At 41.0% G+C, this 60,948-nt stretch overlaps 4 protein-coding genes across 12 annotated transcripts; 1 reads left to right on the top strand and 3 right to left on the bottom strand.

The window, feature by feature from the left end:
• The first annotated feature begins 15,572 nt into the window (after positions 1-15,572).
• LOC139406725 (ubiquitin carboxyl-terminal hydrolase isozyme L5-like) lies at positions 15,573-29,992 on the top strand. 8 transcript variants are annotated; one of them, XM_071149687.1, is made up of 13 exons: positions 15,573-15,866; positions 16,337-16,453; positions 16,550-16,608; positions 16,925-16,988; positions 17,090-17,195; positions 17,805-17,930; positions 18,382-18,443; positions 18,666-18,796; positions 19,592-19,655; positions 19,809-19,911; positions 20,901-21,014; positions 21,141-21,239; positions 29,090-29,992. In XM_071149687.1, the coding sequence occupies exons 4-13, from the start codon at positions 16,960-16,962 to the stop codon at positions 29,132-29,134; spliced, it is 879 nt and encodes a 292-aa protein (XP_071005788.1). In that variant the 5' UTR covers positions 15,573-15,866; positions 16,337-16,453; positions 16,550-16,608; positions 16,925-16,959; the 3' UTR covers positions 29,135-29,992. The 8 variants fall into 8 exon arrangements, with proteins under 8 accessions (XP_071005788.1, XP_071005785.1, XP_071005789.1 ...); XM_071149686.1 differs by having other exon boundaries at positions 15,594-15,866; positions 16,337-16,429; XM_071149685.1 differs by having other exon boundaries at positions 15,578-15,866; positions 16,337-16,608.
• A 4,882-nt stretch (positions 29,993-34,874) lies between these two features.
• LOC139406724 (regulator of G protein signaling 2) lies at positions 34,875-37,163 on the bottom strand. Its single transcript, XM_071149682.1, has 5 exons — positions 36,979-37,163; positions 36,788-36,871; positions 36,513-36,574; positions 36,106-36,272; positions 34,875-35,909 (listed from the first exon to the last, which is right to left on the bottom strand). Exons 1-5 carry the CDS (start codon positions 37,035-37,037, stop codon positions 35,715-35,717), a joined length of 567 nt encoding a protein of 188 aa, XP_071005783.1. The 5' UTR covers positions 37,038-37,163; the 3' UTR covers positions 34,875-35,714.
• A 12,302-nt stretch (positions 37,164-49,465) lies between these two features.
• Positions 49,466-52,398, bottom strand: LOC139406723 (regulator of G-protein signaling 21-like). Of its 2 annotated transcripts, none has more exons than XM_071149681.1 (5): positions 52,146-52,297; positions 51,744-51,803; positions 51,321-51,385; positions 50,978-51,144; positions 49,466-50,732 (listed from the first exon to the last, which is right to left on the bottom strand). In XM_071149681.1, exons 1-5 carry the CDS (start codon positions 52,229-52,231, stop codon positions 50,544-50,546), a joined length of 567 nt encoding a protein of 188 aa, XP_071005782.1. In that variant the 5' UTR covers positions 52,232-52,297; the 3' UTR covers positions 49,466-50,543. The 2 variants fall into 2 exon arrangements, with proteins under 2 accessions (XP_071005782.1, XP_071005781.1); XM_071149680.1 differs by having other exon boundaries at positions 50,324-50,732; positions 51,321-51,382; positions 52,146-52,398.
• A 2,183-nt stretch (positions 52,399-54,581) lies between these two features.
• On the bottom strand, positions 54,582-57,355 carry LOC139407669 (regulator of G-protein signaling 21). Its single transcript, XM_071151514.1, has 5 exons — positions 57,122-57,355; positions 56,924-57,019; positions 56,754-56,809; positions 56,482-56,648; positions 54,582-56,048 (listed from the first exon to the last, which is right to left on the bottom strand). Exons 1-5 carry the CDS (start codon positions 57,196-57,198, stop codon positions 55,869-55,871), a joined length of 576 nt encoding a protein of 191 aa, XP_071007615.1. The 5' UTR covers positions 57,199-57,355; the 3' UTR covers positions 54,582-55,868.
• Between the last annotated feature and the right edge of the window lie 3,593 nt (positions 57,356-60,948).

The raw sequence follows: 60,948 nt of genomic DNA, 5'->3' as shown, positions 1-60,948 counted from the left end.
TGTAATGAAGTACAGTGACAGTATTTTTATGTTCCAGCAGATGGCAGTAATCCACCTTCAATAACTGAGTAGGCCAACTGAGCAGCCCAAATGAGTGGGGGCAGGTTGCATGAGGTTTAGGCTTGAGATCCAAAGGCCTTGAATCCAGACAAAATGTGCCTGTAATCCAAGTCAAGCAGCTTGAGTGCCATTACTCAGTGTTGAAGCCACCCTAGTCATAGACTGTTCTCTCTGCTACCGCACGGCAAGCGGTAACGGAGCGCCAAGTCTAGGTCCAAGAGGCTTTTAAACAGCTTCTACCCCCAAGCCATAAGACTCCTGATCATCTAGTCAAATGGCTACCCAGACTATTCACATTGCCCTCCCCTCTCCACACCACTGCCACTCTCTGTTGTCATCTATGCATAGCCACTTTAATTAACTCTACCTACATGTACATATTACCTCAACTAACCAGTTCCCCCATACATTGACTCTGTACCAGCACCCCCCTGTATATATTGTTATTTTTACTGCTCCTCTTTAATTACTTGTTACTTTTATCTCTTATTCTTATCTGTATTTTTTTGAAACTGCACTGTCGGTTAGGGGCTCGTAAGTAAGTATTTCACTGTAAGGTCTACATCTGTTGTATTCAGCGCAAGTGACTAATAAGATTTGATTTGATTTGACCTGGAATGCTTTTCCAACAGTCTTGGAGGAGTTCCCACATATGCTGAGCACTTGTTGGCTGCTTTTACTTCACTCTGCAGTCCAACTCATCCCAAACCATCTCAATTGGGTTGAGGTCGGGGGATTGTGGAGGTCAGGTCATCACTCTCCTTTTGGTCAAATAGACCTTACACAGCCTGGAGGTGTGTTAGTTAATTGTCCTGTTGAAAAACAAATGATAGTCCCACTAAGTGCAAACCAGATGGGGTGGTGTATCGCTGCAGAATGCTGTGGTAGCCATACTGGTTAAGTGTGCCTTGAATTCTAAATAAATCACTGACAGTGTCACCAGCAAAGCACCCCCACACCATCACATCTCAAATTTCTGCCCTGCTAGAGCTGCCCCGATCAACTATAAGTGCTGTTATTGTGAAGTGGAAATGTCTAGGAGCAACAACAACTCAGCCCCGAAGTGGTAGGCCACACAAGCTCACATAACACTCTCTACCAAGTTCCAAAATGCCTCTGGAAGTAACGTCAGCACAAGAACTGTTCGTCAGGAGCTTCATGAAATAGGTTTTCATGGCCGAGCAGCTGCACACAATCCTAAGATCTCCACCATGGAGCAGTGGAAACACGTTTTCTGTAGTGAAGAATCACTCTTCACCAGGAGAATGCACAGTGCCAACCGTTAAGTTTGGTGGTGGGGGAATAATGGTCTGGGGCTGTTTTTCATGGTTCGGACTATGCCACTTAGTTCCAGTGAAGGGAAATATTAACCTTACAGCATACAATGACATTCTAGATGATTCTGTGCTTCCAACTTTGTGGCAACAGCTTGGGGAAGGCCCTTTCCTGTTTCAGAATGACAATACCCCGGGCACAAAGTGAGGTCCATACAGAAATGGTTTGTCGAGATCTGTGTGGAAGAACTTGACTGGTCTGCACAGAGCCCTAACCTTAACATCATCAAACACCTTTGTGATGAATTGGAACGCAAACTGCAAGCCAGCCCTAATCGCACAACATCAGTTCCCAACCTCACTAATGCTCATGTGGCTGAATGGAAGTAAGTCCCCGCAGCAATGTCCCAACATCTAGTGGAAAGCCTTCCCAGAAGAGTGGAGGCCGTTATAACAGCAACGGGGGGGACCAACTACATATTACTGCCCATGATTTTGGAATTAATTGTTTGATGAGCAGGTGTATCTATCTAATAGAACTCAGAGGGTTTTCTTTAATGGAAGCTTCTCTAATGTCAAATATGTAGGGTGTGGGGTACCGCAGGGCAGTTCTCTAGGCCCTCTACTTTTTCTATTTTACCAATGACATGCCACTGGTATTAAACAAAGCCTGTGTGCCCATGTATGCTGATGATTCAACCATATACGTGTCAGCAACCATAGCTAATGAAGTCACTGAAACCCTTAACAAAGAGTTGAAGTCAATCTTTTGGAAAGGGTGGCCACTCATAAACTGGTCCTGAACATCTCTAAAATTAAAAGCATTTTATTTGGTACAAGTTGAGGAGACTAAATTACTTGGTGTTACCTGAGATTGTAAACTGTCATGGTCAAAATATATAGTTTCAATGGTTGTAAAGATGGGGAGAGGTCTGTCCGTAATTGTAACGTTCATCGTTAAGGGTAGACCAAGGCGCAGCGTGATTTGGGTTCATCATATTTTATTAAAATGTGAACCAGGGAAAAAAACAATACAACGAACGAAAAGCTTTGTCGTGCAAAATACATGCAACCAAACAAAGACAAGATCCCACAACTGAAGGTGGGAAGAAGGACTGCCTAAGTATGACCCCAATCAGAGACAACGATAGAGAGCTGCCTCTGATTGGGAACCATACTTGGCCAACAAAGAAAAAGAAAACATAGATATACAAAAACTAGAGTACCAACCCTAGTCACACCCTGACCTAACCAAAATATAGAGAATAAACAGGGATCTCTAAGGTCAGGGTGTGACAGTAATAAAGAGATGTTCTGCTTTTTTGACACCACACTCCACAAAGCAAGTCCTGCAGGCTCTAGTTTTGTCTTATCTTGATTACTGTCCAGCCATGTGGTCAGGTGCTGCTAAGAAAGACCTAGTTAAGCTGCAGCTGGCCCAGAACAGAGTGGCACGTCTTGCTCTTCATTGTAATCAGAGGGCTGATATAAATACCATGCCAGGTCTCTCTTGGAAAAGAGTTGAGTTGAGGAGAGACTGACTGCATCACTTCTTTTTATGAGAAGCATTAATGTGTTAAACATTTTTCATGCCTCTGACATGTGGTAATGATAAAAAGTGGTGTAATAGCGTACATTTTACTTGACATTTTGTTCTAATAATTTTGATAGGCTTTTGTATTACCAGTACGGCGTACCCCCACTATTTATTTTGCCTGGTCGCCGTGCCGGTTACTTTTACACCTGGGTACAAGACTGTGTACATATCCAAGTATGGGTAGCTGCAGCCCAATATGGCGAACGGTGGTGTATGGGAAGAGAATCAGCTAATTGGGCAGATTTGTTGTCACTCAAGAATGTTTTGCTGATACCTCATCAGAATATCAGGTACTTAAGGTCGTAAGGCTGTGGCTATAACGTTATCTCATTAGTATAGCTAGTATTTATAGGGTAGTTTTTATGTTACCGTATCAGCATAGCAGGTATTTATATGGTAGTGTTTATAACGGTAGCTCATTAGCATAACAGGTATCCATAGTAGTGTTTATAATGGTACCTCATAAGCATAGCATGTATTGATGCAGGAGTGTCCATGTTACCCCATCAGCAAATAAGGTATTTATATGGCAGTGTTAATAATGTTACCTTTTCAGGATAGTGTCTCATCTCTTCTTTACCATTAGCAAGTGGGCAGAATGTAATTGACCAATTCACTTCAGCCAATGAGCATGGCATACTAAGGCATTTCCACCACGCTTGCTGAGTAACCTATGGGCTCCCTCGTGCAATTATCACTTCAATTTCTGTCAACCAATGAGCATAAATCTAGAGGAGTATTTGTACTGTATGTCAGCTCACCCCTTGTTTCACTTTGTTTTGCAGCAACAGTCTTCCAACAACATTCTACCTCTCCACCACCACTAGCATATATAACTGCCCCGCATAGGGCAACCTGTCATCAGCATCTGGCTCTGAGGAGCAATCCTCTGAGACGAGGTCTACCCCAAACTATTCAATACAATTTAATTTGGTATTCTACTTCTGTTGTCATTCAGTTAATCCTGTACTCGATTGAACAAATAGTGATAACCATCTAGATGTCACCGTGACACACAGCCTACATACAGTCTACTACTCAATGGGGAGGGCATGAACGCCAACTACGAGAAACAGTGCCCTTTTCTCACTCTTAACAAGCACTACTGTCCGGCAACAGTGTGGAAAGTAGATACCTTGTGGCCAATATCAGTGTGAGTTACAGTAAGTACTATTGAGAATTTTCCAGAACATGTGTGGCCATTATACATTTCAGGACAGTCAGCAAAACTAGAGCTCTCTATATGCTCTGGTTCATTAGACACCATTAGACATGCACCTGTCTGGGAAGTGGACACGACTAGTTATTCCTGTAATTTTGTTATGGCCTAATATGTAATGTTGCTATAGTTACACCTCTTGGGTCTTTTCCAGAACATAGGTGTCCCTTTCAGAGGAGTTAGCAGGATGACATGTTTGGTTATTTCTATAAAGTGCCACGGACTGTTGCTATGGTCCTACATGCATGCACCTGTCTTAAGGAGAGTACATGTTTGTATTTTTTAACTATTGGTGTGGCTCTACAGTTTCCATGCCCTACTATGAAACCAAACTAAACGTAGTGCAAGGCAATAAGATAACGGTGGCTAAATGCCAGAGGGGATGGGTCATTAAGAGGAGTTACTATGGGTGTGACGTAAGGAGGAAAAATGTTTTAGAAGTCTGTGCCAAGACTGGAAAGTTAGTTGTTTCATGAACCAGCTCGGCTTTTATTATGCTGTAATAAAAGTATATTTGAACTCACAGGTATTTGAGAAATATGATTAACTGTATAGTTCCACGACAGTACATGCATACGACGCATGAAGTAACAGTAGGCCTACACCCATCAAAAATACTTTTAAACAAAAATAAACAATTGTCAGTTTTATAACTGAACATTTTAAACTATTTGTGTAAAACTAACAGTGAAATATGACTTAGACTCATCCTCTGGCTTAAAAACTGAAGTCCAAACTCTCCGAGTAGGGTAGCTCAATGTACGGTAGTTGCGTGGTAAGAAACGAAAAAGAAATAAAACAGCTCAATCAAAACCTTCTAACCTATAGCAGAGCACTTGACACACCCATTCCTTTCCACACGCCCACTACTTTCCTTTCGACACACCCACTTGCCCATACTGTAGCTACCCCCTTCTCTACATATATGGCTGTGTTGGCAAAAACACTACATATCACAGAGGCTGGGATAGAGAGGCTACCCATTGCCACAGTTCCAAGACCAGTCAGTTATGTCCAGCTAACTCTACGCTAATGACACCTTTGGATCTCAAAACTGAACTTGGATCCGTATTAAGTAGCAATGATATCCTTGCCCACCTTCGTCTTATGACAGATACACTACATGGCCAAAGGGATGTGAACACCCCTTCAAATGAGTGGATTCGGCTATTTCAACCACTTACAGGTGTCTAAAATTGAGCACACGTATGCAATCTCCATAGACAAACATTGACAGTAGAATGGCCGGTACTGAAATGACTTTCAACGTGGCAACGTCATTAGATGCCACCTTTCCAACAAGTCAGTTTGTCAAATTTCTACCTCGCTAGAGCTGCCCCGGCTCAGCTACGAAGTGGTAGGCCATACAAGTTCACAGTGTCACACCTGCTCCCGCTCTCCCTCCCTGGCGCTCGAGGGCACCAGGCTGCCCTGCACTACGCACTCCTGCCACCATCATCATTCCCTGTACCTGCTTCTCATCATCTGCATCGGTTCTTACACACAGACAGGACCGCTGTGTGCTGAAGTGCATACCTTGTATAAATAGTCTTTCACTACCGCGTTCCAAACTACCTCTGGAAGCAACGTCAGCATAAGAACTGTTCGTCAGGAGCTTCATGAAATGGGTTTCCATGGTTTCCAATTCTAAGATCACTGTGCGCAATGCCAAGCAACGGCTGGAGTGGTGTAAAGCTCACCGCCATTGGACTCTTGAGCAGTGGAAACGCTTCACCATCTAGCAGTCCGATGGACAAATCTGGATTTGGCGACTGCTAGGAGAACGCTACTGCCCCAATGCATAGTGCCAACTGTCAAGTTTGGTGAATGAGGAATAATGGTTGGGGCTGTTCTTCATGGTTTGGGCTAGGCCCCTTAGCCTCTTGTGGCTGAATGGAAGCAACTCCCCACAGCAATGTTCCAACACCTAGTGGATAGCTTTCCCAGAAGAGTGGGCACTGTTATACCAGCAAAGGGGGAGACCAACTCCATATTTATACCCATGATTTTGGAATGAGATGTTCGAAGAGCAGGTGTCCACATACTTTTGGTCATGTAGTGTATCTTGACCCAGTAATGACTATTTAATAAAACAATACATAATTTAAGTTTCTTTCTAGCTAATTTCTTAGTTACATGATTGTATAACTAGCAACAGAGTTTTAAAGTTGAGGGTGAAGTATTTATCAAGTTTGGCAATGAGGACAAAAACTAGCATAGTCAGCTCGCCAGCTGGGCGCATATGTGCACTAGGCTAATTCAGGCGACAGATTGTAGTTTTTATGCCCTGAAATGTACATAATGGGGAAAAATGGGGGAGGGTCATGCTTGTTTAAATTTAAGACGGGAAGGGTTCAGATTTTATTTTGTCTAGTCCAGGGGAGGGCCATGTAATTTGTAATTGATCAAATGTTGATATTTCTCAGTGTTTTATAATTAGTTGCTTATTAGGCTATATATCGATGTGTTCCAGATGATGTTCCTCATCTCTGATTTTATGCTGGGCACACAATACTAGTTGTGCTATAGGCTATTTAGTGTGGTTTCAAACAAATTACCCATAGCCTATATGAAGAGCATGCTTGTAGAAGCACAGAGCAATGTTATATTTTTAAGAAAATGTACTTCCTTCCCGAGTCTTTTGTGCTGCTGGGATGCTGTAAATAAATCATATTTAATTAAGCCTTGTCCATGAAATGCAATGTTGTGCTCGCAGTCAAGCTTATATGTTCTGTTCAGTTTGAGAATAAGAGCATGAATATGGGGAGGACCGGAGGTCAACATTGATAGCTTGCTACCATTATAGTTTTTATTAAAATCAATTATGTTTCTTGGACATTATGTATTTATCAGAGGTATTGACCTCAAAATGAGCCAGATTCAAGTAACTTGGTGCTGAAATTTGAAGCGAAAGCTGCGCAACAATCAATCGAAACAATCATGGTGCTGAAAGTAGGGGCATTCGAGTAGGCATAATCATTTAAACTGTCTTCATCTTAATTCGACTTTACTAACAACAAGAGGGCTTTATGTTGGAGCGTATTTCCTCCAATTTAAGAAATAAGAGGTATGCCTACCCAGGGGTAGGATGGGGGGACATGTCCACCCCACATTCTGAAATAGCATTTTTGTCCCCCCCAGGTTTATAATTTGGAATGTGATACAAAACACGGCAACAATGTGTTTTAGGACCATGATGACACCTCCAAGTAATCGTAGTGTATATCCGACTGGATATAACATAAAAGTTATGTCCTCCCCACTTCTAAAACCAAAGTTGCGCCCCTGGGCTTACCTGTTTGACAGACAAAATTAGGCTATCGGCTGCTATCCATGGATCTTTTGGCCAATTCCTCCCAACGCCACGCACTCTTTAAATAGCCTATCTCTGTGTCAGTGAAGGGCTGTTAAGTTAAACCCAGGACTCGAATTGAGGGGGTATGCCATAAACCTAACTTTTATTAAAGAAAATGGCAAAAAACCTAAGCCTACCCAGTGGTGTGTATTCATGGATGCCAAGAGAAGCCACGCTTCCAGCCCAAAATATACCATTAAAAATATAAAAAACATAAATTATTTTATCTTTTGTCTCTCTGTGTTTTATAATTTTCCTTTAATTCGCAAGAATGTATCTCACAGGAGAAAGAAACGGAGCGAGCGAAACAGCGCCCCTCTGTCTCTCTACAACCAGACAGCTGGTTGACCAGGAGGCGTTGCATAACCTATCGGATGTAGAGCACGTGCTCTTGGGTGTACTTCTCCACAAAGAACCCTGCGCCAGCAGGGGAGGCAGAAGGACAGATGAACCCTGCAGCTAGGGAGTTCTCAATGTAGGTCTCCATAGCCTTGGTTGCTGGACCCGACAGAGAGTACAGTCGTCCCTGGGGCGAAGTGGTGCCTGGGAGAAGGTCAATCCTGCAGTCATATGGTTGCTGTGGCGGAAGAGAAGTGGCACGGGCCTTACTGAACACCTCCCAGAGGTCCTGGTACACTGCAGGTATGGCAGAGAGGTCCGGGGCAACTGCCAAGCCCCAAGGAAGACGTCCCAGGGCAGGCTGCGCTGACTTCAGGCAATGGGCGAGGCAGAACAGGCTCCAGCCCATGACGGCACCAGCAGACCAGTCAATGAGGGGATTGTGTCACTGGAGCCAGGAGAATCCCAATACCACGGGAACCTGTGTAGACTTAATGAGCAGGAATTGGATCAACTAGCTGTGGTTCCCTGACACTCGTAGGTTGATGGGGGTGGTATTGTGGGTGACCCGGCCTATAGAGCGCCCATCCAGTGCTCTAACGTCCATGGGAATGGAGAGGGGCTGAGTGAGGATGTCCAGCTCGGAAACCAGGATAGTGTCCTTAAAGAGATTTTGACTGGTTCCCCCACAGCTAAATGGCATGAAAAGGGGTGCGAGTAAGGGGAGAGGAAAAGTTATCCGTATGGTCCACCAGAGAACTCGCTCCTAACGGTGAGCCTGTTTTTTTTGTGGACAGGTCGAGAGGAACTGACCAATAAGCCCACAATACAGGCAACTCTTTGTGTGAAGCCTGTATAAACCAGGAACTAGACCAGACAGGAACATAGGGAAAACCACAGGTAGGTTTCAGGAAACAAAACGAACTGGCAACAGACAAACAGAGATGACAGGCATAAATACACTGTGGATAATGGGGTAGATTGGCAACACCTGGAGGGTGGTGGAGACAAGCACAAAGACAGGTGAAACAGATCAGGGTGTGACAGGTATAAAATACCAAAAATGTGGACTGCAAGGCTATAATCTTCCATGTTATCCTGGTTAACAGGTAAATATAAAAAAGTATATAAAGGCCTACCGTTGGCCAACGTTTAAGGTTCTGTTTACATAGGCAGCCCAATTCCAATTATGGGCAGAAGAGCTGATTGGTCAAAAGCTAAATTAGTGAAAAAAATATCAGAATTGGTCTGTGTAAACACAGCCTAACGCTTTACATAATAACAGTACACATGTAACAAATACCCCATTATTTCATGTCTAGACTGAGAAAAGTACAATGTGCTCTAAAAAGGAGACCTCCCAAACTATGATGTCAGCACTAAGTGAAAAATTCCAGCTCAGTGAAGGCAGAGGTTGTCTACTGCGTCAGGTTCCCCTCTCTCTGATTATAGCTCACATGCAGTTGTTGGCCAGGTAAATAAATATATGTTTTTCAGATGAGAAAGTATATATAAGAAGTACACTTCCGGTCAAAAGTTTTCGAACACCAACTAATTCAAGGGTTTTTCTTTATTTGTACTATTTTCTACATTGTAGAATAATAGTGAAGACATCAAAACTATGAAATAACACATATGGAATCATGTAGTAACCAAAAACGTGTTAAACAAATAAAAACAGATTTTAGATGTTAGATTGGTTACTTCGAGGATTTCTTTTAAATTCAGAAATGCTTGTGAAAAATTCTTTGACCTCTTGCATTCTCATTGACATTCATATTAGCATTGAAAAAAGGTGCAAGTTTAAGTTTGTTCCACCTGAGCGAGTCTGACCACAAGTCAGAGACCACTATGACACACCAAATGTGTTTGATCAATTTCTGGACAAGATCAGGTAATTTGTTGGCTACAGTCAAAGCTATGTCTTTCAACGGTGCGACTACTGTTGGCATCCAAATATTATCCAACTTGAATAAACGCTTGGAGGTGGTGTTGTCTACGGTCACACGGATATGACTTATTATTGATATCTACAGTGGGGCAAAAAAGTATTTAGTCAGCCACCAATTATGCAAGTTCTCCCACTTAAAAAGATGAGAGAGGCCTGTAATTTTCATCAGAGGTACACTTCAACTATGACAGACAAAATGAGAAAAGAAAATCACATTGTAGGATTTTTTATGAATTTATTTGCAAATTATGGTGGAAAATAAGTATTTGGTCACCTACAAACAAGCAAGATTTCTGGCTCTCACAGACCTGTAACTTCTTCTTTAAGAGGCTCCTCTGTCTTCCACTCGTTACCTGTATTAATGGCACCTGTTTGAACTTGTTATCAGTATAAAAGACACCTGTCCACAACCTCAAACAGTCACACTCCAAACTCCACTATGGCCAAGACCATAGGGTTTTTCTGCAAAGGGACCAGGACGACTGATCCGTGTAAAGGAAAGAATGAATGGGGCCATGTATCGTGAGATTTTGAGTGAAAACCTCCTTCCATCAGCAAGGGCATTGAAGATGAAATGTGGCTGGGTCTTTCAGCATGACAATGATCCCAAACACACCGCCCAGGCAACGAAGGAGTGGCTTCGTAAGAAGCATTTCAAGGTCCTGGAATGGCCTAGCCAGTCTCCAGATCTCAACCCCATAGAAAATCTTTGGAGGGAGTTGGAAGTCCGTGTTGCCCAGCAACAGCCCCAAAACATCACTGCTCTAGAGGAGATCTGCATGGAGGAATGGGCCAAAATACCAGCAACAGTGTGTGAAAACCTTGTGAAGACTTACAGAAAACGTTTGACCTCTGTCATTGCCAATAAAGGGTATATAACAAAGTATTGAGATAAACTTTTGTTATTGACCAAATACTTATTTTCCACCATAATTTGCAAATAAATTCATAAAAAATCCTACAACGTGATTTTCTGGATTTTATTTTCTAATTTTGTATGTCATAGTTAAGTGTACCTATCATGAAAATTACAGGCCTCTCTCATCTTTTTAAGTGGGAGAACTTGCACAATTGGTGGCTGACTAAATACTTTTTTGCCCCACTGTACATATCGCATTGATGTGAATCACACTGCTGCTCTCTCATTTAGCTATTTGCGCCTCACGGATTGTGGTTGTTGTTGGTGGCTGTTCACAAATCAAAATTGTATTTGAACCCAATTATGGTTCAATTCAAGAGGTTTAAGCTGCCTATATCAATCATTGTTTTTGAAACCAGTGGACAGTCAGGGAAAAACACGCTCTTGCAACAGCAGCATTGTGCGGATCCCAGCCTAGGGAATAAAAGTGGGTCTTTTATTGCTCAATCTAATTCATGCTGATAAAATAAATAAATCCATAGGCCTAATGGACACATGCTCAAACTCGCATAGTTTTGATAGACTTAAAGTTTCAATCTGTAATTCCTACATCCATTTTTGGATTTATGAATTTATGATTATATATATATATATATATATATCCATTGGTTCTTGAAGAATATGAATTATAAATGCCTCATTAGCCTAGTTTATCTGCCTTGCTTAGAACAACAGATTTTTACCTTGTCAGCTCTTGGATTCGATCCAGCAACCTTTTGGTTGCTGGCCCAATGCTGTAACCACTAGGATACCTGAATTTATTTCAATTGCCTGATTTCCTTATATGAACTGTAACTCATTAAAATCATTGAACTTGTTGCAAGTTGCGTTTATATTTTTGTTCAGTATACATCCAACAGACAGCTGATGTTAGGGAAGCTGTTGATGCAAGGCTGAGAGAAGCTACTGCAGATGACTGTCTGGTGTGAGAAAGATGACTGAAATGAAGCATCATCTAAACACCTTTGTAGTTCTTCCTTTTCCATGGAGAGCAGCCACCTACTCACAGGTGGTTTTACCCGACTGACAATCATATAGGAAATGTCATGTTTAAGACCAAGGAGGGCACAAGAGACTCCAACATTGACAAAGAATATTTGAAAGAGCAGCAATTGAAATGTAAGTGACAGTACAGAGGATGTTAGTCAGTTCCGTTAATAATTCAGAATGAATAGTCTTATTGTTGTGTATGTCTATGGCTCTGGTTGATAAATGGTCTTCCAAGCTGGGCTACACTGCCCACTACAGGCCTAATTTTAACATTCTGTCATAAAGAGTTCAACTTAATAAACTCAATATGTTAAATAAATAAATGACTATAGTAAGTGCTAAATAAAGTAACAGGGTCGAAGTTTTCATCTAAAAAGCTGCCAGAAATGTGCCAATTTCCAAACTTAAAATTTCTGTGAACATTTCTGTGAAACTATGTACATTTTACTTTTGGATTTTGAAAATAAAAATCTGAAATCAAGATGTGTCAATTTCTTTGTCGACATGCCAATTTAAAACAATGCAGCTGTTGGAGTAAACCTATTTTGACAAGCAAAGGCAAACATCATGATAAGCTTGCAAGACGAGTTTGAATAAGACATCCGTAGTTAGTGCTAAATACGGCTGCTAGAATCCTGACTAGAACCAAAAAATTTGATCATATTACTCCAGCCTCCCTACACTGGCTTCCTGTCAAAGCAAGGGCTGATTTCAAGGTTTTACTGCTAACCTACAAAGCATTACATGGGCTTGCTCTTACCTATCTCTCTGATTTGGTCCTGCCGTACAAACCTACACGTACGCTACGGTCACAAGACACAGGCCTCCTAATTGTCCCTAGAATTTCTAAGCAAATAGCTGGAGGCAGGGCTTTCTCCTATAGAGCTCAATTTTTATGGAACGGTCTGCCTACCTATGTCAGAGACGCAAACTCGGTCTCAACCTTTAAGTCTTTACTGAAGACTCATCTCTTCAGTGGGTCATATGATTGAGTGTAGTCTGGCCCAGGAGTGGGAGGGTGAACGGAAAGGCTCTGGAGCAACTAACTGCCCTTGCTGTCTCTGCCTGGCCGGTTCCCCTCTTTCCACTGGGATTCTGTGCCTCTAACCCTATTACAGGGGCTGAGTCACTGGCTTACTGGGGCTCTCTCATACCGTCCCTGGGAGGGGTGCGTCACCTGAGTGGGTTGAGTCACTGATGTGATCATCCTGTCTGGGTTGGCGCCCTCCCCCCTTGGGTTGTGCCGTGGCGGAGATCTTTGTGGGCTATACTCAGCCTTGCGTTCTAGACAACTGCGAACTTGCTCCGACTGTGAAAAATATTTTTGAAAAGTCATCCAACTCAGAATTCCATGTCGGAAACTGCCAATTTTCTAGAGCTTCAACTTTCCGACCACTGACTTCATGATTTGACCTCGTTTTATTCTGAGTCCACAGTTTTCTTGAAAGATATGCATGTCTCTTGTATGCCCCTGCAAGCTGGTTGGCATACACATCATCACACTCCCTCATCTGATTGGTAATTTCCCATGAACCGCAAGACAGCATACAGTTGAAGTTGGAAGTTTACATGCACTTAGGTTGGAGCCATTAAAACTTGTTTTTCAACCACTCCACACATTTATTGTTAACAAACTATAGTTTTGGCAAGTCGGTTAGGACATCTACTTTGTGCATGACACAAGTCATTTTTCCAACAATTGTTTACAGAAAGATTATTTCACTTATAATTCACTGTATAACAATTCCAGTGGGTCAGAAGTTAACATACACTAAGTTGACTGTGCCTTTAAACAGCTTGGACAATTCCAGAAAATTATGTCATGGCTTTAGAAATTTCTGATTGGCTAATTGACATCTTTTGAGTCAATTGGAGGTGTACCTGTGGATGTATTTCAAGGCCAACCTTCAAACTCAGTGCCTCTTTGCTTGACATCATGGGAAAATCAAAAGAAATCAGCAAAGACCTCTGAAAAAAAATGATAGACCTCCACAAGTCTGGTTCATCATTGGGAGCAATTTCCAAACACCTGAAGGTACCAAGTTCATCTGTACAAACAATAGTACGCCAGTATAAACACCAAGGGACCACGCAGCCATCTTGCCGCTCAGGAAGGAGATGCGTTCTGTCTCCTAGAGATGAACGCACTTTGGTGCGAAAAGTGCAAATCAATCTCAGAACAACAGCAAAGGACCTTGTGAAGATGCTGGAGGAAACTGGTACAAAAGTATCTATATCCACAGTAAAATGAGTCCTATATCGACATAACCCGATAGGCCGCTCAGCATGGAAAAAGCCACTGCTCCAAAACCGCCATTAAAAAAAGATGACGGTTTGCAACGGCACATGGGGACAAAGATCGTACTTTTGGAGAAATGTCCTCTGGTCTGATGAAACAAAAATAAAACTGTTTGGCCATAATGACCATTGTTATGTTTGGAGGAAAAAAGGGCGATGCTTGCAAGCTGAAGAACACCATCCCAAACAATTTAAAAGCAAAGCTACCAAATACAAATTGAGTGTATGTAAACTTCTGACCACTGGGAATGTGATGAAAGAAATAAAAGCTGAAATTAATAATTCTCCCTACTATTATTCTGACATTTCACATTCTTAAAATAAAGTGGTGATCCTAACTGACCTGAATTTTTACTAGGATTAATTGTCAGGAATTGTGAAAAACTGAGTTTTAATGTATTTGGCTGAGGTGTATGTAAACTTCCGACTTCAACTGTACGTGTCACCTCACCACCTACTCTGATTGGTCATTGCCTGAGAACCGTAAACTGGCATTTGTGTCATCACACTCCCTCATCTGATTGGTCGAGTAGGCAGGCCTTATGACTTTGTGGCTGTGGTACACTAGTGTTAAAATGTTTGGGGTCACTTAGAAATGCCCTCGTTTTTGAAAGAAAAGCAATTTTTTATCCATTAAAATAACATAAAAATAATCAGAAATACAGTGCAGACATTGTTAATGTTGTAAATGACAATTGTAGCTGGAAACGGCTGATTTTTAATGGAATATCTCCATAGGCGTACAAAGGCCCATTATCAGCAACCATCACTCTTGTGTTCCAATGGCACATTGTGTTAGCTAATCCAAGTTTATCATTTTAAAAGGGTAATTGATCATTAGAAAACCCTTTTGCAATTATGTTAGTACAGTCAAACTGTTGTGCTGTTTAAAGAAGCAATAAAACTGGCCTTTTTTAGACTAGTTGAGTATCTGGAGCATCAGCATTTGTGGGTTCGATTACAGGCTCAAAATGGCCAGAAACAAATAACTTTCTTCTGAAACTCGTCAGTCTATTCTTGTTCTGAGAAATTAAGGCTATTCCATGTGAGAAAATGCCAAGAAACTGAAGATCTCATACAACGCTGTGTACTACTCCCTTCACAGAGAAAACTGGCTCTAACCAGAATAGAAAGGAGTGGGAGGCCCCGGTGCACAAATGAGCAAAGGGACAAGTACATTAGAGTTTCTAGTTTGATAAATAGACACCTCACAAGTCCTCAACTGGCAGGTTTATTAAATAGTACCTGCAAAACACCAGTCTCAACGTCAACAGTGAAGAGGTGACTCCAGCAAAAAATACTCAGATCATAATTACATCCAGAAAATGTCCCATATCATTACGATTCTTGTTTTGTCCACACCCTTGCAAAACATGAATTGAATTATTTAAATAATTGTCGCTGAGGCCGATAATTTTTTAATCACTCAAGTTCGAAGATATTAACATTTTATATTCATCCAATGTCTGCCTTGTTTCTGTATAAAGTGATGACATCATCTCTGATCGTGCGGTTCCCTGTGCGCGTGTGCTGTTAGTCCGTATAAACCGGATACAACCCGGATATAGGCGGTCCATGAATCGGCGTATGCGGACGTGAGTAGATTTTCTTGCAAACAACGGGCGGACATCTTTGATGCGGTTTCCAGTTCTTATAAATCTTCGATTTGCGTGACATATTGATTCATTTTGTTAGCTAGGTAGCTAGCTAAGCTAACCAACCACTACGAATATTAGATTGCAGTAAAATCACATGCTCTACAGTCTTTCTTGAAATCATAACATAGTCATGTCTGGAAGCGCAGGAGAATGGTGTCTTATGGAAAGTGATCCTGGTGTTTTCACAGAATTGATCAAAGGTTTTGGTGAGTGTGCTGTATGTCAACTAGCTAGTCTACTATTACTCGATTGCCAACGAGTTCTAGTCAAGTCTGTGCAGCATTGGCTATGCATATAAATGATTGGTGTTAGTTTGCAGTCCAGCAAATTTCATGATTATATTTGCGAACCAGATTCAACTAGTTATCTGAAACCGCGAACATGCTAGCCAGGTGGCGTCGTTGATTCCACTACGGGATAATTATGAGAGCGAATAAGCATGCTACCACAACACTTAAGTGTGTATGTATCGGCGGTTACTAGTTTAGCTAGCTGACATTCCTTTAGAAACTGACAAATAAATTTCACTGCATGCCTTTCGATTGAATATTGTACTCAATATGATCAACTCGATGGATACACAGCTTGTTGGTGCAGTTCTCTGCAAATTCAAATGGCAAACTAACGTTAGATGGATAGTCCTGTCCACTAACTAAAGGTTTAAATTATGTCATAGATGGGCAACTTTGATGGAGGTGGGGGCCACAAAAAACGGAACTCGTCATGAGAGGCCGCAGTGAGAGGCCGCATATCCATATCCCCCGTGACAGCTAAGATGCATTTCATTTTTAAAGTTAATTTCCTGCAATTCTACACATTTTGCCATTGGGCGGAGAAGATTTTGCAATTTTATAACTAATTTAATGCAATTTTACTCATTTTGCTATAGGGCGGAGGCAAATGTTTCCAGTTTTTAATGACAACTGATAATCAATGGGCCCCACCCAGGTCGGTAATTCATTCAACCTTGCTTACTACAAGTTTAGACTGGTAAATTAGCTGGCCGCTAGACAATCTAAAAAAAACATTTGCTGACTTTAGTGACTGCTAATGCACAACCAAATTTCGAAATTGCACCTTGTGTATTCTGTTATAATAAACCTCAACAGTAAGTTGAGACCATGACTGATAAAACATTTTGGGGTTCTTGGACCTACAAAAGAGGGGCCATTTTGCCCATCCCAGAAGAGGGGCCAGTTTGCCCTTCCCTAGTTTATGTAATTATGTAGTAGTTAACACAGCTTTCTCCTTTCTACTAACCCAGGTTGTAAAGGAGCTCAGGTGGAAGAAATATGGAGTATGGAACCAGAGAATTTTGAAAACCTCAAGTAAGCCATGGCCCATTCCCTAATCTCTTTACTTCTAAACTCTTTACTTTTACAAGTTCATAGTATTGCAGTGGTACCAGGTTTCTCTTTCTTCCTTCAAGACCAGTTCATGGGTTGATCTTCCTGTTCAAGTGGCAACCAGGTGAGGAGCCGGGAGGATCTATCGTTCAGGATTCAAGGCTTGACAACATCTTCTTTGCCAAGCAGGTACATGGTTTGGTTTTACATCTGTATTCATTGTATGTTTTGCAGCGTTAGAACATATCCAAATTGCTCTCTGAAGTATTCTCAGAAGTCTCTTGTTTTTCTTTCTGGCACAGATTCTGCTGATAGCGGCTATTTCGAAGAGTCTACCTGTGCATTATTATTGTGATGTGGTTGTTTTTTTAACTTCAAGTTCAGTGTGTTGACTAAGTCTGCTCTGGATAAGAACGTCTGCTTAATGACTAAAATGTAAAATTACAGGATCTCATTTGATGTCTCTCCTGTCTCTCCTGTGTGTGTGCAGGTTGGCATTTATTGAGATGACTCATGTACTGGAGGCAGCTCTGGAGAGTGGTCACTAGCTGGCACAGCCGCAAAGTTATAAAGAACGATTTTTAAACCTACCCTTAACCACACTGCTAAGCCTAATGCCAAACCTTAAGTTTAATACCAAAAAGCACATTTTTGTTTTCATGAATTTTTACAATCTAGCCAATATTGCCTTTGCAGCTGGCCCATTCAGTGGAAACTGCTCAGTTCTTCCTCTAGGGAAAGACGCATGACAATAAATGTAAATAACCTGCTGTCAACCTGCTATGTGTGCTGTTTCAGGTGATAAACAATGCATGTGCTACCCAGGCCATTGTGAGCGTGCTGCTGAACTGTACCCACTCTGACATGCTGTTGGGAGAGACACTCACAGAGTTCAGAGAGTTTTCACTCAGCTTTGATGCAGCTGTAAGTTGATACTGATTATTGGGGCAGCATTTAGTTTCTGTCTGTTTTTTGTCCTTGAGATGTGCATAACACCTAGCCTGGTTGACGTGACCCATGTGGTACACAGCGAAGAAGAGCTGTGACATACTGGTCTGGACAGGAGGCAATTTGTTGGTATAATATTTGCCCAGACATTGAGAGACTTGATTTGGTTCTCTCAAAAGTTCTTCCCTCTGGGGTCTGAACTCGTGGTGTTTGGATTTGAAAATGCAACAGTTGTAAGGGAAGGGGGTGTCGCTCGGGAAATGTGTGTGGCTTTGTATTTTTTTGAGTGAGAGAAACGGAGGATAACCATCCACAGTAAAATCCCAGCCACCTTCGTTATTGATGCATCGTGCAGACATTAAACAGACCCTGAAGTCAGGAGACAACATAAAACTCACACATTGATGATATTCTCTCTCCTATAAAGATGAAAGGTCTGGCTCTCAGCAACTCTGAAGTTATTCGACAAGTTCACAACAGCTTTGCCAGGTGAGTTGACTTTTCATTTCAGCGGGATAGTTTATCACTGCTAACGTCACTAGATTAATCGAAGGCTTGGCTCTAAGTAGACAAACTGCCATTTTTGATTGAATGTTTTTCATAAGACATTACCCACAGAGCTGAAAATGAAGAGAATAAAGGCTTTGGCTTTAATACCATGTTAGTTTCTCTGCTAATGAAAGCTAAAACTGTCGTCTTTATTGTGTTCAGACAGCAGATGTTTGAGTTTGACGCCAAGTCTTCTGCAAAGGATGAGGATGCGTTCCACTTTGTGAGCTACGTCCCTGTCAACGGCAGGCTCTATGAGCTGGACGGCCTACGTGAAGGACCCATCGACCTCGGTACGCACACTGGTCATATTTAGCTTTATAGATATATAAAGTTGCTGTTTTGTCCTACATATAATGTTTGTAGTCTTTCATAGTAGCAGTTTTGGTTAGCTTTGTTAATTTGACATAAGCTGCTGTTTCAGATTCTTTTAGGTTTTATATACTTTTAGCTTTTAAGTGTTTTATGTTTAAAAATTCTAGTGAATTGTGACTGTGTGGCCAGTAGTGCAGTTAATCTCGTCTTGAACCTGACACATTCTTCAGAAACACCCTAGATGATTATCTACACAAAGGTTCCACAACTGGCGTGTTTTTATTTTATTGTTGGACATAAAATACTTTAAAAACACAAGCAAATCAGCTCCAAATTATCTTAATTTTGGAATCTGTTCCAAAGTTTTCCTACACATAATATACAGTTTATTTAACTAGGCAAGTCCGTTAAGAACACATTTTTCTTTACAATGACGTCCTAGGAACAGTGGGTTAACTGCCTTGTTCAGGGGCAGAACGACAGATTTTTACCATGTCAACTCAGGGATTTGATCTAGCAACCTTTCGGTTACTGGCCCAACACTCTAGGCTACCTGCCGCCCCAACATCGTATACAAATTTTAAGCAAGGTTTGAAATTGTTTTAGTCAAATATGAAATCTGTTTGGGCTTCTTGGTCAATTTGCAGTCTATAAATGATTTGTCATTAGGTTCTGGCCCCCTGACCATCCGCTCAAGAAAAATTGTCCCGTGGATAAATCTAGTAGTGATGATTGATCCATGATCTACACTTTATGCTTGTTTTGTGTTTCAGGTGTGTGCAACCAGGACGATTGGATCAACGCAGTTCGGCCAGTGATTGAGAAAAGAATACAGAAGTAAATATATTTTTTACAAGTAAATATACCATGGTAAATAAGTGTCATATATGGTTGCTGTTTGTGTTGCTCATTGTGCTACGCAACTTCTAACCGACTCAATTATCAGAAAATAAAATCTAAAACGACTGCATCTTCCGTCCTTGGTATCAGGTACAGTGAGGGAGAGATCCGCTTCAACCTGATGGCCATTGTGTCCGACAGGAAGATGATTTACGAGAGGAAAATAGCTGAACTGCAGATCCAGCTAACAGAGGTAAGTGGTGTTGCAGTTATTCATGGTGCAGCCCTCAGGCCTGGACGATACAATTACCTGCCACCAAGGCCATGAATAGACTTCCACCCATGTCACTGCCATTGATCAAGTCCTTTAAAATGTCTGCTTATGATGAAAGAAACATCTATCCTATCTGTGTTAAGTAATGTTAGTGTCATCCCAGAATTTCCGTTAGCCGGTTATTGCCTGGTTTTTGCTGATTTAAATACATAAAAACCGACATATAATAATTTGGATGAGATAAATATCCTCTATAAATCAAATTAGCTATGCACGGGGAGGTTGTATTTCATTCGTGTTATTTGTCTATCTTGCCTGTCTTCTTTGCCTGTCTTGTCTTGAATTTGCGCTCTCACTGACAATCTTGCAACACTGTATCATGGTAGTGCCCGCAATGTTTCCCGGCACAAGTGAGTCTGTGACAGACATGACTGTATGCAAACAGGGGACAAATGTTCAGGTATTTTGACGTTTTGCTCGATTAATCTCCCTAAAAGACAATTTACAGAAATGTCCACCAAGGAGGAGTATTTAGATGAAGTGATATTGCTTCCTTCTCTTCCTCTAGTCTAAAGTCTGGTTGAGCAGCTAGCTTAAAAATGTCCAAAACAGTACAAATCAAGCTAGCTGGTTAACTAGCAACTGTATAAAGGATGAAGGCACATACAAGTGGAGATATACATTTATACAGAAACTGATTTTTACAAGCCTGGTGGACAGAGGGAGACGTGCATTGTTCTAGCTACCATTCACTTCGTTGGCTAACAATCTTCCTTGCATATTAACTACAGTCTCTTCCATGCGGTTACAGTGGGCAGTGGACACTCCTCAAAACACATTGCCCTACACGTGGTGGTATTCAGATGGGTTTCTATTTCATATGGCTGGTAAATCTCGCATTTGTCCGGCAAACTAAAATCTGGTTTGACATTTGACCGAATGGAAATTCTGTCTCACTCTTTCTCCAGGAAGAGCCAATGGACACAGACCAGAGCAGCACCCTCCTCAGCTCACTCCAATCAGAAATCGCAAAGTATCAGCTGCTGATCGATGAGGAGAATCAGAAGCTCCAACGATACAAGGTGTGTTCGCTGACCGTCAGATAATATAATATGGGCATTTTAGAAGATATGCAGTCATTTCAATACTATATTATAACGCTTGATGTTTTTCTTGAACATTGTGTGTGTACATATTTTTTGTTGTAGATTGAAAACATCCGACGAAAGCACAACTACCTACCCTTCATCATGGAACTGCTGAAGACACTGGCTGAATACCAGCAGTTGATACCATTGGTGGAAAAGGTGAGGAACAGCTGAGGCCAGGAACGTGAATTTGGTGTATAATATTATTTTATGTTATGATATTTGAAGGTACTCTACAAACCGTTGTGTTAAATGCACAATTTTGAGTTCTCTACCAGGGGAGCAAAACCAAACAAGAACACACTTTTTTTTTTTGAGAGAGAAACGGAACTGTGAACAAAACAAACTTTTTATTTTCAAATTAAGTTTATTGGTTGCATAAAAAGATTTGCAGATATTATAGCAGGTGCAGCGAAATGCTTATGTTACTAGTTCCAACAGTGCAACAGAATGTCTAGCAAATTCAAATCAAGAAATGCCTGAATGATAAATATATGGTGTGTGTAGACCATATATAATTTGTAAAACAAAATTGTATGCACAGTAGTAGGTATATTAGGATGACCTACATTGAGAATACAGCATATACATTGGGGCAAAAAAAGTATTTAGTCAGCCACCAATTGTGCAAGTTCTCCCACTTAAAAAGATGAGAGGCCTGTAATTTATCATAGGTACACTTCAACTATGACAGACAAAATGAGAAAAAAATCCAGAAATTCACATTGTAGGATTTTTAATGAATTTATTTGCAAATTATGGTGGAAAATAAACTTTTGTTATTGACCAAATACTTCTCAATACTTTGTTATATACCCTTTGTTGGCAATGACAGAGGTCAAACGTTTTCTGTAAGTCTTCACAACGTTTTCACACACTGTTGCTGGTATTTTGGCCCATTCCTCCATGCAGATCTCCTCTAGAGCAGTGATGTTTTGGGGCTGTTGCTGGGCAACACGGACTTCCAACTCCCTCCAAAGATTTTCTATGGGGTTGAGATCTGGAGACTGGCTAGGCCACTCCAGGACCTTGAAATGCTTCTTACGAAGCCACTCCTTCGTTGCCCGGGCGGTGTGTTTGGGATCACTGTCATGCTAAAAGACCCAGCCACGTTTCCTCTTCAATGGCCTTGCTGATGGAAGGAGGTTTTCACTCAAAATCTCACGATACATGGCCTCATTCATTCTTTCCTTTACACGGATCAGTCCCTTTGCAGAAAAACAGCCCCAAAGCATGTTTCCCCCATGCTTCACAGTAGGTATGGTGTTCTTTGGATGCAACTCAGCATTCTTTGTCCTCCAAACACGACGAGTTGAGTTTTTACCAAAAAGCTCTATTTTGGTTTCATCTGACCATATGCCATTCTCCCAATCTTCTGGATCATCTAAATGCTCTCTAGAAAACTTCAGACGGGCCTAGACATGTACTGGCTTAAGCAGGGGGACACGTCTGGCACTGCAGGATTTGAGTCCCTGGCGGCGTAGTGTGTTACTGATGGTAGGCTTTGTTACTTTGGTCCCAGCTCTCTGCAGGTCATTCACTAGGTCCCCCCGTGTGGTTCTGGGATCTTTGCTCACCGTTCTTGTGATCATTTTGACCCCACGGGGTGAGATCTTGCGTGGAGCCCCAGATCGAGGGAGATTATCAGTGGTCTTGTATGTCTTCCATTTTCTAAAAATTGCTCCGACAGTTGATTTCTTCAAACCAAGCTGCTTACCTATTGCAGATTCAGTCTTCCCAGCCTGGTGCAGGTCTACAATTTTGTTTCTGGTGTCCTTTGACAGCTCTTTGGTCTTGGCCATAGTGGAGTTTGGAGTGTGACTGTTTGAGGTTGTGGACAGGTGTCTTTTATACTGATTACAAGTTCAAACAGGTGCCATTAATACAGGTAATGAGTGGAGGACAGAGGAGCCTCTTAAAGAAGAAGTTACAGGTCTGTGAGAGCCAGAAATCTTGCTTGTTTGTAGGTGACCAAATACTTATTTTCCACCATAATTTGCAAATAAATTCATAAAAAATCCTACAATGTGATTTTTCTGGATTTTCTTTTCTCATTTTGTCTGTCATAGTTGAAGTGTACCTCTGATGAAAATTACAGGCCTCTCATCTTTTTAAGTGGGAGAACTTGCACAATTGGTGGCTGACTAAATACTTTTTTGCCCCACTGTACATACCTACACAGTAAGTAAAGAACAGTATGTGAAGTGACCAGTGTTCAATGTCTCTCATATATGGCATTCGTCTCAAACTTAATCATGACATGCCAGCAACAAACACTGACACTACACATCCAAGTATAACTGATCAAATCATGAAAGACAAGCATTGTAATTTTGAATTCTGTGAAGTGGTTGTGGAAGCGGTGAAAAATGAGTTGTCTATGGAGAATTACTGAGGATAATAGCAGATGATATTGCCACTCCTATTTGCCATATCTTCAATCTAAGCCTACTAGAAAGTGTGTGCCCCTCAGGCCTGGAGGGAAGCAAAAGTCATTCTGCTACCCAAGAATAGTAAAGCCCCCTTAACTGGCTCAAATAGCTGACCAATCAGCTTGCTACCAACCCTTAGTAAAAACTTGGGAAATAATTGTTTGACCAGATACAATGTTAGTTTACTTTAAACCGACTTTCAGCACGCTTATAGGGAAGGACATTCATCAAGCAGGGCACTTACACAAATGACTGACTGGCTGAGAGGGATTGATGCTAAAAATATTGTGGGGAGTTTTGTTATGATTCAGTGCAGCTTTTGACATTATCGACCAAAGTCTGCTGCTTGAAAAACTTAATGCGTTATGAATTTACACCCCCTGCTATATTGTGGATAAAGAGTTACCTGTCTACCAGAACAGTGTGTTCTTTATTGAAAGCCTCCAACATAATCCAGGTAGAATCAGGAATTCCCCATAGCAGCTGTCTAGGCCCTTTATTTTTTTCAAACATTACTAATGACATGTTTTTAAGTAAAGCCAGAGTGTCTATGTATGCGGCTGACTCGGCACTATACATGCCAGTTACTACAGTGGCTGAAATGACTGCCACACTTAACAAGAAGCTGCAGTTAGTTTCAGAATGGGTGGCAAGGAATAAGTTAGTCCTAAATATTTCAACTAAATTTTGTAATGAATAATGTGGAAATTGAGCAAGTAGAGGTGACTAAACTGCTTGGAGTTACCCTGGATTGTAAACTGTCATGGTCAAAACCATGTAAATAATGGTATTATGGAGGCTCCTCTGAGGAAGGGGAGGACCATCCTCAGTAAATTTCATAAGTTCTAAAACATTCAAAGTTGTACTTTTTTTTAGATAACTATTCTAAATATAATCACGTCACCAAATGACTGATTTAATTCACACTATTTTGCAAAGATCTACAGTAGCCTCAACAGTACTCTGTAGGGTAGCACCATGGTGTAGCCGGAGGACACCTAGCTTCCGTCCTCCCCTGGGTACATTGACTTCAATACAAAACCTAGGAGGCTCACGGTTCTCACCCCCTTCATAGACTTACACAGTAATTATGACAGGCTGGAGGACGTCCTCCGGAAGTTCTCCAGCCTATCAGAGCTCTACAGCATGAACTGACATGTTTGTCCGGCCAATTAAAGGATTAGAGAATTTACCTAGTACTGGAAGCATGAGCTACAGCTAGCTAGCACTGCACTGTATACAATGTGGTGTTTAGTTGACTGAGAGAGACAATAGTTTAACAGTTTTGAAAAATATGTGATTCTTCCAAAATGAAGGAGAAGCAAGAGAAATTGATATTTCTAATTTGTTTTGTTTCACTTACCTAGCAAATGTAGATGGCATCCCTCTGTTTGAATAGGCTAAACTAGCTATGTTAGCTATCTAACACAACACTGGAACTCTTCCAAGGTAAGCTTTTGGTATTACTAATTTATTGCCACCGGGGCCTACCGGTATAACTAATTACCGACGGTACACTGTTTCTCCATGATTGTAGCGGGTTGACTAACACGTTCTATTAGCTATGCTGACTATGAAGTTAGTTTAGCTAATATGGTGACAACGATATAGGCTGTTTGTAGAGGTTTGTCTTGGAATTCTTTGTTGTTGCCTGGTCACATACAGCTGATTTGTTGTGCACTAAAGTCCACAAGGGAAGAAAAGGAATACAACGTGGCTGTTATGAGTGAACTCTGTTTTTAAGTGTGATCAAGGGTGTATTCTTTTTGCCGATTTCTGATCAAATGTTTCTTAAAAGGAACAAAATGGGGATCCACATACCTGAATTTGTTTGCAACTGTTGGACTGATGATTACACCCTATATCAGCTAGATGCAGGCAAGACTGCGAGGCGGTATTGAATCTCACTGTCTGTCACTTCAAATTAGTCTCTCAACCTGTGTAAACTTTACGTTGTAAACTTTCATAGGCTAGGTTGTAGCAACCTCATGATGGGCATAGGGGAAATTTGATTATCATTTCGCTGTTGCATTGAACTGGGTGTATGGAATATGAATGGCTGTTATCCAGTACGCTGTAATAGATATAAGGCTATGCTTGTGAAGAAAGAGAAAAAATAGTAAGCCCTCATCTTAAACGGCACTGACCACCACAGGTTGATACAACAGTAGCTAGGATGGGAAGAAGTCCGTCCATAATAAAGCTTCTTAACAACAATATCAACAAGACAGGTCCAACAGGTCCTAATTTTCTCACCAGGATTACTGTTCAATCGTGTGGTCAGGTGCCACAGAGGGACCTTTGAAAGTTACAATAGGCTCCGAACAGGGCAGCACAGCTTGCCTTTAAATGTACACGGAGAGCTAACATTAATAATATGCATGTAAATCTCTCATGGCTCAAATTGGAGGAGATGTTGATTTCATCACTACTTGTTTTTTGTAAGAAGTGATGACATGCTGAATGCACCGAGGTGTCTGTTTAAACAACTAGCACACAGCTCGGACACCCATGCATACCCAAGAAGATATGCCACCAGAGGTTTCTTTACAATCCCCAAGTAAAGAACAGACTATGGGAGGCACACAGTACAGCATAGAGCCATGACTACATGGAACTATTCCACATCAAATCACATTTAATTTGCCACTTGCACCGAATACAACCGGTGTCGGTGTACAATTCACCAAGCGTTGGATTGTTCATCCACTAATAGGGAACGTGAGCCGGGATTAGACCGTCGTGAGACAGGTTAGTTTTACCATACTGATGATGTGTTGCAATAGTAATCCTGCTGTAATCCTTACAGTGAAATGCTTACTTTCAAGCCCTTGACCAACAATGCAGTTTTAAGAAAAATAAGTGTTAAGTAATAAAAATAACATCATTAAAGAGTAGCAGTAAAATAACAGTATCAGTATATACAGGGGGTACCGGTACAGAGTCGATGTGCGCGGGCACAGGTTAGTCGAGGTAATTGAGGAAATATGTAGGTTGGGGTATTATATTTTTTCGCCCCAATTTTGTAGTATCCAATTATTAGTAGTTACTATCTTGTCTCATCGCTACAACTCCCGTACGGGCATCGGGAGAGACTAAGGTCATGCGTCCTCCGAAACACAACCCAACCAAGCCGCACTGCTTCTTAACACAGCGCGCATCCAACCCGGAAGCCAGCCGCACCAATGTGTCGGAGGAAACACCGTGCACCTGGCAACCTTGGTTACCGTGCACTGCGCCCGGCCCGCCACAGGAGTCACTGGTGCACGATGAGACAAGGATATCCCTACCGGCCAAACCCTCCCTAACCCGGCCGACGCTAGGCCAATTGTGCGTCGCCCCACGGACCTCCCAGTCGCGGCCGGCTGCGACAGAGCGCGAACCCAGAGTCTGGTGGCACAGCTAGCGATGCAGTGCCCTAGCCCACTGCGCCACCTGGGAGGCTAGGTTGAGTTATTAAAGTAACTATGCATAGATAATAACCAGATTAGCAGCAGCGTTAAGAGTGGGTGGGGGACGACGACGACAATGCAAATAGTCTGGGTAGTGTGCACACAGCTGTTAAGAAGCCTTTTGGACATAGACTTGGTGCTCTGGTACCACTTGCCGTGCGGTAGCCGAGAGTACAGTCTATGACTAGGGTGGCTGGAGTCTGACAATTTTTAGGGCCTCCCTCTGACATACCCGGCAGTGATGCAACCAGTCAGGATGCGCTCTGGTGCAGCTGTAGGTCTTTTTGAGGATCTGGGGAATAGGCTTTTTCGTGCCCTCTTCACATCTGTCTTTGTGTTTGGACCATGATAGTTTGATGTGGACACAAAGGAACTTGAAGCTCTCAACCTGCTCACTACAGTCCTGTTGCTGAGAATGGGGCTGTGCTTGGTCCTCCTTTTCCTGTAGTCCACAATCATCTCCTTTGTCTTGATCACGTTGAGGGAGAGGTTGTTATCCTGGCACCACACGGCCAGGTCTCTGACCTCCCTATAGGCTGTCTCATCATTTTCCATGATCAGGGATACAGCTGTTGTGTCGTCAAACTTAATGATGGTGTTTGAGTCATGCCTGGCCGTGCGGTTATGGGTGTACAGGAGGGGACTGAGCACGCACCCTTGAGGGGCCCCCATGTTGAGGATCAGCATGGCAGATGTGTTGTTACCTACCCTCACCACCTTGTGGTGGCCCATCAGGAAGTCCTGAATCCAGTTGGAGAGAGGTGTTTAGTCCCAGAGTCCTTAGCTTAGTGGAGAGCTTTGAGGGCGCTATGGTGTTGAACACTGAGCTGTAGTCAATGATCAGGTAACTGATGCAAGTCGTAGAATCCGACTAATAAATACACCTCATGGAACAGCAGGGACTGTGAAGAGAAATACACGCACACAGACGCTTGCACACACACTCTACACATGTGTATTGTAGTGTAGATGTGTAATACTGTTATGTGGTTTTATGTGTAATGTAAGTGCCTTAATGTGTTTGGATCCCAGGAGGAGTAGCTGCTGCCTTGGCGACAGCTAGTGGTGATCCCTAATAAATACAAAAGGTGTAGGGCAGAGTACTGGGCAGGTAGCTGGTTAGTGATGGCTGTTCAACAGTCTGATAGCCTGGTGATAGCTGTTTCTCAGTGTCTTGTTCCTGGCTCTGATGCACCTTTACCTTCTATCTGCTAGCAGAGTGATCAGACATTGGATTGGATTAAGGATCTACTTGGGCTTCCTTTAACACCGGGTATTAGGGACCATACCTAATTTCTTCAGCTGCCTGAGGTTGAAGAGGCGCTGTTGCTCTACCTTCACCACAGTGTCGGTGTGGTGAGACCCTTTCAGGCCCTCGGTCAAAAGCTTCAAGGTCCTTGGCGTGCACATCTCCACCGCGGTCCTGTCTGTGTATGTGTGTGTGGGGGGGGGGGGGGGTGGGTGCTCCCTCTATATCCTGTAGTCAACTATCAACTTTGTTTTGTTGACATTGAGGGAGAGGTTATTTTCATGGCACCAATCCAGTCTTGAGAACTGGTAATGTCATCTTTAGTTCCAAAAATATTCCTCATGTCTGGTATGTGATTTGGTGAAGTTGTGTTTGTATTAGTCTAAACACTTTCCAATTCAGTCCATGATGATCAGTGCTTCATGCCAAGCCCCCTCAATGTCCACCCCCTCTCTCGCTCTCTCCCCACCCATGAAATTTTAGTCGCATCTCACGCCTGCGCTTTTCTCACCAATCAAACATCTAAACAACTATCTTACCTGTTTCACAGTAAGCTTTTGTGCTAATTGGTGGAGTGCATTTTAATGAGCGAAATGTAAAAACAATGTTGATTTCACAGGTAAATAAAAATGAGCCAAAAGGTAAAATATTAACCTTTTTTTTTTTTTGGTTCGTACCGGTTCAGAATGTTTTTTTTCTGCCATGGTCAGAACACCGTAACGGTAAATAATTACCATTCCAACCCCTGTTCTGAACTAATTTGAGTGTAGTTCTTCATATACAACTGATGCCCACTAGAGGGTAGTATTAACCTATCATAGACACCTGCTCACTGGTGCTAAACTATTTAATGTATTTGTGTGTTCTGCTCCCCAGGCAAAAGAGAAGCAGAGTGCCAAAAAAGTCCAGGAAGCAAAGTGACCCCACAAACACACGCACTTGTCAGTCATCTTATTCATGTGAAAGGCCATGGACCCTCTCCCCACAATTGTATCCTGTGAACCCCCCCCGCCAGACATGAGCACATGTGGTGGGACAGAGAACTGTGTTCACTGTCCCACCCAGGTCTACCCTTCAGCTGTAATGCATGCCTGGAAAGATATGTTTAAATGGGCTTGTCTTATTTTCATAATAAAAATGTTTAGATGTTCGAACATGCTGTAGTTTTATTGTTAAATGCATTTCATCATTGTGGCCTACATGGTCAAGTGTGTCATTTTTAATAGTTGTTGGGTAGCCTAGCGGTTAGACCATTGGGCCAGTAACTGAAAGGTTGCTAGTTTGACAGATTTACCTAGTCAGTTCAGGGATTCAATCTGCCCTTGAGCAAGACACTTAACCCTAATTGCTCCAGAGTCGCCGTCAATACCGACTTAACCATCGGTGTGCACGTTTGAAACATGACAAATATAAGCGCCCCCTATCTTTAGATAAAAAAGTGCCACTCTGTCTTAAACAGTGGTGTAAAAATACTAAAGTTGTTTTTGGGGTATCTGTACTTTACTATTTATATTTTTGACAACTACATTTCTAAAAAAAATGATGTACTTTTTACTCCATACATTTTCTCTTGACACCAAAAAGTACTTTTGGGTGTCATTTTGAATGCTTAGCAGGATTGTAAAATGGTCAATTTCATACACTTATCCAGAGAACATCCTGGTCATCCTTACTGCCTGTGCTCTGGGGGACTCACTAAACACATGCTTTATTTGTAAATTATGTCTGAGTGTTGGAATGTGACACTGGCTTTGTGTAAATTAAAAAAACAATTGTGTAGTCTGGTTTGCTTAACATAAGGAAATTTAAACCATTGTTTTACTTTTTGATACTTAAATATATTAACTACATTTACTTCAGTATATTTAAAACCAAATAGTTTGACTTTACTCAAGCATAATTTGACTGGGTTAGTCATTTTCTATTAAGGTATCTTTTACTTTTACTCAAGTTTGACAATTGGGTACTTTTTCCATCACTGGTCTTAAATGAACGTACCACCACACCAAGTTAAAATGCTTTAGATTAGTGGTAGTCAATCCTCAAGGCATTCCTAGTTGGTCACCAAACATTTTAGTAGAAAAGTCAACGATAAAGACTTGCCCTTTTTTACATTTTTATTTTCTCTCTGTGGATGGTGAACTTGATTTAGAAGCCCTACTGGGTAAGCGAAATGTGCCTATTTTTAACTATTTTATTAGTCTGCCTACTTGACTGGGATATCTGTGGCTAAATTGATCTCCCGTGTGGCTTAGTTAGTAGCGTATGTTGCTTGCAGTGCCAGGGTTGAACTCACTATTGTAAGTGGCTCTGCAAAAGATTGTCTGCTAAATGACAAAAATGTAAATTGAGTGCGTTTACGGCGCTGGCCAATTGGATAGCTCAAATCACTGTGCCTCTGGGATGCTGGCCTTCTAGGCAGAGTTCATCTATCCAGTGTCTGTGTTCTTTTGCCCATCTTAATCTTTTTATTGGCCAGCCTGAGATGTGGCTTTTTCTTTGCAACTCTGCCTCGAAGGCCAGCATCCCGGATTCACATCTTCACTGTTGACATTAAGACTGGTGTTTTGCTGGTACTATTTAATGTTTCTCAAACTAGACACTAATGTACTTGTCGTCTTGCTCAGTTGTGCACCGGGGCCTCCCACTCTTTCTAATCTGGTTACAACCAGTTTGCGCTGTTCTGTGAAGGGAGTAGTACACAGCGTTGTACGAGATCTTCAGTTTTTTGGCAATTTCTCAGATGGAATAGCCTTCATTTCTCAGAACAAGAATAGACTGATGAGTTTCAGAAGAAAGTTTGTTTGTTTATTGCCATTTTGAGCCTGTAAATGAACCCACAAATGCTGATGCTCCAGATACTCAACTAGTCTAAAGGCCAGTTGTATTGCTTCTTTAATCAGAACAACAGTTTGACTGTACTAACATAATTTCAAAAGGGTTTTCTAATGATCAATTACCCTTTTAAAATGAAACTTGGATTAGCTAACACAACGTGCCATTGGAACACAGGAGTGATGGTTGCTGATAATGAGCCTCTGTACGCCTATGTAGATATTCCATAAAAAATCTGCCAGCTACCATAGTCATTTACAACATTAACAATGTCTACACTGTATTTCTGATAATTTTAGTGCACAAAAAATGTGTTTTTCTTTCAAAACAAGGACATTTTTAAGTGACCCCAAACTTTGTAGCACTAGTGTATATACAGTTGAAATCGGAAGTTTACATATACATTTAAAATCAGTTCTTCACAATTTCTGACATTTAATCCGAGTAAGAATTCCCTGTTTTAGGTCACCACTTCATTTTCTGAATGTGAAATGTCAGAATAATAGTAGAGAGAATGATTGATTCATTTCAGCTTTTATTTCTTTCATCACATTCCCAGTGGGTCAGAAGTTTACATACGTTCAATTAGTATTTCGTAGCATTGCCTTTTTAAATGGTTTAACTTGGGTCAAACGTTTCGGTTAGCCTTCCACAAGCTTCCCACAATAAGTTTTGGCCCATTCCTCCTGACAGAGCTGGTGTAAACTAGTCAGGTTTGTAGGCCTCCTTGCTCACACATGCTTTTTCAGTTCTGACCACAAATTTTTTGTAGGATTGAAGTGCAGGCTTTGTGATGGCCACTCCAATACCTTGACTTTGTTGTCCTTACGCCATTTTGCCACAACTTTGAACGTATGCTTGGGGTCATTGTCCATTTGGAAGACCCATTTGCGACCAAGCTTTAACTTTAACTGATGTCTTGATGTTGCTTCAATATATCCACATAATTTTCCATCCTCATGAAGCCATCCATTTTGTGAAGTGCACCAGTCCCTCCTGCAGCAAAGCACCCCCACAACATGATGCTGCCACCCTCGTGCTTCACGGTTGGGATGGTGTTCTTCGGCTTGCAAGCGTCCCCCTTTTTCCTCCATACATAACGATGGTCATTATGGCCAAACAGGTATATTTTTGTTTCATCAGACCAGAGGATATTTCTCTAAAAAGTACCATCTTTGTCCCCATGTGCAGTTGCAAACCGTAGTCTGCCTTTTTTATGGCGGTTTTGGAGCAGTGGTTTCTTCCTTGCTGAGTGGCCTTTCAGGTTATGTTGATATAGGACTTGTTTTACTGTGGATATAGATATTTTTGTACCTGTTTCCTCCAGCATCTTCACAAGGTCCTTTGCTGTCGTTCTGGGATTGATTTGCACTTTTTGCACAAATACGTTCCTCTTTAGGAGACAGAAAAACATCTTGTTCCTGAGTGGTATCAATCAAATTTATTTTATGAAGCTCTTCTTAACATCAGCTGATGTCACAAAGTGCTGTACAGAGGAACCAGGCTATGAGGGGTAGCCAGTCTTCTTCTGGCTGGGCCGGGTGAAGATTATAACAGAACATTTCCAAGATGTTCAGATGTTCATAGATAACCAGCAGGGTCAAATAATAATAATCACAGGTCAGAACCTCAGGAGTAAATGTCAGTTGGCTTTTCATAGCCAATCATTCAGAGTATCTCTGCCGTTCCTGCTGTCTCTAGAGGATTAAAAACAGCAGGTCTGGGACAGGTAGCCCGTCCGGTGAACAGGTCAGGGTTCCATAGACGCATGCAGAACAGTTGAAACTGGCGCAGCAGCATGACAAGGTGGACTGGGGACAGCAAGGAGACATCAGGCCAGGTAGTCCTGAGGCATGGTCCTAGGGCCGAGAGAGAATTAGAGGCCGCATACTTAAATTCACACAGGACACGAGATAAGAAAGGAGAAATACTCCGGATATAACAGACTGACCCTAGCCCCCCGACACAAACTATTGCAGCATAAGCACTGGAGGCTGAGACAGGAGGGACCAGGAGAAACTGACGATACTCCCGGACAGGGCCAAACGGGCAGGATATAACCCCACCCACTTTTCCAAAGCACAGCCCCCACACCACTAGAGAGAGATCCCCAACCACCAACTTACCATCCTGAGACAAGGCCCGAGTATAGCCCATGAAGATCTCCCCCACAGCACAACCCAAGGGGCGGAGCCAACCCGGACAGGAAGATCACATCGGTGACTCAACCCACTCAAGTGACGTACCCCTCCCAGGGATGGCATGGAAGAGCACCAGGTATGACGGCTGTGTGGTCCCATGGTGTTTTTCTTGCGTACTATTGTTTGTACAGATGAACGTGGTACCTTCAGGCGTTTGGAAATTGCTCCCAAGGATGAACCAGACTTGTGGAGGTCTACAATTTTTTTTCAGAGGTCTTTGCTGATTTCTTTAGATTTTCCCATGAAAATGTCATGTCCAGCAAAGAGGCACTGAGTTTGAAGGTAGGCCTTGAAATACATACACAGGTACACCTGACATAATTTCCTGGATTTTTCCAAGCTGTTTAAAGGCACAGTCAACTTAGTGTATGTAAACTTCTGACCCACTTGAATTGTGATACATTGAAATAATCTGTCTGTAGACAAATGTTGGAAAAATTACTTGTCATGCACAAAGTAGATGTCCTAACCGACTTGCCAAAACTATAGTTTGTTAACAAGACATTTGTGGAGTGGTTGAAAAAATAGTTTTAATGACTCCAATATACAGTATATATATTGTTTCATTACCAAAATGTATACTTTCCCTTTAAAATTGAGAATTACAGTCATTGGAGTTAATTACAGTTTTTTTTCTGTTGTGTATGAAATTCTTAGGCGGGCAGTCTAAGTGGTAATTTTTAGGATGGAAAAACTGTCTGTGTCAAATGAAACGACCAAAACCAACCACAATAGTTCCTGCGAAGTTTTGACTGGAAGTTTAGTGTGAAAAGACTTGCCCTTTGCAAAACATTGAGCCTGCTTCTAAGAAACATTGAGCTATGTTTGGTCTATTTGGGAGAATGTGTTAGATGGATGTCTTATTATGCCTGCATGTTCGGAACGTATGGAGTTATTTTGGGTCTGTTTGGGTTGAGATGTGTAAGGTGAGAAATGGTCACATATCATAACAGAGGCCATGGGTCCTAGTACTACCGGACAGCTGTCAGAGAGGAGAGCTGTCTTCTCAGTTTCAGCTTTTGTCACGAGTTCATGCTCATCTGTACCAACAACACTTTGTCATGTCAGGATTAACACAAGGTCTGCACATCCCCATAGTCAGGCACAGAGATATTGTACATTGCGTCAGTCATGATCTTTTTTTCGGGAACACAGCACCATTTTTACTGGAACCTCTTATTCATATGACCCCATTCCGCTGCGTGAGCACTGTTCCACTGGAAGCCAAATGATGTGTTGTGCAGACAATTTGTCTGGTAGTGTACAGTAGATAGATTCCATTCAGGAGTTGTGAGGAAAGGGACTTGATATGATGCAGGTATTTCTATCTTTGACATTTTGTGTTTTGAGTAAATATTTGGTCTGGAAGGGAGCAGACTGGGAAGGCCTCATATATGGAATCTCTTTACACCAAAACATCCCCTTCCTCAGCTGCCTCAAGGTACTGCTGTGAAGTTGCAAGGTAAAACGTACTGTATAGTTGATCCTGTCATGGACTTCATTCACTTTCGATGACATGATGGTTTGTTATGACTCGGAGTTCAATTTGAATTGGGTCTGAGGTGTCTTTTTATCATTAAAAACACCGTGTTAAAGCCTTCAGGGCCCAATAACTGGACATGTTCTGAATTCAATATTTTATTAGACTTGACATTGGACATGTATGTATTCAACAAAATAAAAAAAGAAACACAGTATTGCAGTCCAGCTGCCACCATACCTTTGCCTCTGTCTATTGTTTTATTTACAGTAAGTTCACCCACAATGAACTGCAGGGGGTTAAAAAAAAACGACATAGAAAATATGTAGAAACTATAATGAACCTATATATTTTCAAATAACTGCCCTTTTTCTGTAAAAAAAAATATATCTGTGCGGCCCTCCGTTGAATTTCGAAATCCTGATGTGGGCCTCGAACCAAAAAGTCTGCCTATCCGTGGTTTGAAGCAACATCCGCTACAATATTCAGTGTAAACACCTTTATGCGACGCAAAACATTCACCTCCATTCAGCTCTCCAACAAAACAGTTACCAATTTAAACCTATACCACTGGTCCCAGAAAGTGCTTACTCGCATCATATAGTTGCAAATAGTTATTAGACAGTTATTTACTGGTACTGGTGTTTGGTAAAACTAACTCAATTGAATATTCAAACCCCACAGGATGGGCAGTTCCATTTTAAGCCATTATCAAAATGACTACGTCTGATCTGCATTGTTTTGTCTCAATCTTCAAAAGCAGGATGCGCAAAGTTGAATTTACATTTTTAAAATGTAAACGAAAAGCTTTTCAGTTATTCACTGTACTTCCTACATTACAGTACTGTTTATAAATAGTGCACTACAGCATTGCCATTGACCACATGGCTCAAATGTGAAATGGTTTTACATCCCGTGTAACTACATGGTGTCAGTGCAACATGTCATGTGGGACTGCATAGACAATCCTTGAAAGTGGTTAATCTTAGGACTTGAGATATTGCCCCTCTCCCCTGGCAATGGCACAGAGTTCCTTGTAGAGCTCAGAGTGGATGAAGCGAGGGTACGAGTTGTTCTCCATCAGGCTGAACACCTTCTTCTGGGCCAACAGGAAACACGTCAGGCTGGGCAGACACAGGCTCTGGACGATAGCATCTTTCGTTTGGTAGTCCAGGTTGATCTGCAACCAAATAGAGACAAGAACACCAATAAGTCTTTGCACAATCAGAGTGATCACACATTGGCATTAGATATAAGTTGTTTGGAAATAGGAAACATAACTATCACTTTATCGTTACCATATTTTTATTATAAGATTGTTGCTTAATATCAGCACTTTAAGAATAACTCCTGAACGTAGTGAAAGGAAAACTCACCTCTTTAGGAGCATCACACTGGATGAACTCTTCATAGATGCTTCTGGCCCTCGACGACAGTTTCTCTAGAGACGAGATGGTCCTGAACTCCTCACAGGCTGTCCAGAACTCTATATTCTCCTCACAGAACTCTGACTTCAGGAAGATCCGAAATGCTGCCTTTCCATCTGTAGGAGAGGAGGGAGGGAAGGAGAGAGAATGTCAAAGCAGCTCTCAAGCAGTAGAATGTCTTCAAGCTGAGTTGAGAACGGTCAAATATCAACCAATCAGAGGTGCAGTTTAGATCCAACTGTACTTCAAGATGACTCACTTCATTCATGTACATTTTCACTCTATAACATTTGTGCCCATTTCATACAGTCATGCTGTTATCATATGAGCTATAAAAGACAGGGTGTGGCATTTACATTTGTGACTCAGGAGTTTGTCAAGTGACTGTGCCCATTGGTTGACTTCATCCACTGTTGGCCTTAGGAAGGAGAGAACAGTCACATTAGAGGCCTGTAGTAGTAGCAGTATACAAGTAGTAAAAACGACTTGTATATACTACTTGCATACAAGTAGTAGTACCTACTGCTTTTAGATACATATATCAAGGTTGATCATTATTAGGATATGGAGCCGTATGGTACTCCCAAATTTACATCCACAATACTACATGATTCAGACCCCTGAGCCTTACCTGTAAGATCTTCTTCTTGCCATGGATTTTGAAGAAGATGTGATCTTCAAGAGATATCGTATCCTTGTCCTCCAGTTTCTCTTCCTGAAAAATATTTTTTTTCTGTTAGTATCATTCCATGTGACTGCTATCATTGCTTAACAAGGTCATGATAATCAGCTGGAATTACACAAACAGAATAATTAACTCACTTGATTCCTTTTTTATCAATAGAGAAATCTGACGCCTTCATACAGTCTGTACATGCCATGTCTCTATCTGATACAGCACACTCTCAATATTCTGTGGTAAAAAAACTGAATATAGCAGACTATAGCAGTCAAATGAATCTACCTCCCTCTAGAGCAGTCAGAGCACTTTATATTTTCCTTCTGATATCGTCATGCTAGGAAGGCCGGCCTAGAGTAACAGATCTGTAACCTGATTGGCCCACTCTGTGAACAGTTGGCTAGCCCATCTGCTGACAGTGAGAGCCTGCGGCAGTAAAAGAAGTGCTAGGGAATGTGATTGGTTGTTTAGTGTAAACGGTTACACTACTGAAAGTGCTTCCATATTTAACTCCGGGTAGGCCAATGACATAGAGGCGCACCAAGTCCACCCAAAACTAAAATATAGTTTAGAGGACCACCCCCCTTACACACACACACATCAGCTCTTATAGAACAAATATATTTTATGAACTAATCCAACCTGATCTTATCAAGCAGTGGATGACGTTAAGAAAATAATGCATGAAAAGTATGATGAGGAGAACGTAACTTGATGCAATCTGCTTGACAACACAAAGTAAGATGTAAGATGCATACTGGTTGGAACGCCAAACTCGTTTTCCTACATTGCTGTTCACGCTCTATAAATAGAGTCTTAGTTATAAAAATAGTAAGGTGGGAGGAAGTGGTTGGAAATGAATTACTTTAGCTGCCATTATCCAAGCATTTCTGCCGGTTTGTTTTCTGTAAAGATGACCCAAACCCTTTCACGTCTAATCTCTTTAAAAGCCCCTAAGGTCGATGTCTGCACCCCGCGGATGATCTAATTAGCATAACACAAAAATCATTAAAACATCTGTCAGTTTAAGCTAGAGATATGTTTTTTTTTGCATGGGCTGCGTCTCAATCCACCGTATCCACCTGACGCACTTCCGCATCTGTGGTGAAAAGTGACAGAGCTAGAGCGGTGTTTGTAAGACCATGAGACATCCCAAAAATCGATCCTCTCACAAAATCGCCTGTAGCGTTCGAACGGTACAAACTATTATGATCCATCTATGGAAAGATGAGACCCCCACAAACACAATGCTCTACAACCCTCACAAGTGTCTTGGGACTCGTCTGAAGTCGGTACAGCCGATCTACCAACTTCTGTCTTTAGCGTTCAAACAGTTTGGACTACACACCAAGACTCGTCTGAAGGTCCCCCAGTACCAGTTGAAAAAATGTATGTAACTATATATGGAGACTGTTTATACATAAGGGGTTAAATACATGTAATATATGTAAAAATAAAAAAGTTTCATATATCTGTCAGATATACAGTTGGAAGTTTACATACACCTCAGCCAAATACATTTAAACTACATTTTTCACAATTCCTGACATTTAATCCAAGTAAGAATTCCCTGTTTTAGGTCAGTTAGGATCACCACTTCATTTTAAGAATGTGAAATGTCAGAATAATAGTAGAGAGCATGATTTGAGCTTTTATTTCTTTCATCACATTCCCAGTGGGTCAGAAGTTTACACTCGGACATTGCCTTTAAATAGGTTAATATGGGTCAAATGTTTCGGGTAGCCTTCCACAAGCTTCCCACAATAAGTTGGGTGAATTCCTCCTGACAGAGCTGCTGTAACTGAGTCAGGTTTGTAGGCCTCTTTGCTCGCACACGCCTTTTCAGTTCTGCCCACAAATTTCCTATAGGATTGAGGTCCGGGCTTTGTGATGGCCACTCTAAAACCTTGACTTTGTTGTCCTTAAGCCATTTTGCCACAACTTTGGAAGTATGCTTGGGGTCATTGTCCATTTGGAAGACCCATTTGCGACCAACCTTTAACTTCCTGACTGATGTCTTGAGATGTTGCTTCAATATATCCACATAATTTTCCATCCTCATGATGCCATCTATTTTTGTGACGTTCACCAGTCCCTCCTGCAGCAAAACATCCCCACAACATGATGCTGCCACCCCCGTGCTTCGCGGTTGGGATGGTGTTCTTCGGCTTGCAAGCCTCACCGTTTTTCCTCCAAACATAACGATGGTCATTATGGCCAAACAGTTCTGTTTCATCAGACCAGAGGACATTTCTCCAAAAAGTATGATCTTTGTCCCCATGTGCAGTTGCAAACCGTAGTCTGGCTTTTTTATGCTAGATTTGGAGCAGTGGCTTCTTCCTAGCTGAGCGACCTTTCAGGTTATGTTGATATAGGACTAGTTTTACTGTGGATATAGATACTTTTGTACCTGTTTTCTCCTGCATCTTTGCTGTTGTTCTGGGATTGATTTGCACTTTTCGCACCAAAATACGTTCATCTCTAGAAGACAGAACGTGTCTCCTTCCTGAGCGGTATGATGGCTGCGTGGTCCCATGGGGTTTATACTTGCGTACTGTTGTTTGTACAGATGGACTTTGTACCTTTAGGTGTTTGGAAATTGCGTCCAAGGATTGATTTTCCTATGATGTCAAGCAAAGAGGCAGTGAGTTTGAAGGTGGGCCTTGAAATACATACACAGGTACACCTCCAATTGACTTAAATGATGTCAATGAGCCTACCAGAAGCTTCTAAAACTATGACATAATTTCCTGGATTTTTCCAAGCTGTTTAAAGGCACAGTCAACTTAGTGTATGTCAACTTCTGACCCACTGGAATTGTGATACAGTGAATTATAAGTCAAATAATCTGTCTGTGAACAAATGTTGGAAAAATTACTTGTGTCATGCACAAAGTTGATGTCCTAACCAACTTGCCAAAACTATAGTTTGTTAACAAGAAAATCGTGGAGTGGTGGAAAAGCGATTTTGAATGACTCCAACCTAAGTGTATGTAAACTTACGACTTCAACTGTAGGACAGACATTTCAGAACAAACATCCTTTAGAATCTTTTGTTCCATGTAGTGAGTCTCTTATCCATTGCGTTTGAATGGGATAATAGCAGTAAGGCCAAAATAAAAAAGTTATCAAATCATTTTGTAAACGTTTTTTTAATATACTTCAAGTGGTCTTCCAATTCAAAATCAAATAGCAAAATTGTCCTGTTATAGACACAAAAATATATCTTATGAATGAATCCAACCAGATCTTTTCAAGCAGTGGGAGATGCCAAGAAAATAATGCATGGAAAGTATGATGAGGAGGACTTAACTTGATGCAATATCCGCTTGACAACACAAAGTAAGATGTCAGATGAGAGTACTGATTGGAATGCCATAGCACATCGAACTCGTTTTCTTACATTCCTGTTGATGCTCTATAAATAGAGTCTTAGATGTAAAAATAGAAAGGTGGGAAGAAGTGGTTGGAAATAAATTACTTTAGCTGCAATTCTGCAAGCATTTCTGTCTTTGACAGTGCTTCTCAGTCAATTTGTAGAAATGTGCTCACCTGCAATTAACTTAATAAGTGCCTTTGTTAGATTGATATGAAAGAAGAGGGACATTACCTAATTCAGTGTGCAAGCTAATGCAGTTAACCACTATCTGGAAATATTTGGACGGTCACTGGTCAGGTTTTGAAGGTCAACCAGTTTTTTTTCTGTAAAGATGACCCAAACCATTTCACCTCTAATCTCTTTAAAAGCCCCTAAGTTCGTTGTCTGCACCCCGCTGAAGATCTAATTAGCATAACACAAAAATCACCATAAAATCTGCCAGTTTAAGATAGAAATATGTTTTTTTTGCATGGATTGCATCTCAATCCACCGTATCTGCCTATGTCGCACTTCCGCATCTGCTGTGAAAGCTGACAGAGCTAGAGCGGTGTTTGTCAGACCATGAGAAATCCCGAAAATTGATCTTCTCACAAAATCGCCTGTAGCTTTCAAACAGTACAAACTATTATGACCCATCTATGGAAAGATGAGACCCTCACAAACAAAATTGTGTTCTCCATTTTGCTCTACAACCCTCACAAGTGTCTTGGGACTCGCCTGAAGTCGGTACAGCCGATCTACCAATTTCTGTCTTTAGTGTCCGAACAGTTTGGGCTACACACCAAGACTCGTCTGACGGTCATCTATGTCTAAAAATGTACAAATATATTTTGAAGTGTAATTCCCCTTTAATTGCGCATCTGGCCCTTTAATTACGCTTCTAGCGATGAGGAATGTGTCATCTAATATGCAAGAGGAGTGATGGTTCTGTACTGCTGCTGTTCTTTTCTTGGCAAAGTTTGCAAATAACAAATAATACATATATCAATGATATACTTAGTCATGATAGACTTCTGTGAGGTAAGCCTACTTGGCAGTTAACATTTAATTGAGAAGGTTTTGAGGAAATATTTCTGTCAATCCACAAGACGGTTATCACATCAACTGACTACACACAGAGTGATAGACAAACGCACACCCCACACAGAAAGAGAATGGCAATATTGCTGGAAAGTCAAAGAAATGATCTTAGGTTTGTCTTTTTAAGCCAATAGTTGCTAACCAGGGGTGGGATAATGTCAAAGTTGCATTGATTAGATAGTAGCTGGAACCTTGCAGTGTCTGATACTTTGTTTATGACCGTTTGTGATGGAACACATAAAAAGTTGCATTTACTTTCAGAATTGCTTGTAAAGTTACTCGTAGCTGGGCTGTGAGCTACTGGTAGCTCATGAGCGACATGTTCGAAACCCCTGATCTAGACTCAACAAATATTATCTCCTGTCTTCATATGAAAGAAAATACAGTTGTGTATATGTCCAACTGACCCAGAGTGATAATGTGGGTTATCAGCGCAGCGCTCCAACCTGAATGACTGGTTCTTGCCCCACCAGCAAGATAATATAATAGCACACAAATCACCTGCCTTGGCAGTAGTGCTGCATCTTTCCATTCACCCATTGGTTTCATGCAAATGCATGGTGGATGACGTTAATGTTTGTCCTTACCCAGAAATTACAGCTACCTGTAGGTACAGTATGCCAGTGTGGCATGAACAAAGAGGTGATGGAAATCTGTGAATTTGCATATACAGGAACAAAGTTTTAAATGTTCCGTAAATACAAAGTGGTATCGTTTATATCAGTGTCATTGAATTAGTGCTCAAAGTCATAGGCAGTCGCTAGTATTACATGTAGACAGAATGTGTTGGGATCTTGCCATTGGATGAGTGGTCTCCTAATGTCCGCTCTTATTGGGTGTCCAAGGTCACACTTACAGTAGACCCAGTCCAACCTCAACCCCTAGCTGCTACCCTTTGACTTCTCATAGATCTGAAAAGATTGACTGGGTAGTATGAGCAATACCACAGGGATAGTGGTAGAACTGAGATTGCCCATTCGGTTCTCTAGGATTTTGTCTGGTCAGAGACCCTGAGAAGGAACTGTGGAGCTGTTGAGGGCTTTCAAGTGGGAAGGAAAGGGGAATAGTCTTAAGACAATGTTAAGGCCTTTTACGGTCGAGCTGCAGCTTGCGTCTGGTCATCGATGACAGCCACACATGCAAGCAATCACACTGTAAGGAGAATATAAGAAAATACTAATCTTTGGCAGCGATTACAGCTGTGAAACGTTCTGCGTAACTCTGTAAGAGCTTTGCAAACCTGGATTGTTCAATATTTATACAGCGCAGCCTGAATTCCAAATTGATACAATTTAATACCCCATAATGTCAAAGTGGAATTATGTTTTTAGAATGTTTTACAAATGAATAATAAATGAAAATCTTAAATGTCTTGCGTCACTAAGTATTCAACTCCATTTGCTATGGCAAGCCTAAATAACTTGCAGAGTGAACATTTCCTTACCAAGTCAGATAATAAGTTGCATGGACTAACTCTGTGTGCAATAGTGGTGTTTAAAACATGATTTTTGAATGGCTACCCCATCTCTGTACCCCACACATACAATTATCTGTAAGGTCCCTTACAGACATTGGATATCCCTTTGAGCATGGTTAAGTTATTAATTACACTCTGGATGATGTATCAGTACACCCAGTCACTACAAAGATGCAGGTGTCCTTCCTAACTCAGTCAACGGTGAGGAAGGAAACCGCTCAGAGATTTCACCACGAGGCCAATGGTGATTTTAAACCAGTTACGGATTTAAATGGCTGCGATAGGAGAAAACTGAGGATGGATCAACAACATTGTGTCACACCAGCCTTCGCTTTGGCTCCCCCTCCTGTCCAGCTCAGGCGTTCGGCATCGCCGGCCTTCTAGCTTCTGCCAAACCTACTGCTGGCAAAGGCCCTTCACTCATCAACCCCGGACTTGTCTCGTCATCATTACACACACCTGCTTCCAATCCCCACTTTATCACTGTATATATTCTCCCTCTGCCATTTGTCTTTGTTGGTCGTTGTAAATGTTATTTGTTTTCCTAAGAGGAATCTCTCCTACTTTTTTCTGTGTACTTTATATTTGGAAATTTGGGTTTGCCCTGTGCCTTTTTGTTTGTGAAGATATATTTTGAGCACAACAACGTTTGGGTTTCGTCCCATGTCGATCTATGATGCTTAAATAAATGCAGTAGTTCTAAACCTGCGACTGCCTCCTTCCTACTCTCTACACCAGTGACACATTGTAGTTACTTCACAATACTAACCTAAATGACAGAGTGAAAAGAAGGAAGTCTACAGAATACAAATTCCAAAACATGCATCTTTTTTTAGAATAAGGCACTAAAGTAATGCTGAAAAAATGTGGCAAAGAAATGAACTTTTTGTCCTGAATACAAAGGCAAATCCAACACAACACATCACTAAGTACCATATTTTCAAGCATGGTGCTGGCTGCATCATGTCATGGGAATTTTTTAGGATCAAAGAAAAGGAATAGCGCGTAGGACAGGCAAAGTTCTAGAGGAAAACCTGGTTCAGTGTGCTTTCCAACAGACAGTGGCAGACAAATCCACTTTTCAGCAAGACAATAACCTGAAACAGAAGGTCAAATATACACTGGAGTATGACCACCTTGAATGTTCCTGAGTGGCCTAGTTCTGTTTTGGGGCGGCAGGGTAGCCTAGTGGTTTGAGCGTTGGACTAATAAGCGGAACGTTGCAAGTTCAAACCCCCGAGCTGACAAGGTACAAATCTGTTGTTCTGCTCCTGTTCCTTGGCCGTCATTGAAAATAAGAATTTGTTATTTACTGACTTGCCTAGTTAAATAAAATAAAAATATTTACAGTTTTGACTTAAATCGGCTTGAAAATCTTTGGCACAACTTGAAAATGGCTGTCTTGCAATGAACAACAACCAACTTGACAGAGCTTCAAAAATGTTTTCAAAGAATAATGAGCAAATATTGTACAATTAAGGTTTGCAAAGCTCTTAGAGATTTACCCAGAAAGACTCACAGCTGTAATCACTGCCAAAGGTGATAATAACATGTTTTCACTCAGGGGGTTGAATACTTATCTAATCAAAATATATTAGTGCTTTATTTTTCAATAATATTTTCTGTAGAACGTTGACAAAAAAATGACAATTGAATCTATTTTAATCCCACTTTGTAACACAACAAAATGTGGAAAAAGTCAACGGGTGTGAATACCTTCTGAAAGCACATATTATCCTGCCCAGGCATAATGTACTCAACTGATCAGATGAAAGCCATTAGCCACATTATTAGAAACCACATCCCTGTTGATTTGTTTGACTGCCATTTTGATTTTGGTGAGGGGTCTGTTTTCCTTCAAATGACTGTGACATGTACATAATCCTTCCTAATACTGTATGAGTGGGTCAACTCTCACAGCTTCTATTCATCCATCCATCTTTGACAAAATTTGAGCAGAGGCCATGCATCCAACACTTTGGTATTTTTGTACTAGATCATTATTAGTACAGTACGTCTGCATCTCTGTCGTGATTCTCATTGTGAATTGGCACTAGCAGGTAAATCACCAGGCCTGCTGAGGACCAAAAAACAGAGGGGGCTGGTCTGTTCTGTTTATTATGATGTGCAGACAGTGTGTAAGCATCGGATTGTTCAGAAGAGAATAGGGAGCAGAGCCAAGTTTCCACCTAGACTATTGCTTCCAAAAAGCTTTACGTAGTAGTAGCAGGTAATTCCCAGCACTGAACCATATTTTGTCCCCGACAGGATTCCTAAGCATCCCAGAGTCCGAAAGTACAAGTTGTGCTCCTGCAGCATGTGCGTGTTTTGTTGTGTTGTTTCTGAGGGAAAATAAAAGTGACGTTCTTCAAATTACTCGCAACGGAAGATATTCAGTACTTTTGAGGAGATGGGAAATGTTGCACAGGCTACATCAATGGTCCGAGCGGTGCATTCTGGGCGATTCTGGCACAAGGAGCACTGTCCTTCAAGGAGTGAATGGGAGTCTATTGGGCGCTAGTTCAAAAACCTAACATTAGTACGAATTTCATCAACAAGAAGTACATAAATAGAAAATATAATTCTGAGATGTGAGATAATTAACTTACTATTTGTAATATCGTATAGCTTTGGAAATGTGACATTACATACTTTTAAGGAAAATAGGCACATTTCTCAACATACAATATACACTGACATTGAGAAGGGATTGCGTTAAGATTAGTTTAGCAACTGCTTGACGCAGCATGACAACTTGAACGCGATTGGGCATTCATATGAATACATTTTGGGTAGGGCATTATGCGTTCATTGCAATGTACACAGGACTAAAGAGGCAGACAAATAGGAAAAATGTGCTAGACCCTCCATTAAATGACACATTTCTCAAGGTACGAATATCACAAAAATATTATCAATGGCTCATTTTGAGAGAAGACGTCCTCTTGAGTTATGCCATCGATGCGACCAGTATTGAAATCTGACATGTATGATAGATTTTTTTTTGTGATCTAAAAGTCATATTCCTATTAACTTCCAGTGTAGGGAGAGTGACTTTGTCACGGTGCTACCCAATACCGGACGGATTTCTGACTGCTTGAATGCCAGTAACTCAGATACACATGAAAACATGAATTGACCTAGGGAATCGATAGAACCTCACACAGCGATGCACAAAAACGATATAACATTCAAAATGGGTGAACCTTTAAAGCAACTGTGTACTGTAAAACTTGGCAAACACGGCAGTGGTCGTAATGTGCAATGCATGGGATGGAACACAATGATCACTTAAAACCCTTTAAACACATGCCAAACCACTTCAAGCAATGCAAAATAACAACGTGTTTTTGGACTTTTTTAAAGTAGTTTACATGAGGGCCTCTGAAACAGTTGGCGAGGAACATAGGTGAGGGCCATACCTTGGACAGTATAAATGCTGACAAATGGAGAATTCATCATGCACAGAGACCTTGTTTGTAACATACAGCAGAGAGAAACAGCCATGAAGGTCTTTGTCAGATGAGGAGGGCCCACTGTCATTGAGATGATGAAACACCTTAATCTGCAACGTCATGGTTCTTAATATCTCAAGGATCACAGTCTCTTGCCACACATGGTTTATTTAACTTTCAATTTACTGTAATAACACATTACTTCTCATAAACCCCCTTGTCATTAAACTGAAACTCACACCTTCCCTTTTTGTAGAAAAGACACCGTAGAAATAAGAGAGAAGATGTGTCTTTCAAATAAATAACAAAAGCATGAAAAACAAAAGCATGAAGGAACATCTAACCACAATGATGAAGAGACACACTATATTTACAGAAGTATGTGGACACCCATTCAATGAGTGAATTTGGCTATTTCAGCCACACCCATGGTATAGTTATATAAAATTAAGCACACAGCCTTGCAATCTCTATATTCAAACATTGCCACTAGAATGGCCTTACTGAAGAGCTCAGTGACTTTCAACGTGGCACCATCAAAGGATGTCACCTTTCCAACAAGTCAGTTCGTCAAATTTCTGCCCTGCTAGAGCTGCCCCAGTCAACTGTAAGTGCTGCTATTGTGAAGTGGAAAGGTCTCGGAGCAACAACGACTCAGCCACAAAGTGGTAGGCCACAGAGGCTCACAGAAATGGACTGCAAAGTCTGCTTTCAGTTACAACTCTCACTACCGAGTTCCAAACTGCCTCTGGAAGCAACGTCAGCACAAGAACTGTTCATCGGGAGCTTCATGAAATCGGTTTCGATGGCCGAGCAGCCGCACACAAGCCTAAGTTCACCATGTGCAATGCCAAGCGTCGGCTGGAGTGGTGTAAAGCTCGCCGCCATTGGACTCTGGAGCAGTGGAAACGTGTTCTCTGGAGTGATGAGTCATGCGTCACCATCTGGCAGTCCGATGGACGACCTCATTAATGCTCTTGTGGCTGAATGGAAGCAAGTCCCTGCAGTATTGTTCCAACATCTAGTGGAAAACCTTTCCAGAAGAGTGGATGCTGTTAAGGCAGCAAAGGGGGGACCAAATCCATATTAATGCCGATGATTTTGGAATGAGATGTTCGACAAGCAGCTGTCCACATAGTTTTGGTAATGTAGCGTATCTTGTTATTGAAAAATAGTATTTTTGTACATTCAAGACCATCAGGTGTACTCAAACTCATCATGCTGTCATGTGATTTTCTTTGTGGTCATAGCCCTCTCACTACTTCCCATGTATATCTTTGAATAAGGTGTGTCAAGGGATCAAATTTATCACGTGTCATTAATTTGTTAATACTATTTCCACACAATTGTAATTGTATACCACTTTTCATGGAATGGTTATGTTATACTTATGTTTCGCTGGTTAAACATTGTAGTAAGAAATCATGGAATCTTGAGCCATTTCATCTGTACTGAGCTGTGAACTTGAACTCCTACAGTCCCACCATGTGTGTTTTGTACTTCTAACCCCTTTAAAACATTGTGTGTTACATACTTCCAGGTTATACCAATGGTTTCATCTATTTCTTTTGCATCCATTGATACCAACCATTCGTCTGTGTGATTAAGGGGGACTGAGCTCGAGCTGTGTTTGTGAGACAAGGGTGATCCTGAAGGGGCCCAGTAAAAAGGACACGGTTTGAGCTACAAACGATTAAAAGCTATCTATGAAAAGTGACATAATAGTTGTTAGAAGGTAAGGGGTTCTTCTACATAGAAGATCATAGGAAATCCAAGGACATAGTGTCTATAATACTCCAACAAGCTCACATAGTTGCTGTCACACTCCAAATTTCACACAAATATCACTGACTAGTTGGATATTCATTTTCCAATGAGTATACTATTTCTGTACTTACAGCATTCATATGAATACATTTTTTCTTTGGTGAACCTTCTTTTTTAAATGTACATTTATCAATTAAACTCATGAATGCAATTGTTCATGTCAAAATGTTTTGTGTTTTACTTGAAGCCCTGGTTGTCCGGAAAATAAAATGGTAAAACAATTCATAGTGAGTCTAATGTAGATCAATGAAAGTCAGATAAATAATGAAAAGCCCATTTTTGCTATGATCTAGAGACTTTTAAGGTTAAAGCACCCCCTATAATCGTATGATGCTCCCAAGGATCACACGGTGACGTCATTTTGAATATTGAATAGCTCCCCATGTGTTCAAGTTAGAGACTTACTGTTTCTTGTAATGGCTGCGGCTCAATCCCTTCTTTGTGCCTATTCCATAAAATGGGCTTCTGAAGCGGCCTTTTTCACATGAGAAGATCCGGACAGGACAATTGTCACGAAATTGTCTGTAAAACCCAAACTGTGTGAGACAGAAACTAATAAGTCACCACCATCGAAAGATGAGACTCACGAATACTACAGTGTCGGTTGTTTGGCATCCACAAGCTGTACTGCAGTCGTCTGAAGTCTCTGTTGAGGACCACTTCATTTTGAAGAGATCACAAAAGCGACTGTCCAGACCGAACCTTTGGAGCTACAAACGAATGTCACCAATATGAAAAAAGGAGACATTCACCTCGTAGAGCAGGTGTTCTGGTCTACGACACACACGATTCAGGGGATTCATCTCAAGGTAAACCAGTACCGGGGTGTAAAATGTGCAAAAAGTTAATAGAGGGTAAAATGTGCCATGAATAAAATGTGCCACGAATAAAGTGACCAAACATGGGTCCCGAAAATGTTGGGATTTAGTTTTTTTTGCCTATAGAAATGCATGGAATAACACATTTGTACATGGCAAAACAAGACAGTCAAAAAAATCAATCATAAGGACAAGGTTTCGAGGTTTCCTATATCTGAGAGACATAAAAAAAGAGAAAATAGTAAACATAAAGAAAAATCCTTGAATGAGTAGGTGTGTTCAAACTTTTGACTGCTACTGTATGTCCATAATAAAATGTTGCTCTATCTTCTTAACAGCACTATTGATTCCATATGTGTTATTTCATAGTGTTGATGTCTTCACTATTATTCTACAATGTAGAAAATAGTAAAAAAATAAAATAAATTAAACCCTGGAATGAGTAGGTGTGTCCAAACTTTGACTGGTACTGTATATATAGTATGCCTACAGGGGTCCAAAATTCAAAATCAAATGGCTAAATTATGAACTTTATGAATTCCATATGCTAGCCTAGTAGATATAAGGGCTTACACATACAGGAGCAACCGCAAAGTGAAATGTTGTTTTTTAATTTAGTTGTTAATTGAGAATAAGCCAGAAGAGAGTGATTGACAAGAAATATTTTGTCTGCAAATAATTTAATAATTTAATTTAATATAATTTAATAATCTAACCGTGAACATTTTTACAAGCATTGCAAAAGTCAGCATCCTAACAGTGACTGTGTAATAAATAGTACAACATTCTAATCTTAATTTATCAACATTGTTTTGTGCTTTCTTTGTAAGCAATCAAAACATATTCTGCATCAGAGAAGTAGGAGTTCAAAGTTCATTATACAAAGTGGGACATAGGCTACCCTTCTGTCTACAATTGCACTCAGACAACTTAACCTCTACTTCTAAATGGGTAATCATTCAATGATAGACAGTGTAAGAAGTCTTTAACTGCCTTGCAAATCTAAAGATTCAACCACCTTTTGAAAAACTGGTTTGAATTTAGAGACGAAATGTGAATATTATTAAGGATAGTATAGTATTTTGGGCCGGTATCCATTGTATGCGTGCTCTCTCCTTTGTTTCACTCCAGACCACGTACTTTAGTATTGCTAGTGAAAGTCCACCTTGCATCTCCTATCTTATCACAGTATCATAGGCATCCTGTTGCGCACATACACTCACACACAAACACACACACAAACACACATACACTCTCTTCTCCATCTTTTTAGGACAGGATGCACCTCCGGTTGAGTGGGGACTGCATGGTTGCTGACGTTGTGTTTCAGTTCGATCGTCATTCACTCGGTGATCACTGTCAAAGACGATCTAATCACCTATGATATGATGTCACTCCCAGAGTTACAGATAAGACAGCAGCATCCAGTGCAATCGCAGCGCTGTAGCATTCCTCATATCCTCTCTGCCTTTCCTTCTGTCTTTCTGTCTTTCTTTTTCTCTGGGCGAATCCCACTTGCAGTGTTTTAGGGTGTGGTCTTGTGTTGTGGCGACCACGGTTCGTAGGGACACAGGCCTGTCAGTCTCTCTATGCTTGGTCAGCCTTCCATCCTGTAGAATCCCAAACATTCCAGTTTCTGTTGTCACGTTCTCCTGTCGTCTAATCCGCTCCTATTAGCCCTTGACGGCGTCAGCGGTGAGGGAATCCAGGAGGGATCGGTAAATGTCTGAGCGCAGGAAGCGAGGGTACGAGTCTCTCTCCATCAGCCCATAGACAATCTTCTGGGCATCGTCAAAGCACTGGAGTGTAGGATTCTTCACGGCCCTCTTGATCTGCTCCCTCGTGTGGTAGTCAATGTTTATCTGGAACAAGAGCAAGATTCATTTAGATTTACGAAGTAAAGATGGATTTCATATAGCATGTTTGGAAATAAACATTTGAGAGGGGTTTATTAACCAGATGATGTTGATGAAATACATTGAAACATCAATGAGGTTACAAAGAGTTCAAATGCAGGGTTGCTTTCTGTAGAAATGTCACTGCAGCTATTTGAATCTCTAGCATGTAGCCATGTACTGCAATATATACTGTACTATAACAGTCGTACCTCTTTAGGAGCCTCAGCCTTTATGAAATGCTCATAGATTTTTTTGGCCTTCGATGACATTCTGAATGAAGACTTGATTTTCTTGTACTCCTCACACGTCAGCCAGAACTCAATGTTCTCATCGCTGAATTCAGACTTCAGAAAGGTTCTGAAGGTCGCCAGTCCATCTGTGGGGAAGAATATAAAAACATACCAAGACATGAAACAAAGATACAGCCCCAAGCCTGGAAACACGTGCTGTTTTTGTTCAACATTTCTATCTGGCTGTTTTCAGTTAGATATTTGATCTAATTTAGCTAATTTATCTTGAACTATTTTGATCGTCTGATAAAGTGAAACTCACATTTAGACTCGAGGAGTCTCTCCAGTGACTGAGACCATTGTTGGGTATCTTCTAAACTTAGCCTGCTAGGAAGAAAATGTGTGGTGATTACTCAACTAGAATCAAATCTGGGTAAAAATAAAACTGGTATTTGATGTGAGGGCAAAAGGGCACATAGAACCAACATAATTAGGAAACAATTATAGCCGCACATGGGTGCGTGTGTGTGTGCCTATGTGCGTGCCTGCTTTCTGAAGTTTCATTTGACTTCACACACACTACCACAGATGGACACTACAACATATGTGGTATTTGATTTTGAACAATACAATACATGTAAAATATGTTATATATATATATATATATACATTTCAAATAATATAATAATAATAACCATTAGGATCAACACAGAGTAACAGAGTAAGAAAGGGTAAGAATCCTTACCTCTCAGAGGTGGGTGAATGTGAGAACATGCATTGCAGTCGGCACATAAAGTTCTTTCCCCTATGGAGAGAAAAAAAGAACGGTCATGATCGTCTCATAAAACAACTTATTCCATTGCTGTATGAGGACATCTCAGTATGTAGTATCTTGGTTGAAGGTATTCACAGGTTTACTGAAACATATGCAGTGTTTATATACAATGTGTGGCCTAAAGTATGTAGTATGACGCTAAAGTATTTGTACAAGCATTTTAGTATTTAGAAAGTATATGACACATCCATAGTATTATGAGAGTACATTGAATATATAGCCTAATATTGACAAAATATACATAAGCTCCACAATACATTTTCCGAAATCGCCAGCTGTTGAGAGTATAAAAAAGCTATAAGCTACACTCACAAGTTCTTGTTCCTCCTCCTGTCGTCCTGCTCCATATTGAAGTGCTGTGTTTGTATCAGTGTCTCTGTGATGATTAGGCTGGGCATGTTTTAACCCCACACTCTCTGTCCCCTGCTGCTGCTCATGCTGGGGTGAATCACTCTCTGTATAGTGGGGTCTCCCTCCACCTCAGGCCTTTATATGCAGGGCTGGAAGGTGAAACACAGACTCAGACCAGTGAACCGTGGCAAGAGAGGAAGCCCCTACGCTCTCTCTCTCTGTGACATGCGCTCTCTGTCTTTTTGCGACACTCTCTTTCAACCTCTCTCTGTGTCATGCTCTCTCTCCCTCTCTCTCGTCTCTCTCTATGGATACCCCTCTCTCTCTCTCTCTCTCTCTCTCTCTCTCGCTTTCTCTCTCTCTCTTTGTCCAGGTTTCCAGGCAGCCTAACTGCTCCTCGTTCAAAGTGTGCTCTTTATGTCCACAATATTTTTTGGTCTGGGCTGCTAAGATGCAAATGACAGAGACAGTGACAGTGATAGGCAAATCATGACCTTCGCTTGGTGTGTGTTTCGGTACCCTGTTGAAATGTCATTGGGATGTTTAATTTCTTATACTGTATCCAGCGGCAAGGTGTGTCTTTACTTAAATGATATGATGATTAAATCCAATATAGACAGTCAGTTGTTCAGTTTGTAGATTGTGGGTTTATAGTCTTTGCATACATTAGCCAGAGTCATATAGACACCTCATGGCCAATGTGACTTTAGGCAGCAATGTCCAATGACCTGTCCGTTGTCATTCCGCACAGTAACTGATGTGGTTCTCCTCAACTTACCCAAAGATGGCCACAAGCAGTCAAGCACAACCAAGTGACACCAAAACATGTCCACTTACAGTTAATCTGCCTTGTGCCCTCAATTCCACACAACTACCTTTACATCATACAGTAAAAACTGACCAGAGGTTTAAACGAACAAACCACAATCACCTGTGTGGTTGACACCATAAATATGCTTTAAACATTTTTTTTGAATAACATCGTCCTCCAAGAGTTGCTGAATCTCCTTTCTACTTCTGCTTTACACCAATATGAACAGTATCCATTCTAGAAGTTCCTGCGTGACGGTATTGAGTAACTCAGACAGTATCAGAAATACATTGCACATTACTCACTTCCCCTCAGCTGTCATGGCAACCGTTTGGGACAAAGGAAAACAGCGTCAGACTGTGAAGGACAAAGTGGTGTGATGTTGTCGTGAGGCAAGAGGGGTGAGATCCCTGTCATCGAGCAAGAATATCCCTTCATGCCAACTTCCCCCTCCCCTTTTTTTATTTATTAAACAAAATGTTGTTTAATTGAATATATTATACCATACTATTGACTTACCGAGCAAAAAATTGCAATAGAAGTTGCCATTGTCTGGTCTTCCCTCTACCTAATAGTCCTCTTTGAACATATCAACTCTCACATAAAACATTCCCTTTGAAGACTGCTTTAGGTATTTAGTATTTTATTCGGATCCCCATTAGCTGTTGCTGAAGCAGCAGCTACTCTTCCTGTGGTCTATTTATAACCTTGTATGTAGTAATAACATTGAGTTCTTCTCATAATTATTGTGCAATGCTCAATTGAAGATCATGCTGTGCTAGCCTCCAGACATTTGTCCATAGTGCGCCATGCTGATGCTAAAAGTCATCACAGAACAGTTGTTCCTTGGTGATGAGATTACTTCCCTAACAAGGGGACACATTCAGGCCAATTTGACATGCATCAGAGCATCCACTGACTCCAATCCACTGGTGGGAGTTCTGGGTCAAACTCACAGTTATTCTTAGAGCCATCCAGATTACCTTTTTAAGAGACAACTTTGAGAAATAGAGCCATCTATAGAGTGGGGTCAACGGTGACAGGGCAATTTTTTTCCAGCTTCAATACATAGTCACTGGGCTGGCTCTGGGCAATTAGCTGAGACAGCTGACATGTGATCACAACAGACTTACAGTCAGCAGGCTGTGGAAAATCATTTCTCCGATTTTCCCTGCCCACCGACCACACGCGATTACTCAGTGTCACAGGACAAATTAAAGATAACCCTTCACTCTGACAACGTCAACATCCTGATTTATGGAAGTATACTGTATATTTAAACTGACAGGGTCCATCCATGCTATATTAGTATTAAGAGTTAAATGAATAACAGTTATTCTGTCACACCCTGACCATAGTTTGCTTTGTATGTTTCTATGTTTTGGTTGGTCAGGGTGTGATCTGAGTGGGCATTCTATGTTGGATGTCTTGTTTGTCTATTTCTATGTCTGGCCTGATATGGTTCTCAATCAGAGGCAGGTGTTAGTCATTGTCTCTGATTGGGAACCATATTTAGGTAGCCTGGGTTTCACTGTGTGTTTGTGGGTGATTGTTCCTGTCTCTGTGTTTTGCACCAGATAGGGCTGTTTTTGGTTTTCCACGTTTATTGTTTTGTAGTGTTCGTGTTTATCTTTTTGTTATTAAACATGAATCAAAGAAACCACGCTGCATTATGGTCCGCCTCTACTTCACCACAAGAGAACCGTTACATATTCATGTTTCATATTGCTGACAGATCCATATCATGGGTGTCAAATAAGCATGAAATGAAAAAACAGATTTTTGTCTTTGCCAAAACAAATAACACTTGAATGGAATAATTAAAAGCCTTTTAGTGCTGCATTTCTGTAACCATACGTAACTAATTTCTGTAACCATACGTAACTAATTTCTGTAACCATACGTAACTCATTTCTGTAACCATACGTAACTCATTTCTGTATCCATATGTAACTCATTTCTGTAACCATACGTAACTCATTTCTGTAACCATATGTAACTCATTTCTGTAACCATACGTAACTCATTTCTGTAACCATGCGTAACTCATTTCTGTAACCATACGTAACTCATTTCTGTAACCATACGTAACTCATTTCTGTAACCATACGTAACTCATTTCTGTAACCATACGTAACTCATTTCTGTATCCATATGCAACTCATTTCTGTAACCATACGTAACTCATTTCTGTAACCATATGTAACTCATTTCTGTAACCATACGTAACTCATTTCTGTAACCATACGTAACTCATTTCTGTAACCATACATAACTCATTTCTGTAACCATACGTAACTCATTTCTGTAACCATACGTAACTCATTTCTGTAACCATACGTAACTCATTTCTGTAACCATACGCAACTCATTTCTGTAACCATACGTAACTCATTTCTGTATCCATATGTAACTAATTTCTGTAACCATACGTAACTCATTTCTGTAACCATACGTAACTCATTTCTGTAACCATTGGTAATGTAAGTCCTTCCATTTAGACATTCTGTACCTTCTGTTCTTACCTAAAACGATTCACTATACACAATTTATTTTTACACCAACGCCACTTTTGATGCATCAGTCAGTCTAGATGTTTGAATAAATGTACTGTTTAGCACTCTGAATCATTGACACTACTCATCACCACACATCACTCATCTCTAACACTCAATGCTTCTCCATACTTTATACTCATGTCTTCTTCTTCTCCAACTCATAATTAATTTCCTGTGGTCATTATGTGTCACTTCCTGTGGGGATCTTTCAGTTCTATCCTCAGGATCTAAAGTCTCATGTTTCCATGACTCGTTTGGAATCCTCCTTGTTTGGACCTGGTGAATCTTGATTCACAAACTCTTGACCCTTAACCTCTACCAGAAGGTCCTGGCTTTGCGTCTGAGCCCCAGGTAGGCATCTGACCTGAGGAACCTGGAATACGAGTCGCTCTCCATCAGTTTGTACACATGTCTCACTGCCTCGTCAAAGCAGCACAGAGCAGGGGCTTTCATGGACCTTTTGATCTTCTCGTGGATGTGGTGGTCAACGTTGATCTGTAGGGGGAAAACACAAACCATTACAATGAGTGCCAAGGGAAAGTTCTACGCACATTTGTGAAGCTAATGTTATGAAAAGCCTGAGCTGAGCAATATGGTCACCTTTCCACCCTAAGCTTGCCAATCCATTTGTTCACTACGTGAGCTTGTTGAAATCATATCTTGTCCCAACAGGTTGTTATCTGTATTTTTGAAGGAGGGATTTTATCACATCAGAAAGTTTCAGTGCTTGTCAAATTGTTCTAGTGATAGGCTAAGTTATCTTTGAAATAGTCAATTTCCCACATCAGCAAAGTACATGGAATTACATAGTCACACCCTAGGAATTATAGCTATATCAGCTACTTTAGCTTATATTATGTTAGTATTTTGGATAACTGTATCCAGATACTGCCAAGGTGAATGCTGATGCATAGCCTGACTAACTGACCTCTCTCTGGGCCTGGGGATGGAGGAACTCCTGGTAGATCTCTGTTGCTTTCCAGAACAGGTCAGCCGGTGAGATGGTCTTTCTGTAGTCTCTGCATGCTAGCCAAAATTCAATATTCTCCTCACTGAATTCGGACCGCAGGAAGGCTCGGAAGGCTGCAAGGCACCCTGGGGGATTATTCATGCTAAAGTCAGAAGGTGGTCTAATCAGACTGTACTATTGATGATAATGAATGTACTCTGGGCCAACATAGTTAAAACAGTTATAATTACTTTCGTCCTTCAACAAGGTCTCAAGAGTTGGCTGGATTCCTCTATTGTCCTCTGGACTTAAAAAGATTGAAAAAAAATGGGGGGGGGGGGAATTATATGGGTCAATATTACTAAGAAAACTATTTGACATGTTATTGTTATGAAATAGTCTCCACTGTTGCCGTACTTACTTGATTTTTGTAGAAAAGGACTCATCATTTATCTTTTGTGCCAGAATACACTGGATGCCTTTTTTCTGTCTTTTTCTGCTTAGAAGGATATCGATCCTGTGGAAGTAGTATGTATTATCATCCAATCTATCATGATAGCAGAAATGTATCATGAACTGCCTATAAAGGTCCCTTTCCTAGATAGATAATTTAACTTACCTTCTTCTCTGTGTTCTATTTTGCGGTATATCCTTCAATTCATAGATCCGAATCTTTGAAAATAAAAGTTTGGGCATCTTCACATAATTGACAGCGATTCCTCCTAGGAATTAGATGTAGACCGTACGGTCTTAGTAAACATTCCAGGCCCATCCTGGGCAGGTATTTATCATCTCAAGAGAGGTGTGTTATGGTGATGTTTGCGGTGTGCTGGTGCAGGCCCCTAGATGCCTTGGCACAGCTTACCGAAACTCTGGTCTTTGACTCATGGATATTACATTCCTGTAAAATTCCTATTACAAATTTTTGCCTTTTTTTTTTTTTACAAATATTTCCTAAGACACATCTTATAGATTAAACACAATAATAATTCCCTCTGAAGACATTGCATGTTAAGGAGCAGTTGTCTGTCTGCCCACCTTAATATAATCTTCAGTGTTTACTCACAGCCACACTCTTTCACAAGTCTATTTTCTGAGAACATCTTTCATTTACTGTGAATAGTATAAAGGGAAATGACATAAGAGGGCAAATAATATGTAATGGGGAAAGGAGGCATGGCAATATATTTCCTCTCAAATATCTGAATGGGTAGGCGTTAGTTACACTGTTGTGCGTATAACACGCATGCAGGCAGACGCACGCACACACACACACACAAACTCATTCACTCATCACTCACTCATTCATTCATTCATTCATTCATTCATTCATTCATTCAATCAAATGTAGTTATGCATTTATAGCACTTTTTTACATCAGCAGATGTCACAAAGTGCTTATACAGCAACCCACACTAAAACCCCAAACAGCAAGCAATGCAGATGTAGAAGAACGGTGGCTAAGAAAAACTCCCTAGAAAGGCAGGAAAATAGGAAGAAACCTAGAGAGGAACCAGGCTCAAAGTTTGTGGTCACTTAGAAATGTCCTTGTTTTTGAAAAAAAAAGTGTAAAAAAATTGTCCATTAAAATAACATCAAATTGATCAGAAATACAGTGTAAACATTTTCATGTTGTAAATGACTATTGTAACTGGAAATGGCAGATTGGAATATCTACATAGATGTACATTCCACGTGAGAAATTGCCAAGAAACTGAAGATCTCGTACAGTGCTGTTTACTACTCCCTTCACACAACAGCGCAAACTGGCTCTAACCAGAATAGACAGAAGAGTGGGAGGCCCCGGTGCACAACTGAGCAAGAGGACAAGTACATTAGAGTGTTTAGTTTGAGAAACAGACGGCTCACAAGTCAACTGTCAGGTTTATTAAATAGTATCTGCAAAACACCAGTCTCAACGTCAACAGTGAAGAGGCGACTCCAGGACGCTGGCCTCATGCAGCGCGACACATCTCCTTCTCATAGAGTTGATCAGGATGTTGATGGTGGCCTGTGGAATGTTGTCCCACTCCTCTTCAATGGGTGTGCGAAGTTGCTGGATATTGGCGGGAACCGGAACACACTGTCGTACACGTCCATCCAGAGCATCCCAAACATGGGTGACATGTCTGGTGAGTATGCAGGACATGGAAGAACTGGGACATTTTCAGTTTCCAGGAATTGTGTACAGATCCTTGCGACATGGGGCTGTGCATTATTATGCTGAAACATGAGGTGATGGCAGCGGATTAATGGCACGACAATGGTCCTCACGTTCTTGTCATGGTATCTCGGTGCATTCAAATGCCATGGGGCACTCTGTTCACAACATTTACATCAGTAAACTGCTCGTCCACACGACGCCATACAGGCTTTCTGCCATCTACCCGGTACAGTTGAAACCGGGATTCATCCGTGAAGAGCACACATGCCAGTGGCCATTGAAGGTGAGCATTTGCCCACTGAACTCAGTTACAATGCCGAACTGCAGTGAGGACTACGAGCACATAGATGAGCTTCCCTGTGGTGGTTTCTGACAGTTTGCGCAGAAATTCTTTGGTTATACAAACCCACATTTCATCAGCTATCTGGGTGGTTGGTTTCAGATGATCCCACAGGTGAAGAAGCCGGATGTGTCCTGGGCTGGAGAGGTTACACGTGGTCTGCGGTTGTGAGGCCAAATTCTCCAAAACGCTTACGGTAGAGAAATGAACATTCAATTCTTTAGCAACAGCTCTGGTGGACATTCCTGCAGTCAGCATTGCATGCTCCCTTAAAACATAAGACACCTGTGGCATTGTGTTGTGTGACAAAACCACACATTTTAGAGTGACCTTTTATTGTCCCCTGCACAATTTAATCAGCTTCTTGATACGCCACACCTGTCAGGTGGATTGATTATCTTGGCAAAGAAGAAATGCTCACTAACAGGGATGTAAACAAATGTGTGCATTAAACTGGAGTGAAGTAAGCGTTCTGTGCATATCTTCTGGGATCTTTTATTTCAGCTCATGAAACATGGGACCAACACATTTACATGTTGCTTTCATATTTTTGTTCAATATACAATATACAAAGACTGTGTGTTTTTTGGTTTGTTTTTTTCCAAATCAAATCAGTTTAGGAGCTATAATAGCAGATGCTTAATTTTGAAGATTGGGTAGCAGGGTGGAAAAGATCACTGTGGGTGATCCAGATGCTCATCCAAGGTCTATTGATGTGATTTAACGAAACAGAAGTAATTGTGCTTTCCCCCTGTTAGTTCTGACATTATTCTATTTCCATTCACTCTCTTTGTCCAGGTGTATGTAATGGAACTGAAGTTGAGGATGGGAAGGATGCCACCAACATATGGAGCATTGTGCTCAAGCTAAATGGATCAATCAATCAATAATCAACATATAATCAACTAATGAACAACCCCTTTACTCGCTGACTCGGGTGTTAGTGCTGTGCTGGAACAAATGCCTGCAGACACACCAGAATTCTATAGGAGGAAAGAACACTGTATTGTAGTGTCTGTGAGGTCTGAAGGGTGGAGCTACAAGTTGTTATTATTTCATCACAGGATGTGTATCGACCAGTCAGTCATGATGTTGCGTCATAGGATGCAGACATTGGGACATGTTGACATGTAGTCCAAAGCAAACAGGATTGAAAGTAAATGATTAATGCTGTAAATGGGTCTGTTTGTATTTTTACCCTCACTTGGACTTCAGTCAAATGTTTAGATTATTTTACATTCAAAGTCAACATCTTCTTCATTGAATTATTTACTTCCCATATGAAGGTTAATTATCACAACTAATTGTCACTAAAATCACCATTATTTATGTTTGTAGTCTATGACCTCAAGGTTAAACCCTGACGGGAATGATCTTACTTGTGAAAGCTGATTGGACATTCCCAAATGTATAGCGGAAGTATGCTGTGCCATTGTATCTGCCAGGAAAGAAAGACCCTCAATGAGCAGCTAACCCTCTTCCTATCTCTCTCTCTCTCTCAAGTGGAGCCTCAGCCTATGACTCCAATTAGAAGCTCTTTAAACAGCTGGCTAATTTAATTTAGTGGTAATTCAATGATAATGAGATGGTGTGGTACCAAGAAAGAGGTCCTAGATGTGGTTGATAAAATGTTATTTTGGTTTACATAGAATGCACTCAAATCAACTTGCACCTATCCACCTCTGATATGACTGCAAACACAACTTTTCTCACACTCATGAGTGAACTAACGCCTCAGGATGTCAATGTAACCATTTATTTCCTCCAATTCCACTTTTTTTGGCAATCCCTATTGCAAAAGTGCTACTGATTTTAACTCATTTAGCAACATAGCATAAATTGTGAAATTCAGTATTTCAATATTCCAAACAAACAGAAAGAAGACTGTCTTGCCTCAGTTCTCAGTTATTTTGATTCTTGAGAGGGTCTTACTGTTGCCAAA

This window comes from Oncorhynchus clarkii, chromosome 4 (genome assembly GCF_045791955.1).
Source record: "Oncorhynchus clarkii lewisi isolate Uvic-CL-2024 chromosome 4, UVic_Ocla_1.0, whole genome shotgun sequence".
In the NCBI taxonomy this organism is placed as follows: Eukaryota; Metazoa; Chordata; class Actinopteri; order Salmoniformes; family Salmonidae; genus Oncorhynchus; species Oncorhynchus clarkii.
Note: the sequence above shows the minus strand (reverse complement) of the source record. Positions and strands in the feature narration are given on the sequence as shown.

What these genes read in the sequence shown, in the direction of transcription:
- LOC139407669 (XM_071151514.1), bottom strand. Translation starts at nt 57,198, where the DNA reads ATGCCCAAACTTTTATTTTCAAAGATTCGGATCTATGAATTGAAGGAT. An exon ending in TCCTTTTCTACAAAAATCAA is followed by an intron (nt 56,810 to 56,923) that starts GTAAGTACGGCA and finishes AATCTTTTTAAG; the next exon opens with TCCAGAGGACAATAGAGGAA. An exon ending in ATCCCCAGGCCCAGAGAGAG is followed by an intron (nt 56,049 to 56,481) that starts GTCAGTTAGTCA and finishes TTCCCCCTACAG; the next exon opens with ATCAACGTTGACCACCACAT.
- LOC139406723 (XM_071149681.1), bottom strand. Translation starts at nt 52,231, where the DNA reads ATGCCCAGCCTAATCATCACAGAGACACTGATACAAACACAGCACTTC. An exon ending in CATTCACCCACCTCTGAGAG is followed by an intron (nt 51,386 to 51,743) that starts GTAAGGATTCTT and finishes TTTTCTTCCTAG; the next exon opens with CAGGCTAAGTTTAGAAGATA. An exon ending in AGGCTGAGGCTCCTAAAGAG is followed by an intron (nt 50,733 to 50,977) that starts GTACGACTGTTA and finishes CTCTTGTTCCAG; the next exon opens with ATAAACATTGACTACCACAC.
- LOC139406724 (XM_071149682.1), bottom strand. Translation starts at nt 37,037, where the DNA reads ATGGCATGTACAGACTGTATGAAGGCGTCAGATTTCTCTATTGATAAA. An exon ending in GCAAGAAGAAGATCTTACAG is followed by an intron (nt 36,575 to 36,787) that starts GTAAGGCTCAGG and finishes CTCCTTCCTAAG; the next exon opens with GCCAACAGTGGATGAAGTCA. An exon ending in CAAACTCCTGAGTCACAAAT is followed by an intron (nt 36,273 to 36,512) that starts GTAAATGCCACA and finishes CCTCTCCTACAG; the next exon opens with ATGGAAAGGCAGCATTTCGG.
- LOC139406725 (XM_071149684.1), top strand. Translation starts at nt 15,791, where the DNA reads ATGTCTGGAAGCGCAGGAGAATGGTGTCTTATGGAAAGTGATCCTGGT. An exon ending in GTTCACAACAGCTTTGCCAG is followed by an intron (nt 18,444 to 18,665) that starts GTGAGTTGACTT and finishes TATTGTGTTCAG; the next exon opens with ACAGCAGATGTTTGAGTTTG. An exon ending in ATTGAGAAAAGAATACAGAA is followed by an intron (nt 19,656 to 19,808) that starts GTAAATATATTT and finishes CCTTGGTATCAG; the next exon opens with GTACAGTGAGGGAGAGATCC.